At 43.6% G+C, this 72,089-nt stretch overlaps 1 pseudogene; it reads right to left on the bottom strand.

Moving 5' to 3' along the window:
* Positions 1-23,805: 23,805 nt before the first annotated feature.
* LOC132224576 (cytochrome b5 domain-containing protein 1-like) lies at positions 23,806-48,140 on the bottom strand (annotated as a pseudogene).
* Positions 48,141-72,089: the final 23,949 nt, after the last annotated feature.

Below are 72,089 nucleotides of genomic sequence, written 5' to 3'. Positions count from 1 at the left end.
AATGCCAATATGACATAATTTTGTTTATTTTTAATTTTTCATTTAAAAAGTTTTCAATTATAGTTGGCATTCAATATTGTATTGGTTTCAGGTAGACAACATACTAAAATAACTTTAACAGTAAGATAACAACATTCCCAAAGGCTCAAGGACCTAGTTATATCCTCTGGCTATGATTCAAATATCTTGTCCATCAGATCATGATTGTGTCTTGTTGCCGTAGAATATTTTTATATTCTGGGGTTCAAGGACAACACTGAAATTCAATTCAGTTCATGTGCATCTCCTAAAGGGTATGGGAAGTATCCTGATTCAGTAGGAAAGGGAGGAGGATTTCAGTTGAACTTACTCCATTAAACAACCACCTCTATATTATAGAAATGGTACTGACTCTCCTACATAATGTAGATGATAGTGTTTATTTTTTTTCTTTTTGCCATTGCATTTTAAAGGCTCACCATGCCATAGTAAGCCTTGTTGATTAACATCTGGATGTTTTGGATGGGAAGAATTCAGGATAATAGTGAAGGGTACTAACTTTAGCCAAGTGCAAGTATATGCTAGACACTAAGTTAAATGCTTTTCTCTGTTTTTTCAACTCTTATCAATCAACTGAGCAATGTTTATCTTTCTGTTTTTTTCATCTATATCTATGTAAAGAAAAAATTGCTAATTTCTGTACATATGGGTTCATAGCCTGCTTAGAAAATAATTTGCATTGCTTTCCCCCCCATTGTGCTAATGATGTATCTGAATGGGGACATATTTAGAAAATACAAATGAGTGACACTTGGAGTCCAGAGTTAGAACTGCAGCTTGAACATGACAGAATAGGAATGCTGGAGGGAAGGTAAGGAGGAGGGAATAAAGGGAGGAGGGACTGCTGCTCTATCCTCTACCAGAGCTTTCCAGAAGTTTTTGTGGCACAGGAAATAAATCAGAGACAAGCAGCCTCTGCGGAGATTTTCTCCAGTCAAGTCAGCTAGACCTCTAGTGCATGCTTTTCGTTTCTCCTCTTCCCACTCCCTTTCTCCCTCTGCCCCCCCTTTCTCTCCTTCTCATCCCTCCTCCTCCTTCTTTTCCCCTCCCTCCTATCCCTTTTCTCTCCTCCTCCTTCTTCCTCATCAGCCTACTCCTACAACATACACAAATCAGGGTGGGAACAACTGCAAAGGTCTGTTCACAGAAGGCAAGGAGCCATCTCAGTCTTATGGAATCTTCTACCCTCAGCTAAAGAGAAGCTCTGTGTGTGTGTGTGTGTGTGTGTGTGTGTGTGTACATGCATGGGTTTAAAGTAAAAATAGGATCACATCATTTGTAGATTTTTTCTGATTACAAAAGTTATACTTGTTCATTGAGAAAAATCTGTAACTTTCAGAAAGTGTAACAAAGAAAAGATAAATGATCTAGAATCCTGTAATTCAGATGTCCAGTTCTGTTTTTGTATATTTGTTTGTAGTTTAGAATTTTTTATGCCCATATATATATATACATACTATTTATAACCACAATTTAAAATTTAACCATGTGATGTGAATATCTTTCAATGTCAATAAATATATTGTATCTTATTTTGTGAATTTCTTTAAAATATTGTTTTATGTTTGAAACTTTAATCTTTTTCTGATTTCAAAAGTAAAACATCCTTGTAAAATCACATTAAATAGAAACATAATAGATAATAAAATTGTCTGACATCTTCACATCTTAGATCTGTGGAAATATTCTGTGTATAGTTTGGAGAAAATGCCTTCAGAAAGTTTTCTAGGTGGATACTCACATATAATTATTGCAAAAGTAAGAGCATACTAAAATCCTTTTATTCTGCATATATCTTTCTAATCCTAGAACGTGATTACAATGTTTGCAGGTTGTTCTTTTCATTTAGCAATAAATTATGGCTTAAAGAGAGATGGAAGATAGCATGGGAGAAAGGAAAGTAACATGTATGAAACACTTAAATTTTATCTCTTCTCATAACCTTTTTCATCTCCATTATGTAGAAGAGGAGGACACTTTGGCTTAAAAAAGTGAAGTACCTTGATTTAGGCCACCCAGCTAGGAAGTAACTGAGTAGGGAATTAATATCAAATACATATCAGGAGAGCCCAGTGGGCTGATATTCACCCATAGACTGATAGAAAGTTAGAGGTCCTCATTCTGGTCACCAACAGTTTTGGATCCAGTCTCACTTTTATGTAAGGATTTAGAGGCCTGATGCATGAAACTCATGCAAGTGGCTGCCAAGGCCCTCACAGCCCTGGCTTCATCCGGAAGGTCGTCTGGACGGTCATTCTGCTGTTTGGTCTAATTAGCATATTAGCTCTTTATTATATATGACTAGAGGCCCGGTGAACAAAAATTTGTGCACTCGGGGTAGGGGGGAAGGGGGGGGGCCCTCAGCCCTGCCTGTGCCCTCTCGCAGTCTGGGACCCCTTGGGAGATAATGCCCTGCTGGCTTAGGCCTGCTCCCGGGTGGCAGAGGGCAGGCCCAATCCGTAGGTGCAGCCCCTGGTCGGGCTCAGAGCAGGGCCGATTGGGGAGTTGAGGCACCGCCCCCTGTCATGCACAGAGCAGGGTGGCCTGGGAGGTTGCAATGACACCCTCAGTCATGCTCAGGGTAGGGCAGATTGGGGGGTTGGGGCACCGCCCCCTGTCACACTCAAGGCAGGGTTGATGGGGAGGTTGCGGCGCCACCCCCTGTCATGCACAGAGCAGGGCCAATCAGGGGGTTGGGGAGCTCCCCCTTGTCATGCACAGAGCAGGGCCCATCAGGGGGGTTGGGGCTCCGTACCCTGTCACGCACAGAACAGGGCCCATCAGGGGGGTTGGGGAGCTCCCCCCTGTCACACACAGAGCAGGCTCCATCAGGGGGTTGAGGAGCTCCCCCCTGTCACTCACAGAGTAGGGCTGATAGGGGAGTTGGGGCACCGCCCCTGTCACACACAGAGCAGGGTGGATCAGGGGGTTGGGGCACCACCACTGTCACACTCAGGGCAGGGCCGATGGGGAGGTTATGGCTCTACCCCATCACACACAGAGCAGGGCCCATGGGGGGGGGGTTGGGGCACCACCCTCTATCACCCACAGAGGAGGGCCCATGGGGGGGGTTGGGGCGCTGCACCCTGTCACACACAGAGCCGCAGGGCGATCAGGGGGTTGGGGAGCTCCCCCCTATCAGGCAAAGAGCAGGGCTGATCAGGGGGTTTGGGCGCTGCCCCCCTGTCACGCTGATCCAGGTGCCGGGAGGCATATTACCCTTTTACTATATACGATAGAGGCCTGGTGCACGGGTGGGGGCTGGCTGGTTTGCCTTGAAGGATGTCCCGGATCAGGGTAGGGGTCCCCACTCGGGTGCCTGGCCACCCTGGGTGAGGGGGTGATGGCTGTTTGCAGCTGGTCACACACCCTTCAGGGTTGGGGTCCCCACTGGGGTGCCTGGCCAATCTGGGTGAGGGGCTAAGGGCTGTTTTCAGGCTGGCGGGTGACTGAAGCTCCCAACCGCTCCTTTTTTTCTTTTTTTTTTTATTCTGGGCCAGCTTTAGCTTTGAGGCTTGGCTCCAGCTCTTAGGCCTCTGCTGCTGAAAGCAGGTTTCTGGCCTTTGTTTACCTTCTGTATTTGAAACAATGTTGCGATCCTGCTGGCTGAAGCCCAGCGGACTAAAGCAGGTTTCTGGGGTTTTGTTTAGCTTCTATATTTGTAACATAGTTGCTTAGAGTTGCGGCTCAGAGGCCTTCAGAGGCAGGCGGGGAACATTGGAGTCCTCCGTCACTGAAGCAAGCAAGCCTCATGTTAGCTTCCAGCTGCCTGGCTGCCGGCCACCATCTTGGCTGGCAGCTAATTTGCATATCTCGCTGATTAGCCAATGGGAAGGGTAGCGGTCGTATGCTAATTACCATGTTTCTCTTTTATTAGATAGGATTGTTAAAGCACTACAAAATCTACAAATTAATAACACTGTTTTGGAATATATGTCAATGTATTGTTAAATATTTTAAAAGATGTGTTTTATAATTAGAAAATAAATAAATAAAAATCCTTTTGGTATTGTCAAAACCACCATTGAAAGAAATATGAGAAGCAATAATAAAAAATGTGCATCATATATTAAGGAAGAGGATTAATATATTGCATATGTAAGTATCTCTTACGTTTCCTACCAGATACATGTTAAAAAATGAACAAGAGATTTACAGAAACAAATCAATTTAAAGAGATGCTCAATAGCATTAATAATTCAAAAACTTCAAATGAAAGCAAAATTACTTTGCATTGCTTTTACCCCCTTGTGTTAATGATGAATCTGAATGGGGACATATTTAGAAAATACAAATGAGTGCTACTTGCCTATCAGGCTGACAAAGATAAAAAACGTAAATAATAGCTAGCGTTATTCAGGATATGCAAAACAGGTATTTTCATACTGTGTGGAAGGCATGTAAATTGATGCATCTTTTTTGGGAGGGAAGATAATTTGGCACTATCTACTACAGTAAAATGTACTCATGCCATTTGATTCAGAATTCTACTTTTGTGAATTTATTCTACAAAATACTCTTAAATACATAAGCATATATATACAAATATTAATTGCAGCAATATTTATAACATTGAAAAATTGGAAGAGTGAAACACCAGAAAAATTAGTGAGAAATAAATGACCAAATGTCTACCAATGGGAGAAAGGATAGTTATATTTGAGCATAGTATTTTCAAGCAATAAAAATACCTAAAGAGAATAAAGAAGCTTTCTTTGCCGAAACTGGTTTGGCTCAATGGATAGAGCGTCGGCCTGCGGACTGAAAGGTCCCAGGTTCGATTCCGGTCAAGGGCATGTACCTGGGTTGCAGGCACATCCCCAGTGGGAGGTGTGCAGGAGGCAGCTGATTGATGTTTCTCTCTCATCGATGTTTCTAACTCTCTATCTCTCTCCCTTCCTCTCTGTAAAAAATCAATAAAATATATTAAAAAAAATTAAACCTTCTATAGGTTTAAAAAAAAAGAAGCTTTCTTTGTATTAACAATAATATGTCCAATATATATTAAATGGGAAAATATGTTGCAACACATTTTAATTATATTTTAAACAATATATGTAAATGCACCATTAAGTTAATAAAACATATACATAAAATATTAATAGTTTTTTAAATTGCTAAGTGAAAAGAGTGATTTTCCCCTTTTTGGTTTTTTTAAAATATTTTTTTATTGGTTTCAGAGATAGAAATATCAATGACGAGAGAGAATCATTGATTGGCTTCCTCCTGCATTCCTCATACTGGGGATCGAGCCTGCAACACAGGCATGTGCCCCCTGACCAGGAATCAAACCTGGGACTCTTCAGTCTGCAGGCCAATATTCTAGCCACTGAGACAAACCAGCTAGGGCCCCCATTTTGCTTTTATGTGTTTCTAAACTTTCTATAATGGAAATGTACTATTTGTGTGATATTCAATGAGAATATACCAGGCTAGAGAGGCTAGGTGGTTGAGCATCAACCTATGAACCAGGAGGTCAGGGTTCAATTCTCAGTCTGGGCACAATCAAACCAATCAGACCTAATCTGGGTGAACTATGAAGGCAGAACCTAAGGTGGGAGCTGAGAAGGGGTTTTAAGGGCAACAGCTGTTTGGTGTAAGGTGTAAGAAAGTGGTTTAATTTTTTAATGACCACTTTGGCAGTATAGTGCATATGGCTGGCTATCAGTCCAGATATAGGGATTATGTATTTTGTCTGCCAAGAGCATCTCCTCCTGCTGAAAAAGGCTAACCACCCCCATTTAAGCAATCCTATCCTATATAATCTATTTATACTAATAAAAGGGTAATATGTTAATTAGACCAGGTCAACTGGCCATCTTCTGGATGTCTGACTTCCTTCCGGACAAAGACATGGTGGTGGGGGCCAAGGTAGAGGCAGTTAAGGGCAATCAAGCCAGCAGGGGAGGGCAGTTGGGGGGCGAGATCAGGCTGTCAGGGGGTTAGGGGCAATCAGGCTGGCAAGGGAGGGCAGTTGGGAGCGAGATCAGGCCAGCAAGGGAGGTCAGTTGGGGGCAAGATCAGGTCAGCAGGGGAGGGCAGTTAGGGGTGACCGGGAAGGCAGAGGCAGTTGGGGGCGAGATTAGGCTGGCAGGGGAGGCAGTTAGGGGCAATCAGGAAGGCAGGCAGGTGAGCAGTTAGAAGCCAGCAGTCCCAGATTGCAAGATCAGGCCCACAGGGATCGGGCTTAAACTGGCAGTCGGACATCCTCCAAGGGGTCCCTGATTGGAGAGCATGCAGGCTGGGCTGAGGGAACTCCCTCCCCCGTACACAAATTTCATGCACTGGGCCACTAGTATCTTATAAAAGGCTAACATAAAAAAGATATAAAAAAACCCAATAGCAAAAAAACCCAAAATGATTAAAAAATAGGTAAAAGATCTGAATAAATATTTTCCAAATAAAACATACAAATAATCAACAAGTACATGAAAATATGCTCTCTATCATTAATCATCAGTAAAATGCAAATAAGAATCACAATGAGATATCACCTCACAGTTGTTAGAAAAGGCTATTATAAAAATGACTAGAAATATCAAGTGTTTGCAGGGATGTGGAGAAAAGGGAACACTTGTGCACTGTTGGTGGGAATGTAAATTGGTTCAGCCACTATGAAAAACAGTATGAATATTTCTCAAAAGGACACATATGTAATACCTTAATCAATAAAGAAAATAAAAATTAAAAAAATTAAAAATAAGACAATCATATGATTCAGCAGTTCTACTTTCTATCCTAAGAAAATGAGAACACTGTATATGTATATATCAAGCTCATAGATACAAATAACAGATTGGTGGTTCCTGGAGGCAGAGGTGGGGTTGGGAGAAATGGGTATGTTGATTGTATGCATGTGTGTGTCTTAATTTAAATAAACTCAATAAATGTTTTTCAAAGAGAAAGGATAGTCTTTTCAACCAATGGAACTGGAACAAGTGGAAGTCCATATAAAAATATGATCCTAATCACAGATATTATACCTAACACAAAAATTAATTTAAAATGGATTGTATACCTAAATGTAAAATGAAAAATGAAATATTCTAGAGGAAACAGGAAAAAAATCTGTGACCTTGGGTTTACTGATGACCTTTTAGATACTACACCAAAACCACAATCCATGAAAGAAAAAGGTGATAAAATGGACTTTGCTAAAATTGAAATATTTCATTCTGTGAAAGATACATGTGAGTTCATAGAAGTTCTTGGTTTCTAATACTATTCTCCAAATAAAAGGAGTCACCACTCTTTGAAGAAAAGCCTGATTCTATGACTGGGACAGGCATATACAAGATATATTGTGGTGTCAGGAAGTAGGAAAAACTGAAAACAAAACAAAACAGAAAAAAACACCATGCATAACTATGGGAGTATGTCAAAGGGCACAGAAGCCAACTGAAAGAGTTCCCAATGGCCAAAGATAGAATAACTTAAGGGACAAAATAACATAGTATTGGATTACAGTATCCTATATAATAAAAGGCTAATATGCAAATAGACCAAATGGTGGAACAACTGAACAACTGGTTGCTGAGACATGCTCTAACCACCAGGGGGCATGTGTGGAACATGTTGGGCATCAGCCCCGGCGGGATGGCGGAGCAGGTGAGCAGGGTGCCAGACCAAGGCGGGCACCGGTGGCTGTCATCTGGGCGAGCCTTTAGTGGTTACTGAAAATTCTTTGCTCCCACACACTGCAGTCCTGCCCAGCTCTGGAACCCACTGCCGGCGCTGGCCCCACTTGCACCCACTGCTGGCGCCAACCTGAATCACTCAGCACCATCAGTGGGTTTGAGTGAGGGGTATGCACCATCAGTGCATTGGAGCTTCTGGCAGACATGGGATCCAAGGTTGGAGTGGGAGGGGCCTGGTGGGGGCGTGGAAGATGGGCTGAGACCCACCCCTGTGCCTACCACAGCCTTGCAGCCCACAGTTCCTTTCAAAGTGCATGAATTTGTGCACATGGCCCCTAGTAAAGTATAAAATAATTATCCATGAGCTTAGACTTACATAAATGAGTGAATAAATAAATAAATAAACACCAAGTTTCCTCTGCAGAATTCCAAATAATTTATATAGATACTCCCTCCTCAAGGTTGGGGGGTTGGTGGGTATAACTTATTACCTCTTAAGTGTGAGCTGTACACAGTGACTTCCTTACAAAGAATGCATTATGGAAAGGAGGAAAAAGAGTAAACTTACAGTGGAGAAACCTGAAAAACACGTCCTCAGCTAGGTGATCATGGTTTACATCCACAGTGATTTCATATCGGTAGCATGAACTCTTGCTAAAATGTAATGAGAATGACACCTTACCTCTGTGGACTTTCCCCCCAAAACCCATAACTCCAGTTTAATCATAAGAAGAAAATGCAATTCAAAGATATTCTGAAAGTCCCAAAGTCATCGAAAACAGGGAAAATCCGAGAAATTGTCACAGTCTAGAGCAGCGGTTCTCAACAAGTGGGTCGAACGACCCTTTCACAGGGGTTGCCTAAGACGATTGGAAAACACATATATAATTACATATTGTTTTTGTGATTAATCACTATGCTTTAATTATGTTCAATTTGTAACAATGAAATTGGGGCTCACCACAACATGAGGAACTGTATTAAAGGGTCGCGGCATTAGGAAGGTTGAGAACCACTAGTCTAGAGAAACCTAAGGAAACATGTCAACTGAATGTAATGTGATATCCTGGATGGAATCTTGGAACAGGTAAACAACATTAGGTAAATATCTAAGGAAATCTGAATAAAGTATGAGCTTTAAATAATAATAATGTGTCAAACTAAAAAGGAAAGTGTAAATCACCTAGACCAGTGGTCAGCAAACTGCGGCTTGGAAAACTGCAGCTCGCGAGCCACATGCGGCTCTTTGGCCCCTTGAGTGTGGCCCTTCCACAAAATACCGACTTCTGCGCATGGGCCACAGTTTCAATCGCACTGTATGTGCACGCCCACACGTGGTATTTTGTGGAAGAGCCACACTCAAGGGGCCAAAGAGCCGCATGTGGCTCTCGAGCCACAGTTTGCCGACCACAGCCCTAGACTATATAAATCTGATGCAACAGTAATGCCAGTGGTCTCATCAAGATGCAAATGATGGGGTAAATATCATGTAAGACTTTCCACTGAGAAGCTGACTGGATAAAGAATGGTTGAAAAATAGCCCCAGATCCCACAGAGACTTACTGACCACAGACGTTGAAAGTGGAAGATGTTAAGAGAAAAGCTGGTCTGTTCTCTGGAAGAAAGGGTCAAGGATAGGGTGAGAGTCATGGATGGCTGTTGCATATATAGCTTGGTAATCAAAACCGGCCTTTGACATTCAACACTGACATTTTTAAGAAGCCTTGGCATAACTACTGCATTAAATCAACCTTGTCAAAATGTCCTGCTTCCCTCTGAGAGAAAGGGCCTCTGCATGGGAAACTAGCATGAAGGATGACAACAAGCATGCTTTGAGAGATTTAGGACTGAAAGGAGACCTGTAATAGGAAAACCTACCAGGTAATTAAAGTAATACTTGCCCAAACTCTGCCTCTAGTGACTAAGAAATTGCAACCATTCCCTCAACCAGTTTGATGAAACTGGCCATATACTTGTCATTATTATTTCTTTTTAAAAAGAAGACCCAAACTAGGGAGAATAATATAAAATACATGGGAGCTACAGTAAGGTGCTTTCCCAAACCCTAAAATAATTAGGGGGAAAAAGCATAAAACTTGAGAATTTAAGAATAATAATCTGCCTGGCCAGGAGTGGCTTGGGGTTGAGTGTTGACCTATGAACCAGGAGATCATGGTTCAATTCCTGGTCAGGGCACATGCCTAGGTTGCCAGCTCAATCCTCAGTGGGGCGTGTGCAAGAGGCTGCCAATCAATGATTCTCTCGTCGTTGATGTTTCTATCACTCTCCCCTCTCCCTTCCTCTCTGAAATTAATAAAAAACATTTTTAAAAAGATTCATAATTTACTGGCAATATTGTTTACTGTCCAACTCTGGGACTAAAGATGAAGCTAATCACTACATGTATTACTGAAGGATTTGTGCATTACTCCTCCAACCAAGGAGAACTGGCAGTAATCCTGTGGTGGCAGGACTGAAATTGCTTACATTTACTGAGAAAATCTAAGCTGTATCTAAGAGACACATTAGAAGGCTTGGGATAAAAAACAGATGCCAGAAGGCTCAGGGAAGATGTATAAAGATATTTTTGGAAGAAAACCAAGGAATGGATGGATGGCATAAATATAACTCACGTGGTGGCAGAGCTTAGGAAAGATTCAATGTGATCACACTGAAAATTAAGTGGATACTTAAGACCAAAATAATGTCTGCTTAAGAATAAAATAAAAGGGGGGTGGTGGTGCCCTAGCTGGTTTGGCTTTGTGGATAGGGTGCTGGCCTGCGGACTGAAGTGTTCCGAGTTTGATTCTGGTCAAGGGCACATGCCTGGTTGTGGGCTCGATCGCCAGTATCTGGTCAAGGGCACATGCCTGGTTGTGGGCTCGATCGCCAGTAGGGGCCGTGCAGGAGGCAGCCAATCAATGATTTTCTCTCATCACTGATGTTTCTACCTCTCTCTTCCTCTCCCTTCCTCTCTGAAATCAACAAAAATATATTTTTTAAAAAGGGGTGCGGTAACATTCTGGGCAACTGTTAAAGCAAACTCCCTCTATCTTAGAAGTAATATCAATCTCTGAAAGGCAAACAAGTACAAGCTACATTATATATATATATATATATCAGCCAGTGGTTTAAATGTCAAAGGTAGTATTTCCTAACTCAAGAGCAGAAATTATTGTAGTGTGATTAGGTAAATCTTGAAATAATGGGAGGAACAATTTTTTAATCAATATTATCACTTAATTTTGTGTTAATCTTCACTTGACATTCAAACTATGAAGTTTTATTTCAAAACTAATATTATATTAGCTACATTTATAGTTTAAAAGGAGGCAAAATACTACTGCCAACTAGAAAATTAAAGGTTATTCATGTTTGTACTTTGCAGAAGCAGCAGAAACAGGTGGCTGGTGTGGAATATTCTGAGTGCTGTTACTGCAATGAAGAATTATTTTATAAGAGTGCTGCCAGGTGTTAGGAAATGAAAACTGACCTTTTTTATTAAGTTTACTAGAGGCCTAGTGCAGTGATGGCGAACCTTTTGAGCTCGGTGTGTCAGCATTTTGAAAAACCCTAACTTGCCCTAACCGGCTTGGCTCAGTGGATAGAGTGTCAGCCTTTGGACTCAAGGGTCCCAGGTTCGATTCTGGTCAAGGGCATGTACCTGGGTTGCAGGCACATCCTCAGTGGAGAGTGTGCAGGAGGCAGCTGATTGATGTTTCTCTCTCATCGATGTTTCTAACTCTCTATCTCTCTCCCTTCCTCTCTGTAAAAAATCAATAAAATATATTTAAAAAAAAAAAAAGAAAGAAAAGAAAAACCCTAACTTAACTCCGGTGCTGTGTCACATATAGAAATTTTTTGATATTTGCAACCATAGTAAAACAAAGATTTATATTTTTGATATTTATTTTATATATTTAAATGCCATTTAACAAAGAAAAATCAAACAAAAAAATGAGTTCGCATGTCACCTTTGACACATGTGTCATAGGTTCGCCATCACTGGCCTAGTGAATGAAATTCGTGCAAGGGGCGGGGGGGGGGAGCAGGGTCCCTCAGCCCAGACTGCACCCTCTCCAATCCGGGACCCCTCAAGGGATGTCTGACTGCCAGTTTGGCCCAATCCCGGGGATCAGGCCTAAACTGGCAGTCGGACATCCCTCTCACAACCCAGGACAGCTGGCTAAGTGCTCACCTGCCTGCCTGCCTGATTGCCCCTAATTGCCTCTGCCTGCCAGCCTGATTGCCCCTAACTTCCTCCCTGCTAGCCTGATCGTCCCTAACTGCCCCCCCCCCTGCCAGCCTGGTTGCCCCTTACTGACACCCCTGCCAGACTGGTCACCCCCAACTGCCCCCTCTGCTGGTTGCCCCTAACTGGCCCCCCACCAGACTGGTCACCCTTTACTGCCCCCCTACCAGCCTGGTTGCCCCCAACTGCCCCCCTCTGCCGCCTGGTCTCCCCTAACTGGCCCCCCACCAGGCTGGTAATCCCTTACTGCCCCCCTGCCAGCCTGGTCTCCCCCCAACTGCACCCCCTGCTGGCCTGGTTGCCCCTCACGCTGCCCCCACTGGCCTGGTCATCCCATGCAGCCTGCTGTTCAGTCATTTGGTTATCCCTCACTAACCCCCCTGGCTGGCCTGGTCGCCCCACACAGTCTGCTGTTTGGTCATTGCTATTACTGTGATGGCATCCTGGACAATTTGCATATCCCTCTATTATTAGTATAGATGGGGTAATGTTGGTTAATAAAATTATTTAGGCTTCAGGGATACTATTCTATAATCCATCATCTTTATAATATATTGTGTACCTTTTAATATCCTAAACCTTTTCTCTCTACTTGTGAAGACATAATGATTACAGCTTCCAAGGAATATTGTAGTAATTTACAAGTACCCATGGAACCTCTGCATCAACACAAAAAAACATTAGTAACATTTATAACATTAATCACTGATATGATAGGAGCTGAATTGAGGAATAAAAGTTCCAATTCTTAACCAACACTTAGGATTTGAATATTGATTACTTGGGTATGCAGGCATGTGTACTTATAGATTATAGTACCTTTTAGATCAGGAATTTGTAAACTATGGTCTGTAGGTCAAATCAAGTCCATCCTATGTCTTGGTAAATAAACTTTTATTGGAACACATCCACACTGCTTTAGCACTACAACAACAGAGTTGAGTAGTTGATACAGACCATATGGCCCCAAAAGACCAAAATATTTACTATCTGGCCCATTATTGAAAAAAGTTTGCCAACACCTGGGCTAGATGGTCAAAACACATATAGATCAACCAATATAACTCTCTCAGCTGGCTCACTCCATGGTCAGCCTAACAAATTCTATATTAATTGTTTTCTTTTTAATGTTCACCCTCTATTCTTCTGGAATTGTTCACACAAAGTTGAGGACTAGTACCTTCATTCTCAATGAGTTAAAGTCTTCCTAGGGACAATAGGTTTAAGAGATTTACACAACCCTTATTTCTTTCTAAAAATATTTTAAAAGTAAACAAACAAAAATACACAATAGCAAACCTGGATGAGAGGCAATTGAATGTTGACCATTTAGTTATTGAGGCAAGCAACATCTAATTCACAGATATGAATGACTGAGGCATGAGGACTCCTTAACAGAATACAAATGTTTAGGAGAGAGGAAAATATGACTGCCTGTAGATGAGGCTGAGGAAAGGGGATGGGAGTTTTGTGGCAGATGCTTGAAGTGAATTAGGGGATGTCCCTTAGGACATTGTAGGAATCTGGGGGGAATGATGCTGGGAGGAGCCAATATGTTTGTAAGTTTGTGAAGGCTCTTAAGATTGGAAATTCATTAAAGCTTTGCAAGACCATGGGCTCTCTGGATCACTCCATTGAAGAGAAACTCATACACAGGGACTCTCAGAAGGAAGACACTAGATGTGAGTTATATTTTAAAGTTCTAGGAAACAGGCTACACAGAGGGTCTATGTTCATATTATGAGTCACAGCAGGGACAGGTGGTGGGTCTGGAGCTTCATGTCTACAAACGATGTCTCTGAATTGTTCTGAGGAGTTGTTTGTTTATAGGAATGAGTTTGGAAAAGAAATGAGGGAATAAAAAGGCCTTTTCTCTCAGTGATCATTTTATATTTTGGAATCTTTCTTTGATTTGTTAAGGAAAAATGATACCAATATACAAAAGCTATTGTGGCAACTTAAACAATCAGCAAAAATTGTCAGCAGAACCTCCCAGGGAAAAGCATAGAATACTAGATACTAGTTGGGAATAATATAAGAATTAATAAAGTGATAAATGAATGGGGATACTCTGGATAAGGAAAATAAACAAACACTCCATTTTGCTCAAATGGGAGTCAGAATTCAAATCTTGGCTTTGTGGAAACTCCACTTTTTTTTTTTTAATCTTAAAGCTCTCTCCTTTATTCCTGGACTTACATCTCTAGAATGTTATGTGCTTGATGTCTTAGCTTATTGCTATAATGTCTATCAACATTTTGTGTGTCCACTCCTCATCAGCAAAGGTTGACATCAAGGACATATTGCACAGAACTGCCAAGGAAGTCAGTCTAGATATGATTTTCTGTATCTACTTATATTTTATCTTAACTTCTTTGATAAATACCTAAATTAGAGAACAAAAGAGAAACTTTGAAAGAAGAGCAACAACAAAGAAAGACACAGAACTGCTCTAAGTAGGAACATACATGCACACATATTCACACACAGAGAAATAAAGAGCAGGATTTGTTCTGGATGACCACAGAAATAAGCACATCCCCCACTACCACCACTGATGAGGTTTTAATCTTCCAGTCCATTATTATTAAGCCAGGGGAGTTTGATGAAGAATAAGGAGGACATGTTCCACAATTCTGATGAGATAATTCAACTTACAATTTGAACTAGAGGATAGCAAAAAAGAGAAAGCTATTTCCTCTAAATTTTGCCCATCTGCTCTAGGTAAATATAAAGATCCAATGTAATATCTAACCCATATTTGGTTCTATTTAAATTTTCTTTTCAATTTTGAACTAATTTATGAGTGTGAAACTGATAGTGAAGAACATTAAGAACCATATGATTTCACTCACATGTAGACTATAAAACAAAAAGCAGTAAATGAACAAACAAATAAACTCATAGATACAGACAGCAGAATGCTGGTTACCAGAGAGGAAGGGAGGTGAGGGAGGACTAAGATGGTAAAGGGGGTCAAATATGTGGTCACAGAAAGAGACTAGGCTTTGGGTGCTGAGCACACAATAGAGCATTCAGATATCATATGATAATGATGTACAGCCAAAATTTATAAAATGTTATTAACCAATGTTACAATAAATTTAATTTAAAAAGGAAAAAATGTCTTAAGTTTTACAAATTTGGTTTCCAGTTGTGCTATACTGTTGCCTGAGATACATAGTTGGGTTTTTGAGTGATGGGACCATCCTAGTCCAAAGAACTCTTTTATGTAGTGTCCAGTCCAGCCGTCCAGTTTCCAGTTCTCAAACAGGTCAAACATCCTCTTGAATTTCCTGTCTTTGGTCACATTGTTTCCTCTGCATGCTGTGTTGTACACCCATGTACACTCACTCAACATTTCTTGATTTCTTGGTGGTGGAGATAACAGACATGCCATGCTTGTCATTGGGCTAAGAGGCCAAAAGCTGGACATTCAAGGATCTTTATTCGCCCCATGCCATTATCCTGGAGAGGAAAGAGCACAGAGTAGAGAAAGAAATGGAAAGGCCAGATGTGAATCTGGGCTCTGTCACTTACATTCTGTAAGATTCAATTAATGAAATGTAAGAATTCTCATCTGAAGAATTGAAATAATAAATGTCACCTCATTGGCTTACTTTAAGTATTAAAGGATACAGCACATAGAAAGCTCATAGCATACTAGGAGGCATAGCTCACATGAGTTCCTTTTATTCTATAGAGGGCAGGATCCATGTCCATTGGATATCATTTGTGTTTTACAAGTGTTTGTTGATAATTCATAAATAATTACCATTTGAGTGCCTATAGTGTAGTGCTCTATTATTCCTTCAAACTAATTTCTGTTAAAATAATTCCTTGGCCTTAACAGATCTTCCAACTGAGAACCCAGAGTGCTTGCCCAGATTGAGTTTCATGGGTCTGCACAAAAGTCCAGGATATGGCTGCGTAGGCTACCCAATTTCATCCTGATGATCAGTCCAGGCTAGAATAGGGGATATTACTCACCCAAGTTCCTGTCACCAGTGATGCTCCCAGTCCTGGAATTCAAGCATCTCTCCCAAATCTCTCTTTAGTATCCTATACTTTCTTTTTGCTTGTTTTTTAACCCTCACTGGAGGATATTTTCCCATTGTTTTTAAATAGAATGGAAGGGAGGGAGGTAGGAGGGGAACTAGAGAGGGAGAGAGAAACATCGATGTGAGAGAGACACATAGATTGGTTGCCTCCCCTACTGGGTGGGGGAGGAACCTGAAATCCAGGTACTTGCTCAACAGAGACCTGTGACCCTTTAGTTGGAGGGCCGACCTACACTCTAATCACTGAGTAACACTGGCCAGGGTTCCTGTACTGTCTCGATGTCTACTTCGAGATCCATAAAGGGGAAAGGGAAAAGAATCAATTCAGCAGAAAATGGTGAAGATTGTCCCTCTCTTTCAACTTAACACACAAATTCTATTAGATTGAAAGATATTAAATTGTTTTTGTAGGTAAAAAATGACCAAATACCAGCAATTTCATGTTGTTTAGACAAATATAACAAAGAAGGTACTGTATTTTCTACATAATGTAAATGTGCATTGTTTTTGTTCTATTTTTAGCCACCCTCAATGCTTTTTATCACATAGTTGTGCTATTTCATTTTTGGTAATGCCAACTCTGCTACAGAAGGGAGGGAATGGGATGGGAAGTAAACTTCTACTGAGTGCCTAGTATGGATCAGAAACCCTGTTAGGTACTTTACCTAATTTTCCACTAAAAAATGTTGTTTAGTAGATACCAGGATCTCTTTTATTGCTTATCTTTTCACTATGTATACTTTGTGAAGATGAGAGAAATTAATTATATTTTCCAAATTTCCAGTTAATAAGAAGCAGAGCAGTTCAAACCCAGTTATGTCTGTCTTAAAAGCCTAAGCTCTCTCCACTCTGCAATACAGCCTCCCTTTTACATGGTGAACTTTTAGGATTGAGGCCTAAGTTTGGTCTAAACTTGTTTGGTACAGTACATGTGGGTTCATAGTCATTCAGCTGGATAATAACATTTATCTTTCTCACTTGGGATGTATAATAGGAAGTTTATCATATGAGTCTGGAACTTAGGAGAAATAAATTATGGGATGAAGCTATAGAATTGAATTTCCAGTGCCTGATACATAATTATACACAATGAATATTTTTAAATGAATGAATTATTGGATGAATTATAGATTTTGGCAGTCACCAGCAAGTAAAATTGAGTGCATATTATTCTAATCTTTTCCTAACCATATCCATTTTTCAAGGTGAGATACTGTACAAACTGTTCTTTAGATATAAATTTTATTGATTTTTAGTGGGTATATATTTTCAGGATATAAAACTTAGTTGGTAAAGAAATCTCTGTTTTCATATAACTGATCTTAGTATGCATTTTGAGCTGCATTCTGCAGAAAACTGATCTTGACAATTGAAGGTAAGTTCAGTCACTTCAGGGTTTTCTCAATCAATTCAGTATGAGCTAAATCCATTTACACTGGAATTTAAGTCCTAGAGGTGGAGAACTTTTATTGCATCTTTGAATCATGGATGGGAGGATTAAGGATGAATGATTAGTCTGGCAGCAGTTAGGCCTAGAAGAACAAGTAACTACCCTTAAATGAGAGATTTGAAGAATTTACCAATTATCCAGCCTTATACACCCAACAAAAGGGAACCCTGTGGAAAATGACACCTACTTGTTGATTTGCATATGATAAGTACTATTCTACACAAACTTGGACAGCAACTTCATTGTCAACTTTTTTAAAAACGTGATAGCTAGTTGAAAAATATATATTTCTTTGTAAAGGAACAAGAATTTCCTAGGGGTAGGAAAAGTAGCAAGATGAACTATTACCGTATATATTTCCTGCCCCCTTGCGTATACCTTTTACCTTGTATTACTTACCTCTCCCTGTCTGGATACCTGAAACGCCATCACCTCACAAGAATTCTAGATGTCGCCGAAACTGGTTTGGCTCAGTGCCGAAACTGGTTTGGCTCAGTGGATAGAGCATCGGCCTGCGGACTGAAAGGTCCCAGGTTCAATTCCGGTTAAGGGCATGTACCTTGGTTGCGGGCACATCCCCGGTGGGAGATGTGCAGGAGGCGGCTGATCGATGTTTCTCTCTCATCGATGTTTCTAACTCTCTATCTCTCTCCCTTCCTTTCTGTAAAAAAATCAATAAATTATAAAAAAAAAAGAATTCTAGATGTCACCATAATGTGGGTATAGTATAATAGAGATAGTTTTATTTCATATGAGGGCCAGAGAAGGCCTCAGGTAGCCCCACTGAGTTTCCCACATCCCTCAGAGGTGTGGAACACAGTCCAAGTTTTCTGTGTTCCCAGGAAGGCACAAAAGTTAGCTCAGTAATAGTACCTATATCTTGAATCAGTCACATGGTGGAGATAAAAGGCTGAAGCATGGCAACATGAACCAAATGTTTGAGGTTTAGATGGGAATTCAAATATCTTGGGAAATATCACTAAGGACAGTAAATAGCAAGCTACTATATAAGCTCTGAGAATTTAGATGTCATATGATGAGACATGGAAACAGATAAGTTGATTGAATTTATCATACATTAACTAAGAAAACCAAGAAGAAATTGAATTTACCCTGAATTAGGATAAATTTACCCTTCCTAGCCACAACCAACTTGGGATTCAAAATGGAAATTTGATTCAGTTACAATACAGAAAACTACACATAGTACTACTCCACGTATACTTGAGTGCTTTATTGTGGTTTGAAAATTCATGCCTGCCATATGTATTCTTTCTTTGTAAAATTATTTTTATTTATTAGAGGAATTTTATAAAACATAGCAAAATTTAAGTTATTAATCAAAGCCAGAAATGAAACTTAAATATCTCATACAAAAGAGAGAAAGAAGGAATGAGGGAAGGCTCATTGCTCTAACCCAGAAGAGAGATCTGTCTGGAAATCTATTTAGTAAAGAAAACATTTCTAGAATCCTCTGTCATTTTCAGAACTCTCTAAGACATGTGACAGGCATACATGCTTGTTGTAAAAAATAATGTAGACATGTTTATATTTCCTCTTCCCTCCAAAACTAATCTTTGTTTGTATTTCTTCCTCCCTCCAAAGCTAATATTTGATTTTAAAATCCTTTGATAATTTCTTTGTATTAACACACACACACACACACACACACACACACACATGCACACACACAAAGTGTTCATATTTTTAGCCTATTCTTTTGTAAGGGCTCTTTACATATTAAGAATATTGACCACTTTTATAATATAACTAGAGGCCCGATGCATGAAATTCATGCAAGGGTCTCGGCCCTTGCAACCCAGGCTTCGTCCGGAAGGCTGTTCAGCTGTCCAGTCTAATTAGCATATTACACTTTTATTATTATAGATTTACAAATATTTTTATGGTTTTGTTTTCATGATTTTTTTGGCCTGTAGAATATGTTAATATTTTTGCTTATGTACAAAGTTCAACATAAATAAATTTGGGCCAAATAGCAGTGTATTCACCACTCTCCTGACTCTCCAAAAGTCACCTAAGCAAGAGAATAGAAGTTTACAAGTTAAAAACCTGGGAAATGCAGGACTCAGTCATGGTTTTGAATCCCCTTTCATATATATATTAGAGGTCTGGTGCACAGATTCATGCACTCAGCATGGCCTGCAGGGATTGGGCGAAGCCAGCAGTCCAAGATTGCCTGCCATTCCTGCCTGCTGCTCCTGCTCATCCCGACCTACTGCACCTGCCGCTGGCTAGCACCTAGTCAGTCCTGTTAGGGAGAGGCTCACGCTGCCACAGCGGTGCTTGCCAGCCATGATCCCTGTGTCTCGCGCCAACCCTGAGGGGGGTGGGAGATGCCAGGATGCAATTTGCCCTCTGGGTGGGCAGTGGGACAACCTTGTCAGCCATGAATCTGGATCTGTCCCACTGACGTTTGCACTGGTTGTCAGGAGCCACCTGGTGGCTGTTATGTCATTTCTTCCTTGTGGGGCATCTAGGGAGGGGAAGCAGCTGCCAGTGCCCAAGGCCGGCTCTGTTGGGATTGTGCTGGTGGTGCCAGTCCATCGGTGACTAGCTCGTTCTCAAGATTAGACCTGCAGGACTACTGAGGGAGTGAGTGGTTGCCACCGGGCTGGTGGGCCACCTGATGGGTTGGTCACCTGAGCGGTACTCCCACTGTGGGAGAGCACTGATCACCAGAGGGCAGCTCCTGCATTGAGCATCTGCTCCCTCATGGTCAGTGCACATCATAGTGATCAGTCAACCAGTTGTTTGGTTGTTCAGTCATTCAGTCGCTTAGGCTTATATATATATATATAATTAGAGGCCCAGTGCACGAAATTCATGCAGAGGGGTGTCCCTCAACCCAGCCCTTGGGGGATGTCTAGCAGTCAGACATCCTTCTCACAATCTGGGACTGCTAGCTCCTAATCACTTGCCTGCCTGCCTGCCTGATTGCCCCTAACTGCTTCCCTGCTGACCTGATCGCCCCCAACTGCCCTCCCCTGCCAGCCCAATGGCCCCAAACTGCCCTCCCCTGCAGGCCTGGTTACCTCCAACTGCCCTCCCCTGCAGGCCTGGTTGCCCTCAACTGCCCTCCCCTGCTGGCCATCTTGTGGTGGCCATCTTGTGGCAGCCATCTTGTGACGACTTCACATGACGTTACCTAGGCTTTTATTATACAGGACTAGCGGCCTGGTGCAAGAAATTCATGCACTTGGTTTGGGGGGGGGGGGAGGCCCATCAGCCCAGGCTGTGCCCTATTGCAGTCCGGGAGTCCTCAGGGGATGTCCAACTGATGGTGGGGGAGCAGGTCTAAGCCAGCAGTTGGACATCCTTAGCACTGCCACAGAAGAGGGCGAGGCTCCCACCACCACCCCTGCACTCGCCAGCCATGAACCTGGCTCAGGGTTTTTGGCTGAGTAGCGCTCCCCTGTGGGAAAACACTGACCACCAGGGGGAAGCTCCTGCATTGAGTGTCTTCCCCTTGGTGGTCAGTGCCAGTCATAGTGACCAGTCGTTCCGCCATTTGGTCTATTTGCATATTAGCCTTTTATTATATAGGAGATATATATATATATCGTTGCTGAGGTTCTTGTCCCAGCATCAAGAAGGGTTCAGGAATCTGGAGAAGGGGCTGTGTATAGATGACATAGGAATCCGGGGACTAATAAAGAGTCCGGAGATGAAATATAATTTTGAAAGGCATTGGGGGTCAGAGGAGCTTAGCTAAAGGAGCTAAGTTCAAAGGTCTTAAGTCTAAGGTCTTAGGTTCTCTTTTCGTCCCCAGGACCCCATGCTTTTTATTAACACAACTTGTCCTGAGGCGAGGCAGAGATATACACTTCAAAGGGTCAGGGTTTGGTACAGAGTCCATTGTCAGAATGGGGGAATTAGCCTAGGCTGTTCAGGTGTTTTAGCCAGTAGGAGGCAATAACATGTAGATTAAGATGCCTTTTAGCTGTCTGGCAGCCACAATCAATAATCCCTTTTCAGGTTTGGCGAAATGCCTTTAGCCATTCCCAGCAGGTAACTACATGTGTGACTCAACCCTGTTGAGTCCCCAAGTCTCATCAACCTTTTGATGAAACTTGTGAAATTATGACATGCTGGAATTGGTCTCCAGCAATAGTGATTTGGGTTAAGTATTTAACTTATCTGAGCCTCAAAGGTTCCACTATCATTAAAGAATATTAAAGAAGTTACCCCTTTGATGTTCTCCTAGTTGATTTTTAGGCCAAAGAAAAAGGTATAATTTCATATTCTCTGTTGTCATTTTTCCTCCTTCCTCTCTGCCCTCTGCTGCGTTCCTCTTCCTCTCCTTCTTCTTCTTTATCTTCTCCTTCTCCTCCTTTTTCTTATTATTTTCCTCCTCCTCCTCCTTCTCTGGAAATCATGGCTAGTGACTGGATGTGTAAGGAGAGGGATGTGTGTCTGGCAACAGGTACTAAAGTAGGAGACTTTGGAAGAGGGACAGATCCCATAGGCACAGGTCCTGAGGCTGGCACAAGCCCATAGCAACAGCATAGCTTTGGTTTGCAAACAATTTATGATTTAATTGAGCAAACAAGATACATGTGAAACAATTGCAGAGTTGATTAAACATCCAAACAATTCAGATAATTCATGAATTCTTGCATAACCTGGGACTGACTGGAAGCCCGCAGTCTCACAGTGTGTTCAAATACTGCTGAAGCCAATACAGACATCTCCACCTTTGTCCATGCTTTTCATAGTCAGCCCCTCAAAAAAACCCTCCTATGCACCCTAGCCAGTTTTCTCAGTGGTTAGAGTGTCAGCCCGGGACTGAAGGGCCATAGGTTCGATTCCAGTCAAGGGCACATACCTTGCTTGTAGGCTCCTTCCCTGGCCCTAGTTCAGGGTGAATGTGGGAGGCAACCAATCAATGTGTCTCTCTCACATCGATGTTTCTTTCTCTATCTCTCACCTTCCCTTCCATTCTCTTTGAAAAAATCAATGGAAAAAATATCTTCAGATGAGAATTAACAAAATATAAAAACTAGTAGAATCCATAAAAAATTAGAAGTTTGTACTAGCCTGACATTTAAATAAATAGTGTTATAACAAAATACCCCAAGACCTCCTATGCACCGCACTTCATAGATGCCACCTTCTCTGCTCTGGGCCCTGGGGCCCATATCAGGAAGATGCACTATCCCCTCCCTGCTCTTTTTTTGCCTGTTAACATCAGGAAATTCACCTGTTATTCTCATTCTCCTCCCCTGCTTAGGTTAAATGAGACCAAATTTGGTTGTTCTCTTTTGGTCACCAGGAGTTTTGACTTACTTAGATCCTCTCTTGTAGAATTAACATCTTGAAAAGTCAACCTTGTCTTCCTCATGCTTCCTAAGAAGTGTAGGCCCATCATGAATATGCCATTTTCCTCCCTTTTGCTCCCCCATCCAAAATATCCCACTCTGAAGGCCCTTTCCCAAATCTAGTTTTTCCTGGAATCAATATATACTTACCTCTTTGCCCTGAAAAATTCAGAAGAAAAATTTTGCTATGGGATTAACCAGAAAGTTGCCTCAATAGCTATTGCTCAGTTCACACTTAGCCTCCCTGCCTCCTCCCCACCCCTGCAGACCTCTTCTAACTCTCTTCCAAAGACAATAACAGCAGGAAAAAAACAGCTGACTGCACAATAGGCCTACAGGTTCCCATTGTGTAATGAGCCTAGGATATCGAGATATTCCCTTTACAAAGAAAAGAACATGGACTTTGGAATTGGGCAGACTTGAGTTTACATCCTGGTTACTAACTAGTATGCATTTGTGCTATTAAATCTTGCTAAATTTCAAAAGACTTATCTGTAAAATAGTGTCAATGGGTAGTTATATGAAACAGGGCATATAAAATCTGACCTGAATTATTTGGTAACCACTGACTTCCTCTCCTCTCCTTGGATTTTAGCTGCCAGATAATATTCAGAAGGGAGATTAGGCAGTTTTGTATGGCCAATGACAGACATTTCCTATTCATGTCTTTGTAAACACCATCTTACTGCAACCATACCATTTCCATCATTGCCAAAAAAAGTTGTTCCACCCTCATAGCTGTGAAGGGCATCTCTTTCTCTTATAAAAAAGTTCTGCCTGAGCTCCATCTGACTATCCTCTTCTACATCTCCCTACTCCAAGATACTTTGTCTCCTTGTATCATTTTTTTTTTAATTAACTTCTAGCATTCTCCCTAACTTTCTCAGAGTAAATTATAATGAACATTGGGAATTGGACCTTTACACTTCAGAAGGGCATGGGAACCACAGGCCAGCTCCCAGAGTGGAATGAAAGTCTAGGTCCAGGAAATCCCCTATCCATCCCCATCTCTTTTGCTACAGGGCACAGAAACAGCCAAATTCAAAATATATCTTGAGTCTACATAAGCATATACCTTGCTTCCTATAGCTCTGTGAGGTCATCATTGAAGTAGTGAAGTATTGCAGGTGTATGAAATGTACTCTCCATGGTCTAATTCATCCTAGATCCCATTCTCTTCCAGGTTATATCCATGTTCAGGTTCTTCCCTTCATATTTCCATGTGTAGCTGGCAGCATGTGCATCATAGGGGAGATAGTGATGTAGGATTTCCCACATTGATTCCAGGGCTCCCACCTCCAGTATGTGCTACTGCGACGTGAGCGTTTTAATGATATGGATGGTCTGGTCTTGGCGGACAGCCTCCCCGCTTCATAACGCGACCCCAGCTACCAGGGCTTCCCTAAATTATAGGCTCAGTTGGATCTGGGCAGCTGAAGTGGGATGGGCAGAAAGCTGCCCCCGCCCGTGGGGGAGGGGGGGCGGGGTGGCGTGAGGTATCTTTGGGAACCGGCTAGCGGATCTAAGTGCTTGGGGATGTCTCTGGTGTTTGGATTAAACCAGTGACTGATTTATTGACCCGTAACTTCCACGATGTGTTTCAGCAGTAGGTCTCCTTTGTACTCTTGTGCCAACGCATTAGTATTCCAGGTAAGACACCCAGAGATCTTTCCAGTGGTGGTGTTGGGCTACATCAACTGGAGTGAAATACCAACGCTGGCAATACTCAAAGTCTGGCCCAGTGCTGCAAGGCTCTTGCTCTATTGGTTGCCGGCTCCGTTAAGTGGCTTTCTCACTTCTCAGCATGCACTCAGTACCACTTCCTCTTGTGTACCAGAGCTACAGTGAGAGCATTTATTCCTGACATGAAATCTATTGTCCTGTTCCAGCCACCGTCCACAGAGATCAACCTGTGTGGGCGAAGAGGCGCGTGGGCTCATGGGAAATGTAGTCTGATTCCCGCTTTCAATTAGCTAGCTAGGTGCTTCCTCAGGAGTTCTGAGGCGAAAGCCAGCACACTCTTTTAATTTTGAGTGGTCTGGGCTACAGGCGACATTTAGGACAGACTTTCTCGCCAGGTAGGAAAACAAGTGGGAGTTCTATGATTATGAAAAAATATATTCTTCTCATGGTTTTAAAACAGAAAGAAAGGAATAAGATGCTTCCCTTTCTCTCTATTTTATATCATGGACTGCTTTCATTTTAGAAGGGAGAATTTGATCAGCATCCAAGAGGTGCTGCAGAATGCCATGATCACCAACAGACCCTCACTACCAAATCCAATGAAAAAGACTATACATGAGCTACTTGTTACCATTCAATTTGTTACAGCACAGAGGGAGGGAAGAGAAAATAAACTTTAGAATAAGAAAAATATACCGTATCATTTTACTACAGTGAAAGGATTTTGAGTATTGGCTATTTGAACACCTTGTTGTCTTGATTACATCTCTAGATGGAATGTACAGCTGTTCCAGACAATCACAATAACACCCATTAACATTAAATAGATCCACTTCTCTGTTAGCAAAGTTCTTGAATCAGAGTCAGCATCGCCAGAATTGTGAGGGTAACCAGCTCAGGTATGATTATATACATTCACTTAAAAATGAGAAATCCTTTGATAAAGGCCCAAATTTAGAGATTAAAAGGGAATTCCCACTCAAACTGGCAGTAAAGGGATGAAAAAAGATATTTCATGGAAATTTAAAAAACCAATACTTATACTAAACAAAATCCTATATAATAAAGAGGTAATATGCAAATTAACCCTCATGCCCTGACAAGATGGCTGCCTACAACCAGGCTGGCAGGGGGGTTAGTGAGAGACGACCAAATGATTGAACAAGCAAGCTGTGTGGGGCAACCAGGCCAGTGGGGTGGCCATGAGGGGTGACCAGGCCAGCAGGAGGGGCAGTTAGGGGTGACCATGCCAGCAGGGAGGGAGCAGTTGGAGGCGATCTGGCTGGCAGTGGGGGGCCGTTAGGGGCGACCAGGCCCACCGGGGGGAGGCAGTTAGGGGTGATCAGGTCGGCACACAGAGGCAATGAGGGGCGATTAGGATGGCAGGGCAGGGCAGTTAGGGGCGACAAGGCAGGCAGGCAGGTGAGTGTTTAGGAACCAATGGTCCAGGATTGTGAGAGCGATGTCCGACTGCCAGTTTAGTCCTGATCCCCGGAATCGGACCTAAACCAGCAGTTAGACATCCCCCAAGGGGTCCCAAATTGGAGAGGGTGCAGGCCAGGCTGAGGGGAACGCCCCTCCATGCATGAATTTTGTGCACTGGGCCTCTGATATGCATATGCATATATATATATATATATATATATATATATATATATATATATATATATATATATGTGTGTGTGTGTGTGTGTGTGTGTGTGTGTGTGTGTGTGTGTGTATTGATTTAAGAGAGGAAGGGAAAGGGAGAAGAAACATCAACGATGAGAGAGAATCATTGATCTGCTGCCTCCTACACATCTCCTACTGGGGATAAGCACACAACCCCCACATGTGCTCTGACCAGAAATGGAACCCTGACATCCTGGTTCATAGGTTGATGTTCAACCACTGACCCGCTACGTCTGGGCTAGATTTTAAAACAAAGGTTATAATAAGAGACAAAGAAGGACCTAGCAATTCCATTTCCAGGTATTATCTGAAGAAACCCAAAACACTAATTTGAAAAACTTATGCATCCATATATACATTGCAGCATCATTTACAATAGCCAAAATGTGAAGTAACTTAGATGAGTGGATAAAAAAGAAGTGGCACATATATACAGTGGAATATTGTTCAGCCATAAAAAAAGAATGAAATCTTGTCATTTGCAACAACGTGGATGGGCCTAGAGGGTATCTTGCTAAGGGAAATAAGTTACATTGAGAAAGACAAGTACCATATATTTCATTTGTATGTTGAGTCTAAAAACACAAAATAAGCAAACAGAACAGAAGAAAACCCTCATAAATACAGAGAACATTTTGATGATTGACAGAAGAGAGGATGGTTGTGGGGATGGGTGAAAAAAGTGAAGGAATTAAGAAGTACAAATTGGTAGTTACAAAAGAGTCATGGGTATGTCAAGTACTGCATAGGGAATATAGTCAATAAATAATGTAATAACCATGTAAGGTGCCAGGTGGGTACTAGAATTATTAGGGGGATCACTTCATAAATTATATAAATCTATAATCACTATGTTGTACACCTGAAACTAATCTAATATTGCATGCCAACTATAATAGAAAAATAAAAATATTAATAAAATGAGAATCCCCAATAAGGACAGCATGAAAATGAGAAAAGACATGCAGAGAATTGTTGTAGAAGAAGCAGAGATACAAATAACACATGTTTATTTGTATATGTGTATTTATAGAACATTGCTGTCTCAGAACAATCTCTTTCAGAACAATATTGCAGAGCCTTGTGGACATGATTAAATCAGCTCACCATGTAAAGAAGTTATCTTAGTGAGTTCCCTTAGTTGTTCACTAATGGGCTGGCTTCATGTGTTTTTGGGTGGTCTCTGAATTTTACCATACACCTTGCCAACCACTGTGGGCATTTAAAAGATAACATTAATAGAAGACATGTATTGGTGACTACTACCTAGAGGCCTAATTTTCTTACATATAATTCTTGTAAATTATTAAGAGAGCTTCTTCCTTTCCTTCTGAGAACTTAGAGGGAAGAAATGGGAAACTCATTGATTACCACATTTTTCTTATTTTTTTCTTGAATTGTTTAGGGTGACATTGGTTAATAAAATTATATAGGTTTTAGGTGTACAATTCTATAATACATCATCCATATATTGTATTGTGTGTTCAGCACCCTAAGTCAAATCTCCTTCCATCACCATTTATTCCCCAAAAAAACTCTTCTACCTCTCCTTACCCATCCTTTCCCTCTGGTAATCACATACTGTTTTCTGTGTCTATGAGTTTTTTGTTTTTGCTTAATCCCTTTACTTTTTTCATCCAGCCCCACAACCTCCCTCCTCTCTGACAACTGTCAGTCTGTTCTCTATCTATGAGTCTGTTTCTATTTTGCTTGTTAGTTTATTTTGTTTAGTAGATTCCAGATAGCCACAACATTTCTAAATGTGTGGTAGTGCTTTGTCTTGTCAGCAGGTTTTACTTAGAAAGTGGGTCCCAGAAAGAGTTCCTGACTCTTGTTCTTGTGGCTCTCCTACCAATCCATTATTTTGCATTATGTTTCTGTTATATATTAACATTCTGAGGCTCAAAGAATACCAGAACCTCCCAAACCATGCATACATAGTTTGTTAATCTAAGGTCCAAGTGGGTTAAGGAAAGCACGTTTGAACTCTACCAGTCAAGATTCCATTTCACAGAAATGGCATTGAATTACATTCATAATGTAAACATATGTTTAATTTTTTGTACATTTCTGAATATTATCTATGATATAGTTTTGCTATTGAGTTCATGGCAGGGTCATTTCTGGTAAGAAAGGGAAGAGGTGGAATGAGAAAAATCAATGTATTGAATTTTTACACAGAATGGTTGGGTGAACTACATTCCATAGGCTTTCCTTTAAAACCCGAGTAACAATCTCCTTGTTACTCGGAAATTAAATATTGGAGATGCTAAATAAACTTTCCAAGTTTGCATATCTGAAATAAGTGGCAGAACAAGAATTTTAACCCATGCTTGTTTATTTCTAAACCTTATGCTACTACCACATGACCTTCTATTCAGAGCTCAAAGACTGCATAATTTAATTTTGCTTAATAAAGTGTCCATGCCTACTTATGCATGTAAATATATGTCATGTTGTAGTTGGATAACAGTGTCTGGAATACCAAAGACAAAGCCTGTGATAGCGATATGATTTGATCTGGCAGTGCCTTTTCCTTACTCGGTGCACAGTAAACATTTGTTGAATGAATAAAAGAAAAGGAAATGTATATTTGTTAATCATCATCAAATTGACTCATAAAACTGAATGAATATGTCCTTTTTTATTATGTGATTGAAAGCAAAATTGGGATAATTATGTGCAAGCTGTTTCATAAAATGCTTTTTGTAAATAAAACAAAGTATATTTCTTTTGATTATGTTGTAAAAATGATATTTTAGTAGATATACTATACATAGAGCTAATGCAAGGTAAAAATTGCAAAACCTTTAGTATTGTAGGAGATGGTAGACTTGAACAAGTATTACTCCTGTTTCCTTGCCTTCTCTCTCCCATTAAAGACATGATTTTAATAAGAAATAGTAAATTATAGAATATTTGAAAGTGTAACAACAATAAGTGAAAAGCATTTTTAATAATCTGTGAGCTTCAGTGTCATTTCTGAGTTGTAGGGTATATTGCCTGATGAATATTGGAAAAGGAAAAAATAACCATTATGGCATTTCTTTTACCTTCATGTATTTTCCTATCTCTTATATTACCTTTTAGTGGGTCACCAGAAAAATATTTTCCTATTGAGTCCCGGAAATAAATGACAATAATGATTCCGCTCTTAGAAGACTGGAGATAGAAGACTAAGGATTCAGATAGCAGACCCATTACCAATTATTGGATGACTAGTGGCCTGGTGCATGAAATTTGTGCACATTAAAAGGGAATTAATTAGAGGAAATATTTTAATATTGCTATTTTCCCTTTATAATAGAAGTGTTAGAGATGAAAGAAAATTAGTAAAATGTATATGAAAATCTTCCTTCTGTTAGAGTCTGGGGCATGCCACGAGACCCAGAGTCAAGTCCCCACCCAACTGCACGTGCCTCGAAATTGTGTGAGACCCAGACCCAGCTGGCCCCACCCCCATTGGGCAAGATCCAGGTCCGTCAAGCCCCGCCGGGCAGGGGGCGCAGCCTCAGATCCCCTGGCCCAGTGCCGGGAGGGGGGAACAGCCTCAGGCCCCCTGTCAAGCCCCGCTGGGTGGGGGTGCAGCCTCAGGGCCCCCATCAAGCCCCACCAGGTGGGAGATGTGGCCTGAGGTCCCCCATCAAGCCCTTCCAGGCAGAGGATGTGGCCTAAGGTCCCCCGGCCTGGTGCTGGGGCGGGAGGTGCGGCCTGAGGTCTCCCGTCTCAGGCCACGGTGATGGGGGCATGCCTTGAGGTCCTCCATCAAGCCCCACCGGGCTGGTGGCGTGGCCTCATTTCTAAAATACAATCCCATATAATAAAAGGTTAATAAGCAAATATACCAAATGGAGGAACAACCGGAACAACCGAACAACTGAACACCCAGTTGCTATGATGTGCACTGACCACCAGGGAGCATGCACATCGGCTATGGTGGGATGGTGGAGCAAGTGAGCCGGGGCACCAGATCAAGGGTGCTGATCGCTGTCATCAGCACGAGCCTCTGGTGGTTACTGAAAATTCTTTGCTCCCACACACCCTGGTCCTGCCTGGCACTTGCACCTGCTCCTGATGCTGGCCCCACTCACACCCGCTGCTGGCGTCAGAGCCGCCGCTCCCACCCATTGCCAGTGCTCGGCCCTGGCCCCAATTGCTCTGTGCTGCCAGTGGGTGGGAGTGGCGGCTGCCAGCCTTGATTGCCCCTGAGGGCTTCTCCACCTCCCCCTGCTCCTGAGGGGTGATTGGGGCAGCAGCTGCTGCTTGCATGCGCTGACATCACTGGCCCCACTTGCACCTGCTGCTGGTCCCAGCCCTGCTTGCACCCGGTGCTGGCGCCGGCCCCAATCACTCTGTGCCTTCAGTGGGTGAAAGCGGGACCGGCACCATCACTGCATGGGAACGGTGGCAGTGGGAGTGGGTCTGCCGACAGACAGGCGGACGGGGCCTGGTGGGAAGGGCTGGGTGGGGGTGCATAGGATGGGCTGAGACCCGCCCCTGTGCCTACCGCAGCCTCCCGGCCCACAGTTCCCTTCAAGGTGCATGAATTCATGCACTGGGCCCCTGGTGTGTGTGTGTGTGTGTGTGTGTGTGTGTGTGTGTGTGTGTGTATACACATACATATAAAGCTTAATATGCTAAGTGTCGGGTCATCTGGTGACTGGTTGTTCAACCAATCAAAGCGTAATATGCTAATGATATGCTAAGGCCACTCAACCGTTTGCTATAACGTACACTGATCACCAGGAGGCAGACAGTTGACTGGTTGACCAGCCGCTATGACCTGCACTGACCACCAGGGGGCAGAAGCTCCGACCGGTAGGTTATCTTGCTGCTGGGGTCTGGCCATCAAGACTGAACTAGATGGACCGGATATGCCCTGGAGCCCTCCCTGTCCAGATCGTACACTGGTGGGGTCCCTCAACCTGGCCTGTGCCCTCTCACAGTCTGGGACCCCTCAGGGGATGTTAGAGAACCAGTTTTAGCCTAATCCCACAGGTCACTCCCCTCGGGAGGGCACCAGAGGCAGGGCTCATGGCTGGCAAGTGCTGCTGTGGCAGCGTGAGCCTCTCCCAATCGGGACTGATTGGGCATGAGCCCAAGGCAGGCGCAGTGGGGCCTGGATGAGTGGGAATGGCAGTTAGGAGCTTCAGGCAACATTGGATTGTGGGCTTCAGCCTGATCCCCGCAAGCCACCCAGAGGGGTACACTAGTGCATGAATTTGTGCACTAGACCTCTAGTATATCCTGTATAATGAAGAGGTAATATGCAAATTAACGCTCACACCATCACAAGATGCCCACAGCAGAGGCAGGGTTCCCGTAACACAAGATGGCTGTGCCCACAGTGGAGGCAGAGTTCCCATAATGAGCCATAATGAGTGATAGCAGCAGGGACCTGAGGCTGCATGGCCCTGGGACAGGGGACCTGAGGCTGCGGCCCCCTCCATGGGGCTTGACAGGGGACCTCAGGCCATGCCCCCCACCCATCAGGGCTTGACAGGTTACCTCAAGGTGCACCCCGGCCCAGACTGGGGCAGGGGACCTTAGGCCATGCCCCACATTCCCTGCCTAGTGGGGCTTAGCAGAGGACCTCAGGCTGTGCCCCCTGCCCAACGGGGCTTGACTGGGTACCTCAAGGCAAGCTGCCTGCCCTGGTGCGGGGCTGGGGTATCTCAGGCCACACCCTCCGCCCCAGACCCAGGGATTTGAGAGTGTGCCAGGTGACCTGAGGCTGAACCCCCTGCCTGGCATGTGCTGGGGGACCTGAGGCTGCACCCCTCACCTGGCGGGGCTTGATGGAGGACCTGAGGCTTCGTCCCCCCCAGCAGGGTTTGACTGGGGCCCTGAGGCTGCGCCCCCCTCCTGGCAGTGCTTGACAGGGGACCTGAAGCTGCACCCTCCACCCAGCAGGGCTTGATGGGGGTTGGGCTGGCCAAGTTTGGATCTAGTCCAATGGGGGTGGAGCTGGCCAGGTCTGGATCTCGCATGATTTCGAGGTGCATGCGGGTGGGCAGGGACTTGACTCTGGGTCCTGTGGCGCACCCCAGACTCTTACAGGAGGAATATTTTCATATACATTTTACTAATTTTCTTTCATCTCAGACATTTCTATTATAGAGAAAGGGCAAATAGCAATCCTATGTAACAAAGAGGTAATATGCAAATTGACTGTCACACCCTCATACAAGATGGCCACCCTCATATAAGATGGATGCCCCCATGTGGTCAACAGATGTACACCCCCATGTGGTCACAAGATGGCTGCCACAATATGGCCAGCAGGGAAGGGCAGGTGTGGGCTATCAGGCCTGCAGGGGATGATAGTTAGGGACAACCAGGCCTGCAGGGGATGGCAGTTAGGGGTGAACAAGCCTGCAGAGGAGGGCAGTTGGGGGGAGCAGGCCTGCAGGGGAGGGCAGTTAGGGGTGAAGAGGCTGGCAGGGGAGGGCAGTTAGGGGTGATAAAGCCAGCATGGGAGGGCAGTTGGGGTTGACCCAGGCTGGCAGAGGAGGGCAGTTAGTGGCAACCAGGCTGGCAGGGGAGGGCAGTTGGGGGAACCAGGCCAGCAGGGCATGGAATATGGGTGCTACCAGGCCTTCAGGGGAGGGACGGCAGTTGGGGGGGACCAGGCCAGCAGGGGAGGGCAGTTGGGGTTGACCCGGGCTGGCAGAGGAGGACAGTTAGGGGCAACCAGGCTGGCAGGGGAGGGCAGTTGGGAGGAACCAGGCCAGCAGGGGAGGGCAGTTAAGGCAGGGGCAATCAGGCAGGCAGGGGAGCAGTTAGACTTCGATCAGGCTGGCAGGCAAGTGGTTATGGGGTGATCAGGCTGGCAAGCAGAAGCAGCTAGGGGCAATCAGGCAGGCAGGCAGGCGAGTGGTTGGGAGCCAGCAGTACCAGATTGTGAGAGGGATGTCTGACAGGCAGTCAGAGGATCAGGCCTAAACCAGCAATTGGACATCCCCCGAGGGGTCCCAGATTGGAGAGGGTGCAGGTTGGGCTGAGGGACATCTCCCCCAGTGCATGAATTTTGTGCACTGGGCCTCTAGTATTACAATGTTTCCTCTAATTCCCTTTTAATGTGCATGAATTTCATGCACAGGGCCACTAGAATATCTATCTATCTAATCTAATAAGAGAAACGTGCAAATTGACTGCACCTCTGCTACACCCCAAGCCTTGCCCACCAGCCAATCAGAACAACTATATGCAAATTAACCCAACCAAGATGGAGGCCAGCAGCCACAGAGCTGGAGCAAGCAGGAGGCTTGGTTGCCCTGGTGGTGGAGAAGCCAAGCTTCCTGCCTGCCCTGGCCCACTGTGGCCTCCACTCAAGTCAACAAATTTCAATTATAGAAGATAAATAAATCCCAGATACCTGCTTCCAGCCAGCCTCCACTGGGAGCTTGGGTGGCTGGGAGCCGTGGCCAGCCTGCAAACAGCCATCAGCCCCTCGCCCAGGCTGGCCACACCCTCATGGGGTGAGGGTCCCTGCTGAGGGGCTTGACCAGCCTGCAAACAGCCCTCAGCCCCTCACCCAGGCTGGCCAGACCCTCATGGGGTGAGGGTCCCTGCTGGGGGGCTTGGCCAGCCTGAAAACAGCCATCAGCCCCTCACCCAGGCTGGCCAGGCCCCCCAGCAGGGACCCCCACCCTGAAGAGGCTGTGGCCAGCCTGCTAACAGCCCTCAGCCCCTCACCCAGGCTGGTCAGGCACTCCAGTGGGGACCCCCACTCTGATCCGGGACACCCTTCAGGGCAAACCAGTTGGCCCCCACCCATGCACCAGGCCTCTATCCTATAGAATAAAAGGGTAATATGCAAATTGACCCTAACAGCAGAAAGACTGGGAATGACTGGTCACTATGACACACACTGACCACCAAGGGGGAAGACGCTCCATGCAGGAGCTGCCCCCTGGTGGTCAGTGCGCTCCCACAGGGTTAGCTCTGCTCAGCCACCAGCCAGGCTGATGGCTACCAGCAAAGCAGTGATGGCGGGAGCTTCTCCCGCCTCCTCAGCAGCGCTAAGGATGTCCGACTGCAGCTTAGGCCTGCTCCCTGCTGGCAAGTGGACATCCCCTGAGGGCTCCTGGGCTGCCAGAGGGATGTCTGACTGCCAGATTAGGCCCAATCCCCTGGGGAGTGGGCTTAAGCCAGCAGGTGGTCATCCCCCGAGGGGTCCCAGACTACGAGAGGGCACAGGCCGGGCTGAGGGACACCCTGAGTGCACAAATTTTTGTGTACCAGGCCTCTAGTCACATAATAAAAGGTATTGAGAGTGAAGGTAAGTTACTTACAAAACCTGTATGAAATGTGGAACTTGTAGATAGTAATAACAAGAATGCGTGGAGGCAGAGACAAGGAAATTATTGTATCTTTATGTTTTCAGCTCTTATGCCAAATGCCATGGAGAACCGTGGTTCTGTGAGCAAATCCAGAGCCAGCGATTCAATACAAAAGGCGATGGTAATGGACGACATGGTCTTCTTCTCTTTTAGCCTCATCTTCTTTCTTTTCTTTCTGAGAGCTGCAGCAGTGAACTGATCTTGAGGCTCTTCTTAGAGAGGCTACATCTTCTGGACTGAAGTTGTCCAAAGTTATTTTCAAATTTGAAAGGCCATGCGTATCACGAATGTGACGAGGAGCAAAAGACAGAGAATTAGCTGCAACATGAAACAGTAATAAGGAATCATATCTGACCAACCAGCCATTGTGATGATCAGATTTTTCACTCAAAGAAGGCCCTCTCTTCACTCTGCCAACAGCAGGGAGTTCGTAAGCTCGAAGTACTGGAAGAAGAGCCTTCCCACAGCCACAAACCACCAAGGTTGCTGTCTCCTGTTCCACTCAGTTCACAGTGATGGGTGATTGGGGCCAGAGGCTTCAAGGCAGCCTGAGCAGAGGGCTTCAATGTCTGTTGACTTGGCAACAAGGTGGCTTCATTGTTACATACCTACAGCGTCATCACTGACACCTCCATTATTACCCGAACTCTCAGAGCTACTCCTCAGACTCTTGTCCTTCAGTTCAGCCTTGTGTAGGGGAGCCACTGCTAGTTTTCCTAGGAACTTTATTCACTGACTGATTTGTTTGGTGTTCCCATTTTGTACTGAAAAACGACTTGTGGTTCTCTCCTGCCAGCACATCAGGAGGGAAGTGAAATGCTGCACCTTTCATCAGAAGCATCCACCCACTGTTTTACCACATGGGATTATCTCCTTTGGGAGATGATCATTATATGATATATATATATATATATGATTAAAAAAATTATAAAGTGACATTAACTCACTTTTGCAAAGAATGAAATCCATGAAAAGAAGCTGGGGGCAGCAATAGTATCCCAGTATAAAAATTTGTGTGTACACGTAGTAAAATTTGGAAATTGAATTCACTCTGCTTCAGATTTCACTTTCCTCCCATTAAATCAGAGCACGACACAGGCATCACAAAATCTGCCATAAATAATTCTTCACAACCGTCTGCTTCACTTTGAGTGCCCTGGACCCTATCCAGCCATAAAACCTGGATCTACTTTTACTACTAAAGAGGATGGTCCCCCATGGTTAGGGCTGAAGACGCTGAAATGGAACAGGAGCTTGCTGTTCAAGCAGTTACTCTGCATGTGGCATCTTATACAGCAAACAAACAGCGGGTTCGCTGTGGACCTCGGCAAGTCCTTGAATATCTTGACAAGATTTATAAGTAAGATTTGGTGTTTATTTATTATTTTAAAAACTTTCCATTGTTCTCTCCTTGGTAATGTAATATGATATATACTTTTGCCAAGAATAGGGTGTGGTTTACACAACACACTGAATCGGAGGTCTGTCAAGAGGAATGTATTCTTTGTTCCTCTTAATCTCTAAGGGAGAGATACAGCAGAAGGACAAGTTCTCAGTACAGCATATCTCAGTAAATAGTTACAGACTTCTGGGCAAGCTATGAAAGGCTGTTCTCATTCTACAAATGTTACTCCCATTCTACTGATAATCGCCATCCAAACAAGTCTGGGAAAACTGTGTGGGTAAGGGTCCCAGCCTTGCTAGCCGCTTCAGGTGCAAGGACCTTGCCAGCTTACATCTGGCCCCCAACAAAACGAGATAAGACAGGGTGAAAAATCTAAGATACAATTTAATAAACAGAGTAAAACTTAAGTTCTAAGAAGGTTTGAAAATGTTAAACTTGGCATTTCTAATAGTGGGTAACATGGAATATTCACGAATTGGTATTGGATGAGCTGGTAAATTTTTCATTAAAAGTGTAACTTCTAATTCTTTTTTCTTGCCATAAAATATGAAGTAAACAACCCCACCATGGTACGGATGCAAAAACTAGTATACAGCATAGCGGCAACTCCCCCCCGACACACCAAAAAAATAATAAAAAAATAAACATCCCCCCCCGAAATATAATCAAGTCATACAAGATGTATTTAGCATTAAAATCAATTAGTAGTTTCCAGTTAAACAGCAATGATATATCATTTACCTCATAGACAGATAAAAATTAGAATGAAAGTGTTGCTGAGGGTTATTTGGACCTGTATACACTGTTGATAGAAGTACATACTGATGCATTTATTCTGGAGATCAATATAGAAGTGCTTACTCATAGCAGGGGTACACATGCTCAATGACCAAGTAATTCTGTTCCTAGATGTATATCTCAGAGTCATTTTTTTTACATAGTTAAATAAGGAAATATGCATAAGGATATATTTGTGGTGGTAGAAAATTGAAGGCAACTTGAATGTCTATCATGGGGACAGTGGAAAATACATGCCTATAGTTGAGAATCTGTTAGGAGTGCTGTTTTCCATTTCTGATGCCTAGCCCTTTCTCACCCACAAATCAGCTCTATCAACACATCACTGGACCTTTCTTAGCTCCTGTTTTCTCAACCATAAAAATAAGGGAACTGGATTGATCAAGGTGCCTTACCTTTTTACATCCTCTGATTTATAATTTTACTGGACCTTCCATATACCTTTATGTTTTTATGCCCTTGCCCTTTTGATATTAAGGAAAGTCAATAACTTTGAACATTAGTTTAAACATTAGGGGTTTAACTCTCTTTAAAAGAAATTTCTGCTGTAATATTGTTAAGTAATAAGAATAACCAGTTCATAATTAATTCATTCAGAATTCCATAACTGGAGATTGCTTAATACAGAATATATCTATGGAAAAAATATAGAAAATGACATTTTTGATTGACATTGAATTTTTACTTAAAAACAAAAAGGTGAGAGAGCACTGGTGTAAAACCCAGTTCATTGTGGTACTACTTTTAAATCTAATTTTCCTTTTTATTCTATATCTTGACCATTTAAAATTTTATTTTTAATTCCAAATTACAAAAAGTAATATATGATAGGTAAAGTATGAAAAATGTTGATGTAATTGCAAAAAATTCCAATTACTCTAGTAGTATCTGAAGTAAATGTAGAAAGGAAGTCTAGTCCTCACACCCAAACACTATTAAGTAATACCCATGTCTATCCTTTGCAAATAGTCATACAATCCAATAGAACAAACCTGCTCTTACAGGCCTCTTTCTATAGTATCTGGCTGAGTCATGCTGCTTCAGAGGGACTCTGCAGTGCCAAACTCTATCTGCTGAAAAAGAGAAAGAAGAACTTACGTGCAAGTAGGAAAATAAATGGCTCTCTTTCCAGGGTCTAAGATACAATGTCTGCCTCAGTCATCTAACCCTTATATAAATATTTTACTATTCAGAGGTTTCTCTTGGGGACCCAGCCTGGCCAATCCTGCACCAAAATCAGCAATTTCTGCCCAAGTCATTTGTTTGAGTCTTCCTATCTCTTGGACACCAAAACCTGAGTTAGCAACTCTTAGGTTTGAAGAGAAGTGCTAAGCATTTAGAGCAGACATCTGCAACATTTTGCAAAGTCCAAGCATATTTCTCTTTTTCAAGGAATTTTTGGCAATGAGTGTTCAGGTAATGAGAGCAGAATCCTTCTTTGGTAAAATTCTTGTGATAACTGAACAGAATAGTCTGATCAACACATTGGCTCAATGAGATCTTGGATTAACTCCCGCTTACTGTGATGCTGGCCAGGGAGTACACTTTGTTACATAATAATGATAATACACGGATTTAAAAACAGTTTTATATATTTTTCATCAAACTGAAACTGTAATCTAAGGCTACTGACTCCTATTTCTGTGCTCTCGCCATTACAGACTACTCTGAAGTGTATTTACTATTATTGTGGCTGTAAAGCTGCTTCTCAGTAGAATCTAAGACCTGCAATTTCTAGCAGGACATCAATACAGCCATAATCCTCACTTCCTGAGGCTCTTTTTCACTTAATTCCAGTTTATGGACTTTAAATTGGTACAACTTTTCTGGTTGGCAGGTAGGGAATTAAATTAAGTATGTGTATACCATTTGAGGCAGCAATTCCATGTCTTGAACTGGACCCTAAGGAAATAGTTAAGTATGTTCAAGAGAGTATGGATACATCAACCTAAATACTTAATTTTGGCCCTTACCACAAGTGTAAGTTTATTGAATGTAAAAGAACACAAAGCATATCTACTAATATTAATGAAGGGGTATATAGAAACAGATTATTGTTCTCGGTACACACAAATACACTCTGACAAGCACTCCTGTGCACACACATCAAACTAGTTATCAAGGGCTATTCACAAAAGCCCAAAATTTACCCATATGGATTTCAGGGACATGAAGAGGACAAACTCATAAATGAGCTAGATCTATTTTAAATGCAACATGAAATACCTTTGTTAGCAATAGAAAATAAAGGTCATTCCTCTCATAATTAGTTATTTAAGAAAAATGTATCAGTGCTGTGGCAAGATTATGAAAGATTTATGTTCCTTTGATCTTTTATATTATTTTGTCTTTCCTGGATAGGTGTTATGAGATAAAACATAAAATTAAAGAACAAAGGCCTGTCAATCAAAAATTTCAAGGCTCTTATTAACATAAACACATACATCTTTGCGATTTTAATAGCATATAGAAATTCATTTGTTATTAAATGAATCAGGTTAAATTATAATAAAATTATAAAAGGGTGAGGACTCTCTTAGGTATAGTAAAAATTATTACTAAGAATCCACACCAGTTTTGAACTTAAGTAAAATATAAACATGAAGCTTTAGAGTTGTAACACATTACCATGGTAACAAAATAAAACACATGTCCTTGCCCTCCTTGAACTTGCAGTCTAAGGGGGAAATTAGTGAAGCCAGCAATAATGACGAAGTGTTGTAGCTTCCATGATAAGGAAATTCAGAGTGTAATGGGACAGAGCAGATAGTACAAGTACTGTACCTGACTGGTCTTGGGTGTGTTGGAGAGACTTCCCACAGGAAGTGCTGTTTAACCTGGGACCTGAGAGATAAGGAGGAATTAGCTAGGTAAAGAGAAGGCAGGGCTAATCTGAGACCCTAGCCAGATATAACAGTCAGAAAATACTCTATTCACCTGGTTCATCTCTGGGGAAATCCTGTGTGGAAGTCCACTGCCTGGCAGTTGGGCATGTCCAGAAAACTGTGAAACTTAACAGCACAATTATAGAAAGTGCCTGAATTCTGTTGTTCATGCTTATGAGAGAAACCAAGAAGGAGACTTCCCAAGAGTTTTTGCATCTTTTAAATCTTTTTACACTGTCTTGGCAGTGAGCTCAAACTGGAAGAAACAAATCATTATTTTAAAAAGTGAGTGCATGAATGAGAAGATAGCTGAAATGCTCAAAGTATCAGGATGTCTCTACTCTACTCCTGTTTCCTTCCCTTCAGTGGTTGCCTTCCAGGGCTTCTGGACTCTTTGATTTATGCTGGTGTGCTATTATGTGTGATTCTGGTCATGTGTATACAGGTGAACACTAACATTAAACAGGTCTAGTCAAGTGTAGACTATTACAGATCTGGAGCTCAGGAAAGAGGAGGTCAAGAGACGGAGATTTAGGCTGGCATTAGCTGACACACAGGACACTCAAACACTATATGATGAATAGAAGGATGAATGAATGAATGAATGAATGAATGACAGATTTTTGGATACAGTAGAAAAATGAAACTTAGTTTATCTCTTCAAGGTGTTTCCATCCATATTTATCTTTTGAAATAGATTGGGATTGTATGATATATTTGCTCCCTAATTTGATTTTTAAAATATTGTTGGTTTTCATTATTAAAAAGTCATTTTTTTCTTTTTAATAAAATTTAGAAAAATCCATATTTGTATTAATGAAGGTTTCAGTTTGAATATGTTGGGGAATGAGGGAGCTGTTTGTGCTCTATCAACTTTTGAGAAGTCTAGAGCAAGAATATTGCTAAGGAACTCACCAACTACCTCAGACTTGAGAGAGGAGGAAGAGGTAGCCCCAGTCCCAACTTAAGAGGAACTTTCTGTGTGTATGTGTGTGTAAATATTTGGAGTTATATATTTTAACAAACTTTACATATACATTGATTTATTTTGAAATAATAGGATTTTACTATATAGGTTGTATTTGGAACTTTTCCCATTGAAGAGTATACTGTGAACACCTTTTAATATTAATACATTACTGGTTTTATGATTTTGTTTAAAATTGTTTTCTGTATGTTGAAAGTATCAAAAAATTATCTTTTCATATTATGAAATCAATCTGTGGTTATTTAAATAAAATGAAATAATATAATAATACATATTAGAAGTTCAAATTTAACCTATGTCTCTCTTACCTAACAGCTGTTTACTCCATGGAACCAGTATTACTAGTAGGCTATGTGCCCTTCCAGATGTTTTTCCTTGCTGATTAGATACTAACTTAGATATATCAACAGATTACATAGTGACACATACAATTTTATTTTCCTTTGAAGAAATGATATTACATATCCAGAATATTCTAAGTTTATACCTATTTGTATTCATTTTCATTTCTATAATTGTGAGATTTCTGCCTCTCAGTAAGTATTTATATATCTCCACTTCGATTTTCTAATTTATAAGGCAACACAACAGATGTTTGAAAATGCACTAGTGGGCATTCTTCAATGTCCTCACCATCTCTCGATAAATTCGAGCTCCCTAAACAATTAGATTCAAAGCATAAGAAGCTTCAGGTCACTGAGAAAATATCTTGGGTCTTAGGGACAGTACAGGCTTTGACTCCTTTCCCTGTCACTGATAAGCTTGGAGACTTTTGGGGGCAAGTTACTTAACCTATGAGCCTTATATTTGTCATCTGTTTATTGGCAATAATACTAGCCACCTAGAATGCTGATTATTAAGAATAAAGGAGATAAAATATAATATTTATCCCATATTGTGGAAATCACACAAATGTTATGTGCATTCTCCTTATTTCACCTTCCCAAACTGCTACATCAATGCTTTGTCCTGAAACTTTCACCATCTCAGGAAACAGCTAATTCATGTGACCCTTTGTTTAGGTGTGTTAGCACAAGGGGCATATTTCAGATCTACAAACATTAATATAAAGGATTGTTACATTAGTTACTATATTTGCATGATACAGATGACACACTAAGGAAATAATCAGGTCCTTTCCCTTGGTTTCACTCTTCATTTTAATTCTGAAGAAGTTTCCCATGGATACTGAAAAGACAGGAGCTACAGAATAACAAAGCATAATAGTGCATCTGTTTAAGGGTTATTTATATTGAGAGGCAGGTCATTAAATTGCAGCAGTATTAAAGTCACTTCTTTCAAGCTCATTTCTGTAGCAGAATAATGCTGACTGTAAGTTGTTAATATGCAAAATCCACTGTCATAACTTTGACAAAAACTGATTGTGTGATATTGCACAAGTTACTTAATCTTCTAATCCTCTGTTTCCTTATTTATAAACAAGGCATAATAATACTAACCTAATTTACAGGTGGGAGGAAAGAATTAAAGAGATAAGACTTGAAACATTCTTAGCATAGTGACTAGAAATGGTGAGTGCTTAGTAAATTTTAGCCATTGCTATTATTAGACTTCCTCTCAACCAGCAAAAGGACTAGGATGAGGCAAATTGTGAGGTACCTAGGACACACAATTTAAGGGGGCACTCACTCAGGGTTGTACAAATGCCAATCCTGCACCTGTAGAAGACTGACTATCTCCTTAAGAAGGAGAGCCTCTTTTAGGCAAGCCTCACCCTAGTCCATGGCAGGATTTTAGGTGGGTGCTTTGTTTTTGTCCACTAAGGAATCGGGAGAACTCTGAGCATTTGTGGTGTGCTTGGCACCTCCATGCAACAGATTAGGAGACTAAGGCGCATAGAAATGAAAGTACCTTGTTTTGGGCCACACATTCAGTAAGTGGGTAAACAGAGATGGGAACAAGTGGCCTTTGACAGCCAGCTTCAGGTATTTTTCAGTATATCACAGAGCCTCAGCTGTAAATCCCACATTTATAAACAAATGGATATTTTCTTACTGTGTTTATGTGTAACAAAATTGAAGTGCATATGTTTAGTTCTGGTACATAGGTTCTAGTCCTTTCTCTTTTATTCATTAGCTGTCTTATCTCAGTCAAGTCATTTAACCTCCCTGGGCTCCATTTTGTCACCTGTAAAAATACTAGTAAGTGAATTGGATGTCATTTTCAAGAACTCTAGTTTTACACCCAATAGTTTATTATTTCATTTTGTCCACTACTACTTACTTTTATGTTTCTCTGCCTCCCTTCTCTCATTAAGTGGCAACAATGTGCAAAGATTCCCCTAAATATTTTGAGGGCCAGATATTTTTAAAAGGAGCTTCTAAAAATAAGAAAATATGAAAAATGAGACTACATATCATACATCCTATCTAATAAAAGAGAAACATGGTAATTAGTGTACGACCGCTACCCTTCCCATTGGCTAATCAGCAAGATATGCAAATTAACTGCCAGCCAAGATGGCAGCCGGCAGCCAGGCAGCTTGAAACTAACATGAGGCTTGCTTGCTTCAGTGAGGGAGGAAACCAACGTTCCCCGCCTGCCTTGCCGGCCTCTGAGCCTGCAGTTTGAAACATTGTAACAAATATAGCAGCTAAACAAAACCCCAGAAACCTGCTTTCAGCGAGCCGGGATCTCAGAGCTGGAGTTATACATTATTTCGATTATAGAACCCAAACAAACCAGATAACTTCTTTCAGCAGCAGAGGCCTCAGAGCTGGAGCCAGAGCTAAAGTTGGCCTAGAATAAAAAAGAAAAAGAAAAAAAGAAGCAGTTGGGAGCTTCAGCCCTCAGCCCCTCACCCAGACTGGCCAGGCACCCCAGTGGGGAACCCCACCCTGAAGGGTGTGTGACCAGCTGCAAACAGCCATCATCCTCTCACCCAGGCTGGCCAAGCACCCCAGTGGGGACCCCCACCTTGATCCAGGACACCCTTCAGGGCAAACCAGCCAGCCCCACCCATGCACCAGGCCTCTATCCTATATAGTAAAAGGGTAATATGCCTCCCGGCACCGGGATCAGCATGACAGGGGGCAGCGCCCAAACCCCCTGATCGCCCTGCGGCTCTGTGTGTGACAGGGGGAGAGGCCACAACCTCCCTATCCGCCTTGCTCTGTTCGTGACAGGGGAAGGAGCCCCAACCTCCTGATCAGCTCTGCTCTGTGCCTGATGTAGGGGAGCTCCCCAACCCCCTGATCGCCCTGCGGCTCTGTGTGTGACAGGGTGCGGTCCCCCAACCCCCCCTCCCCCATGGGCCCTGCTCTGTGTGTGACAGGGTAGAGCCATAACCTCCCCATCGGCCCTGCCCTGAGTGAGAGTGGCAGCGCCCCAACCCCCTGATCGGCCCTGCTCTGTGGGTGATAGAGGGCGGCGCCCCAACCCCCTGATCCCCCTTGCTCTGTGCATGACAGGGGGCAGCGCCACAACCCCCTTATTGACCCTGCTCTGTGCATGACAGGGGGTGGCACCGCAACCTCCCCATCAACCCTGCCTTAAGTGTGACAGGGAGCGGTGCCCCAACCCCCCAATCGGCCCTACCCTGAGCGTGACTGAGGGTGACATCGCAACCTCCCAATCCGCCCTGCTCTGTGCATGACAGGGGGCGGCGCCCCAACTCCCCAATCGGCCCTGCTCTGAGCCCGACCAGGGGCTGCACCCAGGGATTGGGCCTGCCCTCTGCCACCCAGGAGCAGGCCTAAGCCAGCAGGGCGTTATCTCCCGAGGGGTCCCAGACTGTGAGAGGGCACAGGCTAGGCTGAGGGACTCTCCCTTCCCCCCGAGTGCACAAATTTTTGTGCACCGGGCCTCTAGTTTTATATAAAAGAATATCATATATATATATATAGAGAGAGTAATATAGGTATATTTATTTGAAAATGTTCAGGAAATAGAAAATATTTTTGGCTTTGACTTGGGATAATAGTAGACAAAAAGTTAAGAAATGGATCAAGCAAACCTGAGTGCATTGGCTGTGACTATAAAATAATGACCCTACTGTTCTTTTGATGATCATAAATTGGTTGTAAAGCCAATTGCCAAAGTCCTGATCAATGATAATCTCATTGCACAGGTGTGTGGCTTCATGCGAATGGAGGTATATTTTGAAGAGTAATCCTGGTCTGCATTTTAATTTCTGGTATTGATGATAAAGGTGGTACACAGCATTACTCCATTATCACTTGAGTATAGAAAAGAGTCCTCCAGTTTACAACAGTAAGACACCATCCTGCATAATAAAGAGGTATACAAATAGACCATCACACCGTCGCACAGATGCCCCCCCCCCCATGTGGTCACAAGATGGCCACCCCCATGTGGTCATAAGATGGCCACATCCACAGGAGGGCAGTAATTGGGGGTAATTGGGGAGAGCAGTTGGGGGCAACCAGGGTGGCAGGGGAGGGCAGTTGTGGGGGACCAGGCAAGCAGGGGAGGGCAGTGGGGGCTATTGGACTGGCAGGGGAGCAGTTAAGCATCAATCAGACCAGCAGGCAGGCGAGCGGTTAGAAGCCAGCAGTCCCGGATTGTGAGAGGGATGTCTGAGATTGGAGAGGGTGTGGGCTGGGCTGAGGGACACCTCCCCAGTGCATGAATTTTGTGCACCAGGCCTATAATACAGTGGTTCTCAACCTTCCTAATGCCGTGACCCTTTAATACAGTTCCTCATGTTGTGCTGACAGTTATTTTCATTGCTACTTCATAACTGTAATTTTGCTACTGTTATGAATCATAATGTAAATATATGATATGCAGGATCTATTTTCATTGTTACAAATTGAACATAAAGCATAGTGATTAATCACAAAAACAATATGTAATTATATATTGTGAAATATTTATTTCTAATTACAAATAAATGAAATTTTGTCTTGAAGCATGGTGTAGCATGGGTAACAGTCTTAATATAACAACAGTAAACTACATTGCTACATTTTGTGACAGTATGCTTAAGAAGCCAATGTCAGTGTGAAGGTTGAGATTGCTTCTTTCTCACCAGATCAGAAATTCTCGGGGCAGTCTTTGCAAGAGCACAATGAAAATCATCTTCCACAACAAGTCTACTTCTGTATTTAGACTTGATAACCAACAAGCTGGAAAACCCTGTTTCACAAAGATATGTTGTTGGAAATGGAAGAAGAAGGTGCAACACAGTCTCAGACAGAATAGGATATGACTGCAAACACTTGATCCAGAATTTTGTAACTGGCATTGTAGAGAAATCAGTTCTCACTGCATCATTGTTAATAAGTTCAATGAACTCCTCTTGTGCTGTCTCAGGAACATCTTCAACTTTGACTGTGAATGGGCTTCTGGCAAGTGCAAATGGGGTGTCAGGTAGATTTGGAATGTATGATGAAATTTCGTCTGCAAGCATGTGCAAGTGTTCTTTCACAGAAATTATCATCATAATCCTTTTGTCTGGTTCAATGTCATGTTCCTCAAAGAAAGCAGATAAGGTAGGCAACATGTAAATTTTATTTTCATCCAATTTTTTTTTTTGCTAAAGCTGAAGTTCCATTTGGAATGATCAGATCTTTTCAGACAAGTCGAGGCATGTTGAGTTTGGTCCTTGCAGTGATAAATTTAACTCATTCAAGATGGCAAAGATGTCAACCAAGTAAGCTATTTTCTGTAGTTCACTTTTATCGCTGAAAAGTGCTTCGAACTGAGGTCTTGCTTTCTGATTAAAAAACATTTTGAGTTCATCACGAAGCTCAAAAACACATTTTAAAATTTTTCCTCTCGACAACCATCTCACTTCAGTGTGAAATAGCAGAGCATTGTTTGGCGCATCCAACTCGTTGCACAGTTGTGAAAACAGTCAACTGTTTAAAGTGCTCGCCTTTATAAAATTGACACAATTTATGATGCTTTTCATTACTTCTTGTAACTCTTGTGGCAGCATCTTCATTGCTAATATTTGCCGATGAATCATACAGTGAGTTCCGATGACTTTTGGTGACTCATTCAGTACCAAATGCTGAAATCCAGATCAACATCCTAGCATAGCTGGAGGACCATCTGTGCAAACACCAAAAATCTTTTCCCAAGAGGTCTTATGCTTTTTCAGAAATAAACCAACTGTGTCAAATACATCACATGCAGTAGTTGTCATTTCAAGAGGTTTGCAAAAAAAAAAAAAAAAAAAAACTCATCTTTAAAGTCGTCATCATTAATATACCTCACATGAACCATTAACTGTGAACAGTTTGCAATGTCTGTAGATTCATCAAGCTGGATACTAAATATTGGAAGTGGAGCAGATTTAATTTCCTGGATTACCTGATCAAAAATATCAGCAGACATGTCATCTATTCTTCTGTGGACAGTGTCGTTAGTTAAGGACATTGTACTCAATTTCGTAACAAATTCGTCTCCTATCATAACTCGAACAATGTCTTTGGCCACTGGCAACAGTAAATCCTCAGAAATGGTGTGAGGTTTCATAGCTCTGAGTGCCACCAAATATAAAGCTTCAATGGCTGCTATGTTTCATTTGTGGTACTTGCCACCAGTGTCAAGTCTAGCTTTCTTGAGTTCATCAGCTTTGCTTCTAAAATAGTTGGTATCCTTGCCGGCAAAGCTTGGATGCTTGCTATCAAAATGGCATTTTAGTTTGTTCGGCTTCATAGATTCGGCTGATAGAGCTTCACAACAAATAACATATTGCAGTTTCTCAATTCTTGCTGTAATTATTGAGGTAAAACCATACTGTAAAAACTCCTCACTATATTTTCTTTTCTTAACGTTCTTCTCTACACGATCCATTGTCATGGGATGGCTTGCTAATGAAAATAATATATAACAATAGCCTTAATAATACAAAAAATGATACATGGTATAGTTCAGTCAATACAGTTCATTAAAGTTTCCTGTGATTTACCATTATTTGTGTTGTTTTTTTACATGCCTGTTACTATCACAGGGGGCAGTATTCACATCAACCACAGCTGAATATAAAAAGACCAATCAGCATCCAGATTAAGTTCCCATGGTACAGATTATTTTTTTGCAGTAGTTGATGACTTTACAGTACATGATTTTATATTTACCCAGTAATTATAGATCATGAAGTGTCATTTTACCTCCAATACTGCTGCTTTCAACACAGCAGCTGCTTTCTATACAGTAGCTGCTCTCTACACATGTGTGACTGGTCCACATAAGTACATTTGTTGAGGGCCATTAGAATACACTCAGTTTAATTTACGTCAGCTGGACCCAGGGAGCCAGCAAAGCCACTCCCTTGGGGGCATGACCAGTCAAAAGATTGGGCGCCACCCAGTTTGATTCTCCCGCCCAGTGTTAAGGGGATAGATCTCATGATGTTGAAGGCCCACCCAGGAGCCTGGAAGGGACCTGATGTACTTTTAACCTGGGGGAGAGGATATGCTTGTATATTTCCACAGGACGCAGACTCACCTGTGTGGATTCCAGACCGTCTAGTCTAGTCCGACCTTATGTCACACCACCCTCCGCCTCCGCCTCACCTTCCTCCCCTGAATCATCCATATCAGCCAACCCAGAGGGCACAGCTGACTCCTCCCCAGACGCCAACAGCACCATCAAGCACAGCCCTAATGGGCCCGTTGATCCAGCCATTCCCCCCCCCTTTGTTTTGAAGATTTTATAAATACAGATGTAACAGCAGAATAAAGAAAGAACCTGGCTGGAGAACCTGGCTAGAGAACCTGGCTATGCCGATCAACTGAATGCTGTCTCCGTGTCCTTCCTTCTTCGCTGACTCCGTCCACACCTTTGGGAACCCCTGGACCACTGGGGCTGGACCCCAGCATACATTATGGGGCCAACCCTGTCACATACACCTGTATTTGTATGGGGTGTATGTGATAGGGTTGGCGCGATGATGTCATCATGCCAGGTACTCCTATGTGGGCATATCTGCATGTGGGCGGACCCGCCTGGAGTCAGATAGAGGAGTGGTGTCTCAGTTCCTAAGACCATCGGAAATATGTGTTTTCCAATGGTCTTAGGCGACCCTTGTGAAAGGGTCGTTCGACCCCCAAAGGGGTCGCGACCCACAGGTTGGGAACCACTGCTCTAGTAGGTAATATGGGAAGGCAGCTAGATGATGTCTCCAAAAACAAAGAACATACTTTGGTTTGATGGGCATATGAGTGAACTCTGAATGCAATGCTTAACTGAGTTCTATTTGGCAGTAAAATGATAATAAAATATTTTAATTCAGGAGTCTGTAAAAGTTCTCTCACATCCTTCTCCTGAAGTTGGAAGAGTACCCAGGGTAATGAGTCCAAATCCTATACCATTGGTAATAATCAGCAACAAGCTACCATACATTGATTCTCTATAATTGCAAATACTTGATTATAATAGACACTAAAGGCCCAGTGCCTGAAATTCATGCACAGGTAGGGTCCCTAGGCCTGGCCAGTGATCAGGGTTGATTGTCTTCCTTCATTCCACATCACCCCCTGGTGGTCAGCACATGTCATAGCAAGTGAGCTAACTCCCGGTCTCGGTCAAACTCCTGAGGAGGCAATTTGCATATTAGGCTTTTATATATAGGCTATATATAAAGTGGCTAGGCCCGGTGCATGAAATTCGTGCACTGGGGGGGAGTGTCCCTCAGCCCAGCCTGTCCCCTCTCACATACTGGGAGCCCTTAGGGGATGTCCTTTTGATGGCTTAGCCCACTCCCTGCTCCCCTTGGGGAGCGGGCCTAAACCGCAGTCTGGCCTCCCTTTGTGGGAGCTGACCGGGCTAATCAGGGGAAGGCACCAGCCCCATCACCCCACTGATGCAGCCACTGCCAGTCACCGCAGCCAGCAAGGATTTTTCATCAACACGGACTCCAGTCCAGTCACCATGAAAAATTGACAACTTTCTTTAGGCATTTTCAAGATGTGCCTTTCAGCCGAAACCGGTTTGGCTCAGTGGATAGAGCGTCGGCCTGCGGACTGAAGGGTCCCGGGTTCCATTCCGGTCAAGGGCATGTACCTGGGTTGTGGGCATATCCCCAGTGGGAGATGTGCAGGAGGCAGCTGATCGATGTTTCTCTCTCATCGATGTTTCTAACTCTCTATCTCTCTCCCTTCCTCTCTGTAAAAAATCAATAAAATATATTTAAAAAAAAAAGATGTGTCTTTCATATAATAATAATTTCTTTATTATTTTTTTATCCTCACCTCAGGGTATGTTTCCATTGATTTTTAGAGAATGTGAAAGAGAAAGGGAAAGACAGAGAGAAACATCAAAATGAGAGGAACACTTTGATTGGTTGCCACCTGCATGAGCCCTGACCTGGGCCCCGGCCAGGGAGGAGCCTGCAACCTAGGTACATGCCCTTGGTCAGAATTGAACCCAGACCCTGCCATAGGCAGGCCAAGGCATTATCCACTGAGCCAAAGTGGCTAGGGCAGGATATGACATTTCTTAGCCCTCCAGCAGCGGACCTTCGTTTTTTTCACCAGGAGTGTGGTGAAAAACCCTAGATCACCATTTTGGATTCTTATTACCCAAGTTACTAAGAATATTACCAGTGGCATACAGGCAGCTTAACCAATGAGTGGTCAGAAAAGGTGCTTCCTCTGTAGTTCACACCAATTGGCGGCTTGGCACCCCACCCACCCCCGCCCCAGGCTTGATGCCTCTGGCCCAGGTATCAGGCCTGAGCAGGGGACCTGCACACCCCTCCAATTGACGGCTCCACCCCCCACCCAAGCCTGACGCCTCGGCCAAAGGCATTGACCCCCATCACCCTCCAATCGCAGGCATCAGGCCTGGGCAGGGGACCCTCATTTCCCCCCATCACTGGCTCTGCCCCCCGCCCAGGCCTGATGCTTCTGGCCCAGGCATCAGGCCTGGGTAGGGAAGCCCCATCTCCCTGTGATTGCCTGCTCCATCCCCCGCCCAGGCCTGAGGCCTCTGACCCAGGCTTCAGGCCTGGACATGGGACCCTCATATCCCCCTAATCACGGGCTCCAGCCCCAACCCAGGCCTGATGCCTCTGGCCCAGGTGTCAGGCCTGGGCAGGGGGCCCCCAGCCCCCTCCAATTGCTGGCTTTGCCCCTGGCCCAGGCCTGACGCCTCGGCCAGAGGAGTCGACCTTCATCACCCTCCAATCACCAGATCAGCCCCTTGCCCAGGCCTGAGGCCTCTGGCAGAGGTGTCAGGCCTGGGCAGGGGACCCCCAGCTGCTCAAGATCACTGACTCTGCCCATGCCTAGACCTAATGCCTCTGGCCAAGGCGTTAGGCCTGGTCAAGGGACCCCCAGCTCCCTGCAGTTGCAGGCTCCTCCCCTGCCCAGGCCTAATGCCTCTGGCCAAGGCATTAGGTCTGTGCAGGGGACCCCCAGCTCCCCGCGATTGCAGGCTCCACCCCTGCCCAGGCCTAACGTCTTTGGCCAAGGCTTTAGGCTTGGGCAAGGGACCCCTAGCTCCCCGGACTGCCGGCTCTGCCCCTACCCAACTCCCATTGCCGGCTCCACCCCTGCTTCCCGCTATCACTGGCTGGGGCAGCAAAGGCGCCTGGTTCTCTGATCACAGCTGGGGGGCAGGGCAAAGGCGGCCCCCAGGGCCACCTTTGCCCTGCCCCCCGGCTCTTAGCTCCCCCCTGGGTTTCCGATCACCTGGGCTTCTTCTGTCCTTTCCCTTTCACCTCCCAGAATTGTGCCTACATATGCAAATTAACCGCCATCTTTGTTGGCAGTTAATTTGCATATCACCCTGATTAGCCAATGGGAAGGGTAGCGAAGTTACGGTTAATTACCATGTTTCTCTATTATTAGATAGGACTAGAGGCCCGGTGCACGATATTCATGCACTGGGGTAGGGGGTCCCTCAGCCCAGCCTGCTCCCTCTCGCAGTCCAGGACCCCTTGGGGGATGTACGCCTGCCTTAGCGCTGCCATGGAGGCGGGAGAGGCTCCCTCCACCACCACTGTGCTCGCCAGCTGTGAGCCTGGTTTCTGGCTGAGTGGCGCTCCCCCTGTGGGAGCGCACTGACCACCAGCTGGCAGCTCCTGCATTGAGCATCTGCCCCCTGATGGTCAGTGCATGCCATAGAGACCAATCGGTCAATTTGCATGTTAGCCTTTTATTATATAGGATAGATATCATTTTTCCCCTGTTATAATCTTGAATGTTTGAGAGGCAGGGCAGGGAAAATTCAGATAGGTCAGGTCATAAAGAGGTGAAGGGATTTACCTAATGTTGCCACAGAGTTACTAGATTAGGTCTGTTGTTGGTCAGAATGGTCTTCTGACTTTAGTGGACTCACCAGAAGTCAAAATACTGGCTTTGTCCCTATGAGTGCTTTGCCCTTCAAGGGACAAATGGAAACAGAATCTTTTATGTTAACATCCAGAAAGCAAATTTAAAAGACAGGAAAGCACAGGGAACATAAGAAACACATGTATAATGTTATTTGTTTTTACTCCCTCCACTCCTTTAGAATTTCCTGTACCCTTGGGAAGGGAACTTTAACTTGAATTAGATAGTTCTCTTCAGAGAAGACACGGGGCAAAAAGGACAACTTGGATTCTAAATTGGATTGTCACCCTCCTAGGAGTGAGATAAGCCCCAAAATCTACTACTCTGTCCTGCCAGAAAGGGCTACATAGAAATATTCTCTTATGCCCAGATCATGATTAGATATCAATAAATATTTTCCAATTTACTTGCATCAAACTGAGTAAGGTTTTCTGGGTCTTACTCACCTATATCCAGGGGTAACCCTTCTAAAAAAGGTGACTACAAAGTTCTACAAACCCATGGATTAAAATCCCAGCTTGGCAAAATGGGACAAAGCAGAGGGAGGATCCGGCCCGTTTGAAATGAATAAAACTAAAACTAAAAAAAAAAAAAAAAAAAAAAGACCGTACCCTTTTATGTAATGATGTTTACTTTGAATTTATATTAGTTCACACAAACACTCCATCCATGCTTTTGTTCCGGCCCTCCGGTCCAGTTTAAGAACCCATTGTGGCCCTTGAGTCAAAAAGTTTGCCCACCCCTGATAAACATACAATTTATTCAGATAATCCACTAAGCCACTACCCTATATGGAGGAAATCTTATATAGAAATGCAACACAGTTCAGGCAAAAGTGTTGTTTCCTTTAAATAAGTATTTCCTGAATGAATTAATTTAAAAAAGAGGTACACATTTACGAGTCATCATCAGGAAATAAAGAATACACTCTCTAAATCCTTTTCTATCCATACAAATTTTTCAGTAGTACATACATTGATATTGTCGCCACCTTCTGGTCAGATTTATTACTACATCTCTCAATATCTCTGGGAGATGAATGTGTAAAAATTTGTAGAGGGAGGCGCCTTTGGTCTGATCCACCAAACAGGTTTGTTGGAGGCTTGAATGACACAGGTAGGCTTTCCTGCAGAATCAGATGCTTTCTAGTTCTCTGAGCTCTTGACAGGAAGTTCCACCCCTGTCTCAGATGAAGAGAAAGCTGCCAGTGTGTCTCTGAGGGAGCGTGTGTCTGTGGTGTGTGTGTGTGTGTGTGTGTAGCATGCATGTGTATATTTTGTATTTGGGGTCGTATCTTTTAGATATATTTGTTTTGTAAAATGTACGTAGTCATTCACATAGGTGTATTTTTTCAACAATAAATGGGATCGTGTTGTACATACAGTGTATAATTTGGTTTTTATGCTTAATAGTAAATACTATTCCAAGTAAATATTTCCTTAATATTAGTTGTGTGGATTAGATTATAACAAAAATTTTCCTGTGCTTTGAAAGTTGTACCTCAATTACTTTTGTGAATTATAAAATTGATACATATTTGTGCATTAATGACATCAAAATACAGAGAAATGTATAAATGAAAATTAAGCTATTTTGTTTACCCTCCTAAGATAAACATTTTTAAAAGAGTGTTAATGTAGTCTACAAATGTTGTTATCCCCACATAATGTACTAACATATGTAAGTACTTTTGTGTAAATATATGCACAAAGTACATATATATGCACAATATAAATATACAGCTAGGCATATCTACTCTTCAGCCCAAACAAGCAAACAAAAAATAGGACAATATGTATATCTACATCTTACCTTTTTTTCACTTGTGAAATATTAGGAATTTTATTTTTATTTCTTTCATTATTGTGTTTGGGTTATCTTTTCATAAATTTGTTGCACTTATCTTGTGTTTTTTTTAATGAAAATTGCAAGTTATTTTTTACCTATCTCTTACTAGTAAAAAAGAATTGTTTATATTGATGATGACCATATAATTTATTATTTTCTGAGAGTGAAAGGCACTTTTAAGAGTAAAAGGTACACTGTTAAACAATAGATGTAAATTGTGAGCATATTAAGCATTATGGTGACCTTCTGATATATCACAAATATTAACTCAATGTCTGTCATATATGTGAACAATTTAATTCCTGTTTTGTACTGTTTTATTTTTTGCAATATGTTTTTAAATTGTATTGATTTTTATTATTAAAAACAATATGGCTAATGAAATGTTTGAAGAATACACTAGGCTAGAGTAATTGCCAGTCTACTGGGAGATTTGACAGAGAGAGCATTCCATGCCCATGAGATCACAGGATGCAATGGGAATAGCCTGGGTTTTATAACTTACAGGCTTAGAGTTCCTAGTCTGTACTTATACAATACTAGTGGCCCAGTACACAAAATTCATGCACATTAAAAGGGAATTAATTAGGGGAAATTTTTTAATATTGCTATTTGCCCTTTCTCTATAGTAGAAGTGTTGGAGATGAAAGAAAATTAGTAAAATGTATATGAAAATCTCCCTCCTGTCAGAGTCTGGGGTGTGCCACAGGACCCAGAGTCAAATACCCACCCACCCATGTGCTCCTTGAAATCAAGCAAGACCCAGACCCAGCCAGCCCCACCCCTGTCAAGCCCTGAAGGGTGGGGGGCACAGCCTCATGTCCCCAGTCAAGCCCTGCCAGGTGGGGGGGCGCGGCCTCAGGTAGCCTGGCACAGCCTCAGGTCCCATGGCCCTAGTGCAAGGGTGCGACCATTTGTGTATTAGCTCTCTATTATATAAGATTGCTCACCTGAATCTATTGGCTTGAGCTGGAGGTGAGGAAGAAGATAATCTCTAACTTGAATGTTTGTTTTCAGAATGAAAGTACATGTGATATGAAATTACTGTTATAGCATGAGTCTGTTGAGTATTCATTTCTATCTCCCAGATCACCTTCCTGGCATTTAAAAACCTGAGCTTCTTCCCAAGCTCCACTACCCCCTTCAGGTATCAGCCAACAGATGTGGCTGGACACCCAGTTCTTTTGGTACAAGGGTGGGATTTTATCTCCTCTGTTGTCATTGACACCCCAAGGGGTTATTGAAGGAGTCCCCATGGGGCCACGATAGGAAGAGTGTAATCTGATCACTTCTCCAGGCCTGGAAGTGTCCTTTAGGGAGGATGGGGACTGGAACTCCATTCTTACCATCAGTATTACTCCAGAAAATGTATTTACTCTCTGTAAACCTAAATAATTCACCTGCTATAAAATGTGAAAAAAATGATACTTTTCCCCACGGTTGTTGTGGGGAAATGAGAAACCATAAGAAATGTTTGGCATATCCTATGTGACCTCAACAAATGTTTGTCCTGTTCACCATGACTCCTCTCTACCATAAAAGAGACAGACATAAAACAAGAACTGTCAGAGCATTTGAAAATATATCAACAAGAAATGAAATGTTTAAATATTTACATAAGATAATGAAGTTAAGTACCGTTTCTATGTTGTGGGAAGGGTTATCTGAGAAAGTTGAGGAAAGGAAAGACAGTCATTGCACTATTTCCTTTTTACCTGTATTTCATGTGATTCTGCCCGTTACTTCACTTTTTATTTGAACATCCAAAGAAACAGTTTTCCACTAAGGCCTGGAAAGAAGAGACAATAGATGGGAACCCAGCATAATAACAGACCACAAGACCTTAGAAGAAGTCATTTTCCCTGTGCTGGCCTCACTTCTACTATGGAGTCACACAAAACATAACCATGGTTAAGGGTTTTGGCCTTAAGTGCTACTATTTCATGATTGCATGACCTTTGGCAAATTACTTAGCTTCTCTGAGTCCCATTTTAAAAAATCTTTCAAATGGCTATTATAATGGCAACAACCTCATTAGATTGTACTGAAAAATCAAATGAGAAAATGCAAATAAAGCATTTAATAACATGTCTGGCACTAAGTGCTCAATAAATGTCTTCTTATTCCTTTATTATTATCCTTCTCAAACCAATCAGAAGGATAAAGAGCTTGCAGAGGAGGGATTAGAGTATCACCTTAGATGTCAGGGTTCTATGAACATGTAGTATGAAAACAGTTCCATGCTGGTACAAGATACTGACACATCTATTAATGGGACAGAATAGAAAAATAAGAAGCAGAACCAAATGCACAGAGCATTCAATATTTGATAAGTGTGACGTTTTTGATTGCTTGATAATTCATAAATAATAAAAATTGGTGCTAGACCATTGGTAAACTGTTCACTTAAAACAAAGGGAGATCTTATCCTTATGCCATATGATATAATCTGAAGGTTAAAAAATTAGTATACAACATCATATCCATCCACTGTGATTTTAGTTCCATAAAATGTATGTGCAGTTACACATGTAGGTGTATATATATATATATATGGATATTTATAGTTGCAATGAGATGCAACAAACCATGAGCGTTGTTTATTAGTAAGTGTGAGATTGGAGGTTATTTATATCTTTTTTTACTTGTCTGTATTTTTTATATTATCAAAAATGAATATGGATTACTTTTATAATAAGAAACAAAGCCTGTAGAAGCTTTTTTTTAATAGTTAAGTAACACAAGGCAGTGTGATGGGTTGGAAATAGAAAAGGCTTTGGGTAAATACATACGTACCTTTCATCTTCATTTGGGGTCCTGCCCATTTCAAGGGAGTGACCCTAAGGTAAGATACTTAATCCATCTGAGCTTCATTTTCCCATTCTGAAAAGAAAGAGGATAATTATTTTTAAGGGTTATTGAAGTAATTTGATGAAATCAATATACCTATAGATTAATGTACTGTGCTTTATTCTCAAGTACACCTGAGATCCCATTCCAACTCTGCTACTTACTCCTATAAATTTCTTCACCCTTCTGAACCTCAGTTATCTCATCCGTAAATATAGTTATAACATTGATCTTGAAATACTATATATGTTAGCTGTCAAGCACAGTGTTATAGTAGGCACTACCTCAAGGTAACTATTTCCATAAATATTATACATCCTAGTAATCTATGTGTATAAAAGCCTAAGCGACCGTTATGACCAAATGACTGGAACGACCAGTTGACTAGTTGCTATGACATACACTGACCACCAGGGGGCATAGCTGCCCCCTGGTGGTCAGTGCATTCCCATAGCCAACCTCCCACAGCCGGCCAGCAGTGTCAGCGTCTGGCTTCTGTTCCTTCCATGCCTGGCCTGGTGACCATTGCCTCTTCTCCTGACTCCACTGGGGCCTTCAGGCCCCAGGCTGGGATGGGGAACCTGGGGTGGATGTCTGGGGACAAGGCTCCTTTCCCAGGGGGGCCATGGGCCAGCTCCCTCCTTGGGGCCAGCGGCCAATCTCCCGTGCCCTGTCCCTCCCCCCAGCTGGCAAGCCCTGATCGGCCCAGCCTGATCAGTCCTGATCACCAGCCAGGCTTAGGGACCCCACCTGTGCACAAATTTGTGCACTGGGCCTCTGGTAGAAAATAAAGAAGTGGTTATTTCTGTCAAGTGGAAAAAATAATAATTCTGATTTTTCTTAAATAACTTGTACTTTCTTATAGTTAATTAAATATTTTATATCCTGAGAACCCTTAATCAAGCCATTCTGCCCTGAGGAATTTATCTTATAACAAAACTTCTTTCAAGAATTTCCTATTTGAAGCAATGGTACAATCATGGTGATTGTTTACATATTTTTGGAACTTGTGTAAGGTTTTCCTAAGGAATATAAGTTCCTAAGAGTGGACATTTTTAAGCAAAGTATATAGCATTGCCAAGTGCAGTTTTAAAATGTTTAATAACAATTTTCACTACCACCAACAATGCAGAAGAGTTCCTCTTCCTAATGATCACCCAATCTGTTAAAAAAAAGACCTTATGTGCTTTGACACAGCAATACCTCTTGCAGAAACTTTTCCGACAGGACAATTTGCACAGAGCTATCTCTTACAGAGGCTTACCTGTGGTTGAGACAAAAATATCAAGTGATAAGAGAGTAGAAGACTAAAGTGAAACAGTTGATGTGATGGGCTATGCACTATAAGTTGGATGGGCAAGGAAGCACAAACTGATAGGGGCTGATGCACTGGGAAAAAGTAGAGGGGTCAGATAAGAATCCCATGATCCATGCCCCTTCCAGGGAACCCAGGGAATTCTGGGCATATGTTCTGTGCCTGGCTGACACTGGGATTGCTGCCAAATGGTTTTCTCTCCCTTAATCCTCACAACAGATTTGTGAAAGGGATTTTTTTATTACAAATTATCTTTCTTTTATTTTTTATTTGCATTATAGGTGGGCATTATATTGTCTTTTATTTTTATTTTTTAAAATTCTTTATTGTTTAAAGCATTACATATGTCTCCTTTCCCCCCATTGATATCTCTCAGGACACTCCCACCCCCAGCTCATGCCCTCACCCTGCTGGTGTCTATGTCCATGGATTATGCTTAATATGCATGCATACAAGTCCTTTGGTTGATCTCTTACCCCACTCCCTCCCCTGCCTTCCTTCTGAGGTTTGACAGTCTGTTCAATGCTTCTCTGTCTCTGGATCTGTTTTTGTTCATCAGTTTATGTTGTTCATTATATTCCACAAATGAATGAGATCATTTGATATTTATCTTTCTCCGGCTGGTTTATTTCGCTTAGCATAATGCTCTTCATGTCCATCCATGTTGTTGCTAATGGTAAGAGTTCTTTTTTATATAGCAACATAATATTCCATTGTGTAGATATATGACAGTTTTTTAGTCCGTTTATATCCTGATGGGCATTTAGGCTGTTTCCAAATCTTAGCTATTGTAAATTGTGCTGCTATGAACATAGCATGCATATATCCTTTCTGATTGGTGTTTCTGATTTCTTGGGATATATTCCTAGAAGTGGGATCACTGGGTCAAATGGCAGTTCCATTTTTAGTTTTTTGAGGAAACTCCATACTGTCTTCCATAGTGGCTGCACCAGTCTGCATTCCCACCAACAAGTGCACAAAGGTTCCTTTTTCTCCGCATCCTCTCCAGCACTTGTCATTTGTTCATTTGTTGATGATAGCCATTCTGACAGGTGTGAGATTTTGATTTGCATCTCTTGGGTGATTAGTGACTTTGAGCATGTTTTCATATGTCTCTTGGCCTTTTGTATGTCCACTTTCAAAAAGTGTCTATTTAGGTCCTTTACCCATTTTTTGATTGGATTGTTTATCTTCCTTTTGTTAAGATGTATGAGTTCCCTATAAGTTTTGCAGGTTAGACCCTTATCAGATATAACATTGGCAAATATGTTCTTCCATGCAGTGGGCTTTCTTGTTGTTTTGTTGATGGTTTCTTTTGCTGTGCAGGAGCTTCTTATTTTGATATAGTCCCATTTGTTTATTTTCTCTTTAGTTTCCATTGTCCTGGGAGCTGTATCAGTGAACATATTGCTACAACATATGTCTGATATTTTGCTGGCTATGGATTCTTCCAGGATTTTTATGGTTTCCCATCTTACATTAAAGTCCTTTATCCATTTTGAGTTTATTTTTGTGTATGATGTAGGTAAATCTGCTCTCAATCTCTAGTGCAGGACAGTGTCAAAGCTGTTTCTGACTAATTAGATCAGGCAAATATTCAAAGTCTCCAGAGGCCACCTCCAGACTGATAGGATTTTGTCTTAAATTGCCCTCAGGCAATCATCCACAGGTGTGGCAAGAGTTTTTTTTTTTCAACAGCGTGGGTCAATTTCTTCTTCCTGGAGGCTAATTGTTATTCTCAGTCTCTCAATGGACCTGAGCAACTCTGCACCCATAGGGCAAGGTGTTTTCCAATAGGGTGAATCAGCTGTCTTCCCTCAAGCATGGTTGCCTATATAGCAAATGTCTGAGTGAGAAAGATGACCTCCACAACATGAGGGAATGGCTCAGCACAGGAAACCAAGGCTATCTGCTTTCTGAGCTTTAATCCCAGGGCCCCTAACCCTGGATTCTGCTCACACAGCTCCAGTCCACACTGCCCTCCCTCTGTGGGAGCACAAGGTGGCTGGCTCCACAGGGAATTTTATGCATTGGCCCTTTAAGAGGATGCCTGAATTTCCAGCCATCTCTCCCTGGCAGACAAAAACTGCAGCTTTTCACAGTCAGATGTAATGTGGGTACCCTTCTCAGTTCTTGTACTCTCTGCTGGAGGACTCAGCTTGAGGATTAGACCCCAGATTTCTCAATGGCAACCCCCCACAGCTGAGATATCTCTCTGGAACTTCAGTTGATGTCTGTCAGAGCCCAGCCAGCACCTCTGCCCCTCCTACCATTCTCTATGCAGTCTCCACTTTTGGTTCTTGGTTATCAGGGTTCTCACCAGTGAGTCTTCTATTGATTATTTGGGAAATGTTTTATATTTTAGTTGTAATTCCAGTTTGGTCCTGGGAGCATGTCCTTGTGGCATCCACTTACTCCGCTGCCATTTTTTTCTTTATTAATTAAGGTATTACATATGTGTCCTTATTCCCCCATTGCATGCCCCCCACTCATGCCCTCACCCCCCTGGTGTCTGCGTTCATTGGTTAGGCTTATATGCATGCATACAAGTCCTTTGGTTGATCTCTCCCCCTTACCCCCACCTTCCCCTACCATCCCTCTGAGGTTTGACAGTCTGATCAATGCTTATGTGTCTCTGGATCTGTTTTTCTTCATCAGTTTATGTTGTTCATTATATTCCACAAATGAGAGAGATCATGTGATATTTCTTTCTCTGACTGCAGCCGCCATTTTCAATCCTGTTTCACCACCTTCTAAATGCATGTTAGAGTGCTAAGAGCAGCCAGACACCACTTCTTCCTCCTTTATTTTATTTTGGAGAAGTAGGGGACAGTGTCTAAACTTGCCTTCTCTAACTCTGACTTTTTTACCCATGGATATGACCTCTGAGAGGGTGAAGTGTTCACATCCAACCACTGCCTTTTTGCAGCACAGGGGTTACAGGATGGTGAGATTAAAAGGGGTCATGAATATAGGGAAATTCTGTGATCATTAAGGGCATGTGCCATTAAAGGCTTATGAGAAGCCATGTAAGATAAATGAAATCCATATTTAGGAAGATAAGCAGCAGTTGTGAATCAGGGATGGTGATGGGGACAACAGGCAGGGATCCTAGGGTTAAGGGTATCTGATCAGTTAATGAAAGATCAGAGAGAGGCCAAAAACCAGGACTACAGGCTTTAATAGAGGAGAAGGACCTGCCGGGCTGTCTCACACGGGGAGGACAGCAGCACGTGCAGAGGTGGGCACGCCTTTTGAGGGGTGGAATGGGAAGGGGTGGGGGGCTTAGTGTACTTGGCGCACACTGATTGGTGGCTTACTGTGTGGTCCATATAGGACAAGGGCTTAGGGTATTTGGCAGGTGTGGATTGGTGGTCCAATGTATAGTCCATATAAGGTACCTGGTTAGTCACTCAGGTATTTCTGGGCTGCAGGTTATGTCATACTCCGCCCACCAGTTGGGGGAAGGGAGGATCTATCATTCCAGGCTTTGGGTAATAGTAAAAAAAAAATTGAGAGTCCCGGCAAGGTCAGGGGGGTGAAGGTCCATCTTCCATAGCTACTTCCAGCTGAAAGGGGGCATCATCAGGGGCATCTACCCGGGGTCTCAAAGATTCCGGTGACATAGGTGTCTCTAGGTTCTGAATTCAAGGCCAGATAGATTTCTCCCACCTTTTGGTTGGCGAATGCCTGCATTCTGTTCTGCAAAAAACTAGTAAAACAACACATGAGATAGGGGCCAAAGAGCAAGATTAAAAGAATAAATACCAGTGGGCCTAATAGTGGGAGGAGCCATGGTATAAGGTGAGCCAAAGATGGCATACCCCCCTTCTAGCTGGTTATGGCATCTTTGGTCAATCCTGTCCCGGAGGGATTTAATGTGATCTTTGACAATTCCTGATTCATTTACAAAGTAGCAGCATTCTTCCCCAAGAAAGACACAGGTACCTCCTTTTTCTGCTGTCAAGAGATCTAAAGAACACCAGTTCTGTAGGGCCACCACTGCCAAGGAGTCTACCTACCTTTGAAGGGATTCAAGGGATTTGCTAATGATGGAAATATCCTCTGAAAATTCAGCAATTTGTGGTAGAAATGAAATGAAAGGAGGAAATGCCTCCTGCTCCTGTCCCTACTGCAGTGAGAACTCCCCCGTACCCACTAAGAGGGGAACAAGGGCCGCCCTTTTGTGGCGAGACCTGAGAAGACCATGAGAAGATTCGAGTTCTCCCCCTGTTCTGATAGAAAGATTGGGAGTTAGGAAGACTTAAAGGCAGAGCGAGTGTGACAGGTCCTGAGGAACACAGGTGTAGGCTGTAGTCCCACAGAGGAGAGAAATTTATAGATTGTGGACAGTAGTAAGGTGCAGGAATAGTTAAGGTAGTGGTTTGAGAGGTATTTGTTAAACAGGTAGTGTTTTCCGTATTAAAGAGAGAGATGTTGTATAGGGTGCGTTGAGGTCTGATATAGGTAAAGACTTAAGTTAGTGGTCCAATAGGTTGGGATTGGAGTGGCTATGATGAGGGTTCGAGCCAGTGACAGACAAATCCAGCAGGATGTAGAGAAGGAAGGATTGATGTTAGAGAGTAGATGGAAAGTTGTGTTAATGAGGGTGGGCAAAGGAGTAGGTCCAGGGTTTGTAGGGCGAGAGAGAATGCCCTTTAGTGGGGGAGGGATAGGTCAGGGATTAATATAGGTTTTGATAAAGACAATTATACCCCCCACCTTTGGGGATGCCTCCCACCATCCCCAAAGAAGACTCAGTGGCACCATCCAGGACCGGATGACCCATCATTCCTCACAGGCTAAATTCTACTATTTCCTGCAGTGCATCCTGGAGGACTGGTCTGAAGTTTTTTGCAGAACAGAATGCAGTCCCTACCTCCCCCATCTATTCTAATTCCTGATGGCTGAGCTTGGTTCCAGAGTGGGTCTGCTGGGTTTGATATGGTAAAGCTGACAGGAATACATGTAAGGGGGCCACAGTCCAAGGGGGGTCTGAGGTTTACTAGCAGACTACGTAAAGCACCAGAGTGGTAGTGAGAACACTGCCAATATGGATAGTAGAACTCCCCTACATTGTCACAGTCCCCTTTCTGGCAATATTGCATGCATAGATATTTGTGGTCAATGGCATAGGCCTGATACCACCCACCGCAGCTAGACCACCCTGGGGCCATGGCTGCGCAGGCATCAAAATAGAGAGTGACACTAGAGCAGTGGTTCTTGGCTGCACATTAGAATCACCTGGGAATCTTTTTAAAATCCTGATTTCTGGGCCTCATCCTCTGGAAATTCTGTTTCTTTGTTATGGGGTGAGGCCACAACATTAGTAACAAAGAAACAGAATTTCCGGAGGATGAGGCCCAGAAATCAGGATTTTAAAAAGATCCCCAGGTGATTCTAATGTGCAGCCAAGGTTGAGAACCACTGGTTTAGAGGATTTCCCATCCCAGAAAGTAGAATTGATGACTCCCTCATCATTCCAAGTCCGTTTCACCTGAAAACACCAAAAACCTTCACTGATGCACTCATTGTTAGCTGCCTGTAGGAGGATTATGGTGAGGAGACGAGACAATATAAAAAGGAATTTGAAAACCTGAGCTTCTTCCAGAGTAAAAATTGGAGGGTCCCTTGCCAGGTAAAATCTGCTATCCATGAGTGTATGTCTTCTGAGGAAGCAGATCATGGTCGCCGCCAGGACCTGTCCTCCAGGATGCACTGCAGGAAATAGTAGAATTTAGCCTGTGAGGAATGATGGGTCATCTGGTCCTGGATGGTGCCACTGAGTCTTCTTTGGGGATGGTGGGAGGCATTTGGTGAGCCTGAGAGAGGTAGGTATTGCAGTGAAAGTGGGAGGGAATGTTAGAATGGGCTGTTATCCAAGGGAATAGAGCAGGGGTCCTCAAACTATGGCCTGCGGGCCACATGGGGCCCGCTGAAAACATTTATCCGGCCGGGTGTTTTTGACGCTGCTGCCTGTTGCTTAGCAGCCGACTTGTCTTGGGCCCGCAGTGCGCATGTGTGGAATGTGCGCAGCACTCTTCGACTCCCCTCCTTCTCTCTGTCTCTCGACTCCTCCTCTCAGTCTCCGGTGTGATGGGACCAGTCATGAGCTTGCCTGTGCAGAGCCTGCTGCTGCCTGAGGGCAGAGGTAAGAACAAGTTAGGTTTTTTTGTTTTGTTTTGTTTTTGTTTTTGTTTTTTTTTTTAAGTTAGGAGGTCTATTTTTTTTATTATTATTATTTTGCAGTTAGTAGGGCCTTTTTTTTGAAGTTAGGAGAGCCTTTTTTTTTTTGAAGTTTTTTTTTTTTTACTTCAAAATAAGATATGTGCAGTGTGCATAGGAATTTGTTCATAGTTTTTTTTAAACTATAGTCCGGCCCTCCAATGGTCTGAGGGACAGTGAATTGGCCCCCTGTTTAAAAAGTTTGAGGACCCTTGGAATAGAGAAAGGGAAGGAGAGGAGCAGTGGAAGATGAGGCTGGAGAAAAGGCAGGGGGAGGAGGGAGTAGGCCCTGTAGCCTGTTCCCAGGCCTCTAGCTGCTTGGATTTTAAAACTGCCACATTTTTCTTAGAGATAATGATCTTAGTTTCTGATAATAGCCGGACTGTTGAGTAAACCTGTGCAGTCAAGGAAGTTGTTCTTTGAGAAGGGTGGAGTGGGGGTGGGGTGAGAAGACGCTGAGGCCAGAGGAGTTTTCAGAGCATTAAAGGGGTGAGAATGTTGGTCTTGGGATTTAAAGGCTCAGTGAGGGGGTCCTTTCACCATGTCATGTCATAGAGGAGCTTTGCAAGAAGACTAAAGTTGTGAACCCGGAGGCGAGAGTACCCAGTGAGCCTGGGAAAGGAGAAAATTTCTTGTTCAGATGAGGGTACAGTCACAGAAGAGATAAGGAGATAAGGCATTTACAGTCCCAGGAATGGTGTGGCCTTGTGGGGTGAGGGAGTGAAACTGAGGTAGGTGACTATGGTTTAGGACAACTGGGCTTTATGAGGGGATACTTGGTAGCCCTGGCTGGGCACTGAGGTAGAATGAGAAAAGAGTGAATGGGGGAATTTAGTAAAATGCAGTGTATTGGTGAGGTGGCTAATGGCTGTGAGACTAATCTGTCAACCCCCATAATAGAGACTGAGGAGTGGACAAGGGTCCCAGTGAATTCGGAGAGGGCAGAATAAGTGTCCCCAGTGTCAATTAAAAAGGAAATCAGCTTATCTGCCACCACAGTCGTTACCCAAGGCTCTGTCCTGGTGAGGTAAGTCTGTGGGGCCCTGTCAGGGCCTGGGCAGCTTTTTCGGTGGCCAGTCCCAGGAGGTCTGGGAGCTCCAAACCGGATCCAGAGGGCGGCCATGCTGGAATGGCTGAGGCCTGACCCGGGGAGCCAGACTACAGTCTGATTTCCAGTGGCCTTCCCTTCCACACCTTGGGCAGGGCCCGGGGGGGGGGGGGGCGGGTCTCGGGTTTGAGCAGGACTTGGCTCAGCGACTTTCCTTGCTGCATTTGAAGCATGGGCCCGGAGGAGGCTTAGCCCCTGACTTACCCACAGTCGGAGGACCCGCACTTTGTTTAGGGTTCATGAGAGCAGTGGCTAGGAGCTGGAAGGCCTCCTAAAGGGCCTCAGCCTTGGCCTCATCTCGCTTTTGATTTTGTATTTGGGTATCCTCGTCTCTATTATTAAAGACCTTAAAGGTCAGGTTAACGAGGTCTTTTTGAGGGGTTTGTGGACCTGTGTCTATTTTTTGAAGTTTTTGGCGTATGTCGGGGGAGTAAAGGTGGTCAGGTCAGTGGAAAAAGACTCACTGAGATGCCTCTCAATCTGTGAGGCTGGACATAGAGAATGAAACATGGACTCACACTATGCCCTCAGTTCCTGCTGCCTCCCTCAGGGGTAGAATTGACACGGAAATAGAAGAGGCTGTTGAGGAAGAAAGTCTATGGGTGGCCTGAGAATGAGTGTTAGATGGGAAAGGCTGCTTTGGAGCTCACAGTCTCAGGATCTGGGCTCTCAGGGACTGGGGAGAAGGCGGCTTCTGGTTAAGAGGGTCTGAAGAGAAAGAGCCGAGGCATTTTTCGATTTGAGAAAGATCAGAAAGTTAGAGGGAATGGCTACCCGGATAATACCCTCCCCCGCTGCAACCTCGCACAAAGGGAACTGGCCAGCCACCTGAATTCTGTTGCTGGCGGTCACGGGGGCAGAGATTTGGTGGAGAGCACACAGGGGAAGGCGGGCGGTTAGAATTCTCACAGGGTAGAGTGTGGGGTGTGGATTCTATGGCAGGATTGTAAGGGGGGGGCGGCGGGGGTTGGAGAGGTGGAGATGAATGATCGGCTGGGTCAAAAGAGTCAGAAGACAGAGAAAGAGGCTGAGGACTGGTTTGAGGGGGGTGAAGAGGACTTTGCGAGGAGGATCTGATGGATGGAATGTGAGTAAAGCAAAGGGTGAGAGCAGAGGGAAAAGGAACCCTGTTCATAGGGATTTCAAAAGCTTTCCCTGTCCAGCGGCAAAAATTATCTAGGTCTCAGAGGATATTGGAATCGAAAGTGCTGTTTTCAGGCCACTGAGAGGCATTGTCGAGTTCATATTGTGGCCAGGTAGAGCTTCTTTGGTTTGATGTAGCCAGAAAGACCAGAGAGATTGGCGAGGAGACACCCTAGGGGTGTGTTTCGAGGGGGTCTGGATTGAGAGGTCCCAATGACTGGAGGGAAAAGCTATCAGAAGTTGGGGAAGGAACAAGGAGCGTCCTCCTGTTCCCTCAACCAACCTGTAGAGAGAGGGGGCCGAGAAAAGGTTCTGAGGTCGTCACTCCGAGACACCTTTCCTGTGGAGTAGAAGAGAATTCCCAGCCAGGCGCCTGGGCTTTCATAGAACGTAGAACGAGTAGCCGAGTAGACAGGAAACTCTGTAGACCCTAATGCCCCTCCAGGTCACAGGGAGCGAGAAAAAGGTAAGGGGGTTGGGAAAGTCCCTGAAGCCTACTGGTGGAAGGGAAGCGACGAGATCCCCACATGTCCTGGTGCGGCAGGGTTCGAGAGGTGTCCAGAGCAGGCCAGTCAACTCAGAACCGTACCACCGAGCAGAGCCAGAGCAGGAGTCAGAAGCTTGGGGCTAGGTTCGAGGATCGTCCACACTCCCGTGCAACTCTCTTGGGTTTCGGCACCAAAAATGAAAGATCAGACAGAGGCCGAAAAACCAGGACTACAAGCTTTATTAGACCTGCCTGGCTGTCTCGCAAGGGGAGGACAGCAGCACGTGCAGAGGTGGGCACACCTTTTGAGGGGCAGAATGGGAAGGAATGGGGGCTTAGTGTACTCGGCGCACACTGGTTGGTGGCTTACTGTATGGTCCATATAGGAACAAGGGCTTAGGGCAGTGGTGGGCAAACTGCGGCTCGCGAGCCTCATGTGGTTCTTTGTCCCCTTGAGTGTGGCTCTTCCTAAGCCTTAGGAGTACCCTAATTAAGTTAATAGTAATGTACTTACCTATATAGTTTAAGTTTAAAAAATTTGGCTCTCAAAAGAAATTTCAATCGTTGTACTGTTGATATTTGGCTCTGTTGACTAATGAGTTTGCCGACCACTGGCTTAGGGTATTTGGCAGGTATGGATTGGTGCTCCAATGTATATTCCATATAAGGTACATGGTTAGTCACTCAGGTATTTCCAGGCTGCAGGTTACGTCATACTCCACCCACCAGTTGGGGGAAGGGAGGATCTATCAGTTAAGAGGCAAGCTCTAGGACAAAGTAGGGGGAATGAAGAGTAACACACTGGAGTTAGAGTAATTCTGAGGAAAGGTACACATGTTAGTTGCAGATTAGAGATGGAAAAGGCTATCATCAAGGCAACTCCCTTGGTGTTTCTGTAGCTGCTTCTGGGGATCCTTGTTTATAGATGCTCCTAAGCCCTGATAGTGGACAAGGTGGGGTCGACCACCCACCCACCAGCAGCCTTTGTAAGAAGTGCTCCTCCTTTGGGGTTTCAATGGACTTGGTGCTTGGTATTTGAAGGAAAGTAAGAGAAACCACATATAGGAACTACCTTTCCAGGAGCTAATCCACATGAATCCCATAACCCTGTCCTCCCTGCCACCATATTTCTAAAGCAGAGTGTGCCAGGGCCCAGGGCAATAAAGAGAGCAGCTGACGCTGAACTCTCCTGGCAGGGACTCCCTTTTGATACTTTCTGTCCCCAGTCCTCCCATATCAATCTCTACACCATTCCATAATCTACCTGCACCCAGGTACTGGCATTTACTGACGACTCTGTCCTTTGTAGATACTGTGGAAACAAGGAGTGACAGGTCTTAGGTTGGCAGACAATTCAGGATCATCTTGCTGTCAGAGTTCTCTAGCCAAAAGTCCACCAGGAACGTGTTATCAAGTAAAGTTGTGCTTCCCCCCAACCCATTACAGTGAGGAAGAATGTACACCATGAAGACCTACAGGGTGTCTCAGTAAGAGGACATTAGGAATGAAGTAATACAGAATTTGGGCTTGTGTTAGTTGCTTAAAGATGGTTCAAGACAATGGGAAATTGATATGGATTGGGTGCTCTCAGAAAGAAGGAATAATTCCATGATTAAATATCTTAATTTCTTCTGGAAAGAAAGAATACAGCAAGGCTAAAGCTGTAATTATTAAAGAAGCAGCAGTCACTCTTGTTAGCTAGTAGAAGAGGCTGTTTGATCATTTTTTGTGGTTTGCACAGTGGTCTTATTTTTCGACTCATTTTATCAAATTATCAGAGTGACAGTTTATGGTCTTGGTGTTCTGTGACATGGATTATATTCAGCAAGAGAATACTACAACCCAGCTTTGAGTACCAGGCTACTTCATTATGGATAATGTTTGAGTGGAGGGCAAGGCCAACCTGAGAGACTGTGTGTTTTCAATGAGACAGACAGAGAATACTGGAGTAGACAAAGACAGGTTTAGATGGAGCCAGTGAGAATGGCCATACCAGTTATATAAATGAAAACCCTACAGAGATTTGTTCATCTGAGTTGAGTGCATGGTGAGCAAACTTGGGCACCACTGTGATAGAAGGTAATGGAACCAGGGATCACACCCAGATCTGTGTCACTCCTGTGCACACTCTCCTAACTGTTCAGAATTTGAACTATCCTCTTTTACAGATGGGGACAGTACAGGGGATGGGATTTAATTTATTTGCAGGTAGATGTCATTTTTGGTGTAAGCAAGTGAGATAAGAGGCAGATCCTAGATTTCTGTAGCTAGTAAAGCTGTACTGGGATGGAATAAGTGAGGTGTGGCTGTTTATACTCATACTCACATTTTCAACCATTTTCTTCTCATGCTCAGTATAGTACTCAATATACTAAACAATGAGTATATCATACTTTTTTTCAGTAGAAAGGCAATTTCCCATCTGTTGAAGATCTTACCTCTGCACTTCAAACTAACACTCTGTACCCATCAAAAGTTTGCTTTGAAGTCAGTCACATTTGTTCTGAGAATGTAATAGGTGGTGTTTAAACTATGTCTTGGTACATCACCAAATTAGTCAGATTCAAGGTTTTGTTCCAGTTGATAATGAGTATGTGTGAAAGCAATTTAATTTTGTCCTCTATTTCTGCAGCCTAGAATTTGCATTATCTATAACAAAATCTGTTGATATGCAGACTTTATAATCTTTCAAATGAAAGTCTTTAATTTTGAGAAAGCTAGGAACTGTGTTTCTTCAATATGTCTGCCAGGTTTTGCCAGTGAAATTTTTTAATGGTTCATTTTCAAATATAAATGATACATAGCTTTCTTCTGGCCATACCACCCTGAACGTGCCCAATCTCCTCTTCTGTATTAAAAACAATATCCATGTGATATGGTTTAATACTGTAAAAATGAGTTGCCACAAATACAGTAAATTGAAATGAGATATTTAATAGGTTTCAAGGATCAGGAATGGAACCCAAAATTGTGGGGTAGGTGGTCATTTGCATCCTTGAGTGTAGTTTCCACTCTGTCTAAACTGAGTGTGATTCCTATTATGGCCAGAAACAAAGCCCATAACAGTATACCCAAGTGGAAAGAATAAGGACTTTGGAGTCAGAAAGACCTGGGTTTCAGTCTGGGCTCTGCCAAGGACGAATGGCAGGATAGGACACTGAGCTCCCTGAGTCTCAAGCTCACTATCTAGGTATTGAGGAGAGGACCCTGCTTCATAAGGTCGGGATTTGATGAAATAAAAAAGGCATTGAAGCTCACACAGGTGCTTTAGCCTTGACCATCCCTGGGATGTAAACTCAGTTTTCTCATCTGTAAAGAGGAAAATGCCATGCTGACCTTGCAGTTATATCAAAGGCATTAAATGTTATTCTGTAGATTAAAAGATAAGTCAGTGTCATTTGATGCACACAGTTAGTGAAAATATAAAGAATGATAATATCCAACTAGTAGTTAATAGAGATTTTTGCTTGCTTCTTTAATTTCTCCCCCTTTCCATATTCATTTAAATATTTTATTTAGTTTTAAAAATATGTTTTTTATTGATTTGAGAGAGGGGGGAAGGGAGAGGGAGAGAGATAAAAACATCTATTGCTGCTTCCTGCACTCCCCACACTGGGGACCAAGCCTAATTCCCCAGCATGAGCCCTGAAAGGGAATCCAACCAGCATGGGGGTGCATAGGACAAAGCTCAACCACCTGAGACACACCTGCCACGGCCATTTAAATATTTTTAGAATTATAATATTTAAAAGAGTATTCCACCAGGCATGTCCAGAAAACTGTGAAACTTAACAGCACAATAGTCGAAATACACAAATCCCTTCTGCCTCCTTTACTTTCACTGGTTACAAAAATTAATATAATTTTGAGCCCCAAACAAGTAATTATCTTGTATTTTCTTGTCCCTCAATCTATACCAGTGATGGCAAACCTTTTGAGCTCGGCGTGTCAGCATTTTGAAAAACCCTAACTTAACTCTGGTGCCTTGTCACATACAAGGGGGGAATGAAAGGCGCACCGCCTGCCTCTCCGGGTGGTGTGGGGGGAGGAGTCTGACCGCCCGGCTCTGAGATCCCTCCGCGCCCGCCGTAGGGCCTGGCCTCCCCGGAGCGGGTCCGAGTCTCCTACTGGCTGCGTGGTGGCCGGCGGCGGGCCGAGGGGTGGGGGCCTGGCGGCGGGCCGAGGGGTGGGGGCCTGGCGGCGACCGACCACGCGGGGGAGGTCATGGGAGCGGAAGGCCTCACCGCCTCGCTCTTTCCTCCCTTCCCCCGTGGTCGGCTCCCCGCTTGCCCGGTCGGGGGGGGGGGACCAGGGCCTGCTTGGGCCGACCGCTGGGCCCCATGTGGGGGCATTGGCTCCCCGGCCCACAGCGGGAGCCCGGCGCGGGCTGCCCCCCCCCCCCCCCCCGACCAGGCCCAGTGCAGCAGCAGCGGCAGTGGAGTGGGGCGCGTGCCCTGGCTCGGGGAGGCCGCCATGCTGCAGTGCGCCGGCCCCATGGGCCGGGCCTGCTCCGAGCGGATGCCGCTCCTCCAGAGCTGGGCCGCTCCACCGGCCGCACCCCGTTTGCTGGGCCTGTGCCGCCCAGACGCGCTGGAGTCCCGGTCTGCCCGCGGGCCAGCTGCGGGTGCTGTGCGGGGGGGGGGGGGGGGGGGGGGCCATCCTGCCTTGTGGCGAGTTCGAGCGGCAGCAGCAGGAGCCGGACAAGGACTGCGCCCTCCATCCTGCCTTGGGTCCTCCATCTTGGGACAGAACCATGTGCGCCCTCCATCTTGCCTTGGGTCCTCCATTTTGGGATGGTACCATGTGCTTCCTCACGGGAAGAAGCCGCTGCTAGCCACACCCAGGATTTCTCTGGATTAACCAATGATGATCAAGGGAAGTGCACGCCATCACTATGACCACATCCTGTACCGACTCGCGCCTGGCCAATCGGCGGGGCCCACAGTGCCCTCTCCTGCCCCCACTCCACCCCCCTTTAAAACCCCCTGTCCCATCAGGCCTCGCTCTCTCGGCCACTGGACTTTCCGCTGTGTCGGTGGGTCTGGTGAACGGGGAGCGCAGGCCGGCTTGCATAATAAAGGACTCTTTGCTTTTGCAAAAAAAAAAAAAGAAAAAAAGAAAGAAATTGTTTGATATTTGCAACCATAGTAAAACAAAGACATATTCTTGATATTTATTTTATATATTTAAATGCCATTTAACAAAGAAAAATCAACCAAAAAAATGAGTTCGCGTGTCACCTCTGACACGCGTGTCATAGGTTCGCCATCACTGATCTATACTGTGA

The sequence above is a fragment of the Myotis daubentonii genome, chromosome X (genome assembly GCF_963259705.1).
Source record: "Myotis daubentonii chromosome X, mMyoDau2.1, whole genome shotgun sequence".
Lineage (NCBI taxonomy): Eukaryota > Metazoa > Chordata > Mammalia > Chiroptera > Vespertilionidae > Myotis > Myotis daubentonii.
This window is presented reverse-complemented; position numbering and strand designations above follow the sequence as displayed.